The 72,089-nt window shown below is 38.5% G+C and overlaps 3 protein-coding genes across 3 annotated transcripts; all 3 read left to right on the plus strand.

Moving 5' to 3' along the window:
* The first annotated feature begins 27,767 nt into the window (after positions 1 to 27,767).
* LOC141595391 (uncharacterized) lies at positions 27,768 to 28,472 on the plus strand. Its single transcript, XM_074415355.1, has one exon. It carries the CDS (start codon positions 27,768 to 27,770, stop codon positions 28,470 to 28,472), a length of 705 nt encoding a protein of 234 aa, XP_074271456.1.
* On the plus strand, positions 28,469 to 29,303 carry LOC141595392 (uncharacterized). Its single transcript, XM_074415357.1, has 3 exons — positions 28,469 to 28,508; positions 28,619 to 28,877; positions 28,979 to 29,303. The coding sequence occupies exons 1-3, from the start codon at positions 28,469 to 28,471 to the stop codon at positions 29,301 to 29,303; spliced, it is 624 nt and encodes a 207-aa protein (XP_074271458.1).
* Positions 29,304 to 31,643: 2,340 nt separating this feature from the next.
* On the plus strand, positions 31,644 to 33,708 carry LOC141595393 (replication protein A 70 kDa DNA-binding subunit B-like). Its single transcript, XM_074415358.1, has 8 exons — positions 31,644 to 31,902; positions 32,005 to 32,107; positions 32,213 to 32,340; positions 32,428 to 32,502; positions 32,570 to 32,706; positions 32,785 to 32,963; positions 33,129 to 33,249; positions 33,325 to 33,708. The coding sequence occupies exons 1-8, from the start codon at positions 31,644 to 31,646 to the stop codon at positions 33,706 to 33,708; spliced, it is 1,386 nt and encodes a 461-aa protein (XP_074271459.1).
* Positions 33,709 to 72,089: the final 38,381 nt, after the last annotated feature.

The raw sequence follows: 72,089 nt of genomic DNA on the forward strand, positions 1-72,089 counted from the left end.
CCCTCAGGAAAGTGAAGTAATAGGTGACTCCGAGAATGAATCCATAGATGAAAATCCTCTCATGGGGATGACTGTAGCTGAGAAAAGACTCCAATACTTAGAGGAACAATTGATGTACCTTAAGGGGGATGACATTTATAGGGAGAACAATCGCAAGTATGAGGCCGTCAATTCCAAATTGCCAACCAACTTTAATATGACGGATATCCCTAAATTCAAGGGGCACGAGAACCCTTTGAACCACATCCGTGCCTTCAAGGATTATATGTCTATCAAAGGCATCAAACCCGAGATGTTCTTAAGGATCTTTCCTTCATCTCTTGACACCATCCCGAAGCAATGGTTCTACTCCTTAGATCATAAGAAGGTCGCTACTTGGGAAGATGCCGCAATCGAGTTCTCTAAACAATATGCGGATAATGCCGAGATCCAAGTTAACATGCGCACTCTAGAGGTTCTTACCCAAAATGACAAAGAAGGATTCACCGACTTCCTAAGTAGGTGGAGGAAGACTAGTACCCAACTAGTTGAACGCCCGGATGAGGCTACCCTAGTGGAGAAGTTTGTGGACAATCTCAAACCCATCTATGCCAATCATTTGAGATACCAAAATATCAAAACTTTCAAGGATTTAACTGTACTAGGGACAAGGATCGAAGATGACATCCGTAAAGGACTCTTGTCCAAAACGGTAGGTCGAGGATATCAAGGTTCAACAAGTCGTTCATACGGCTCTACTAGCAAGACCGATGAAGTTAACCTTCTCGAGCCATCCAAGAGAAGTACCCCACCAAGGAAATTCACAAATATTGGGGACACTTACTCCAACGCTCTAAAAAGGTTAATGAAGCAAGGTAAACTCCAACCCATTGGGCCTACTCCCGAACCCGAAAGGAAATCCAAATTCTGGGACGAGAACTCGTACTGTGAATACCATAGGGGCAAGGGGCACGACACAAAAAAATGCTACAAGTTGAAAAATGTGCTTCAAGACATGATTGAAGATGGTCGATTGCCAATACCGCCGGGAGGTAAACCCAACAACACTCAGAATCCTCTTGGAGTTCTAGTGATTACAAGTGACGAATCTACCTTAGATTGCTCACACCTCATTTCTCCAGTCGAAAATGATATCCATGCCATCGAGAATGAAGGGTTCTACACTACTATTTCCCCTACCATTTCCGACTTCATCACATGGGCAAGGAGTGTAGATAGGCAAGTGTGGGAATTAGAAAATGTGGTGATAACTCTACGCGATCCCAACGCAACACCCAAAGAACATGTGCCACTAATCTTCTCTCAAGACACTACTATGCAAAAGGTAATCACCATGGTTGATAAACTAGTCGACCAAATCATACGACTAGAGGATGAAATCATGAGAATGAGGAAACTAGCTACAATAAATAGGATTTGGGCCGACGATGACAAGGACGAGTACCTCATTGAGAACTCCCTAGTCAAAGAAATAGTCCAAAATGGTGAAGACCAAGATGTGGACCACCTAACTCGCTCGGGTCGTCCATATCAAAGCATTGCTCAAAACGATCCAACCAACGTTGTCACACCAAATGATAACGAAGAGAACTCTACTGACCACTTGCTCAAGCAATTACAGAAGACGAAGGCTGATCTTTCAGTCTGGCAATTAATAGCAAGCTCATTCCCACATCGCCAAGCTTTACTGCAAGCTTTGGCCAAACTAAATGTAGCACACAACTCGACACCCGAAGATGTAGTCAACTTGGTCTTCCAAGAACCACCAAAGCTAAGTAATCCTATTACTTTCTCAGACGAAGATTTGCCACCTTTTGGCGCTTGTCACAATTTAGCTCTTTACATCACTGTAATTTGTCTAAAGAAGAACGTGCCAATGACCTTGATAGATGAAGGCTCCACGGTCAACGTCATACCCCTCAAAACGGCATACAAGCTAGGCATGAAAGAGTCGGATTGGACCCCTACCAATCAAGGTGTGCGTGCATATGATGGTACACCACGAAAGGTGGTAGGACTTGTTAACCTAATCATAGCCACAGGGCCAATTGAGCGAAAGGTTAACTTCCAAATAGTGGACATCGAAGCTTCCTTCAACATACTTCTGGGAAGGCCTTGGATTCACGCTTCCAAAGCAGTAACATCCACTCTTCATCAAAAGATCAAAATCCCACTAAATGGCAAAGTAGTGACGATCACTTCGTCACCCATCAAGGCAATAATCGAAAAACAGTCGAACAATCAAGTCCTTGCAGATCCCGTATATGAACTTGGGGGCTTCCAAAGCATAAGTGTCATAGAAAGTGAGTTGGCACCCTTTTATACTATGATCCCTACTCCAACTTGGTGGTCAACCACATACTCAACACCCAGGGATACTTCCCTGGAATGCCTTTAAACCCTACCCGAAGAAACACCTTCGCACCATATAAGGAAGGCAACTCAAAGAGGATACCACTTGGACTAGGGTACAAACCCACTAAAAAAGAGGTTCTCGAAATGCTTGCTCAAGTCCAAAACCGCAAGCACGTAGGAGTCCAAATGCGACCCTATCTCCCTACTCTAAATGGGTACTTTGTTCAAGAAGGAAGCCTAGAACTCTTTCATGGATTTCTCGAGCCTTGGCATTATCTCGAGAGGAAGCTAGCCGGAATCGAGATCTTTCACGATTGCTACTTCATCCCTCCAGAGATGGTTCCTACCGTCAAATCCCGTCAAGCACCTTGCTTAGACGAACAAGCTGTTAGCCTATTGTTCGGAGAAGATCAATTTGTTAGGGCCGCGCAGGATGAGATCATTACCATGATACTTCAAGACGATCGCTTCAACCCCACCGCGTTAATCACAGAAACCAACACAAGTCAACAGAAAGGATGGAGAAAATCAATCAAGTGGACCAACAATCAAGGAAGACTCTTCAAGCTCACCACTGGAGAAGGAGAGATGTTCAAAGGAGAACCAGAAGACGATGAGTTCGAGTTGGAGTCGGAGTCAAGAGTCGGAGTCTAGAGAAGTCATTAGAGAATCTCCTCCTGTCGTCATCCTCACTCCCTTTGTTTCTCCTAGCTTAGCCTCGAGTAGTCACAGTAGTTCTGGAAATGTCCCAACCACTGTCCCTTTGCCGCCACTGACCATGGATTAGTTGGCTTTTTTGTTTCAACTCTACTCAAATTTTAATATGAATAAATCAGGTTCTGCTTACTCTTTATGTTATCTTGAGTGCAATTCTGTTTACGATGATACTGAGGATGACCAAGACCCAGACTCGATCGAAATACCTCCCTACGTAGCCAAAGAAAATCTGCGGGGAAGGGGAAGGGGGACCAGTAATAGAGGACACCGAACCCAACAATGTAGGAACCGAACTAGAACCCCAAGAACTTAGGATAGGGACTACCTTGAGCTCTACCGAAAGGGCCGATTTCATAGACCTCCTAAATGAATTCAAAGACGTTTTCGCTTGGTCCTACAAAGACATGCCAGGGATCGACAGGGATATCGCTGAACATAGGATTCCGATTAAGCCAGGTTTCAAACCTGTAAAACAGAAGCTTCGATGAATGAGGACAGAATGGGCTCTAAAGATTAAGGAAGAAGTTGACAAGCAATTCAAAGCCGGGTTCATCAAAGTTTCCGAATATTCTGATTGGGTAGCCAACATAGTACCCATACCAAAAAGGATGGGAGAATCCGTGTTTGTGTTGATTTTAGGGACTTAAACAAAGCAAGCCCTATGGATGACTTCCCTCTACCTCACATCGACATATTGGTGGACAATACTGCAGACCACGCGTTACTATCCTTCATGGATGGATATGCGGGTTATAACCAAATCAAGATGGCCATAGAAGACATGCATAAGACCGCCTTCGTCACTCAATGGGGAACCTATTACTATACGGTCACGCCGTCTGGATTGATCAACGCTAGAGCTACATATCAATGCACCGCAACTACACTCTTACATGACATGATGCACAAAGAAGTTGAGGTATACGTAGACGACATGATTGTCAAGTCCAAGGATAGAGAGGGTCATATTGCGAACCTTCGCAAATTTTTCACAAGACTACGAAAGTACAACATGAGACTCAATCCTCAGAAATGCACATTCGGAGTGACATCTGGCAAACTCCTGGGATACGTCGTTAGCTAACGAGGTATAGAAATAGACCCTTCCAAGATCAAAGCTCTGGTCGAAATGCCACAACCTCAAACAGAAAAAGAAGTCAAAGGATTCCTGGGAAAAGTGCAGTATATAAGTCGATTCATATCGAAACTCACCATGATCTTTGAGCCTATCTTCAAGAAACTCAAGAAAACGGACCACACCATCTGGGATGATGATTGTCAAAAGGCATTTGACCAAATCAAAGAGATATTGGCTAAACCACCAGTGCTCATGCCGCCACAACGAGATCAACCTCTTGGTTTATATCTCACAAGAATCGACACAAATGACCATGGGTGCCATCTTTGGCTCAAACTGTAGGAAATGAAGAAAGAGCTATCTACTACCTTAGTAAGAAGTTCTTGGAATACGAGTGTAAATACTCACAACTCGAAAAGACATGCCTCGCTCTTGTGTGGGCAATAAAGAAGCTACGCCATTACATGCATAGCTACTCCGTCAAAATATACTCCAAAATGGATCCAGTCAAATACCTCTTCGAGAAACCCGTCCTCAACGGACGCCTAGCAAGATGGACTCTGATGCTCTCAGAATTCGACCTCAAATACGTGCCGTTGAAAGTTATAAAAGGTCGCGCCGTCGCCGAATTCTTCTCAGAAAATCCCATCAATGACGCACAAACGATAGACACTTGGTCATTTCCAGACGAGGATATACTCCAAACTGATGTAGATTCCTGGGACCTTTATTTTGATGGAGCATCAAACTTAAGAGGATTTGGAATAGGAGGGTTGCTCATTTCTCCTGAAGGCGAGCATACACCAATTGCTGTCAAACTCGACTTCGAGGTGACAAACAATGCTGCTGAATACGAAGCTTGTCTAATTGGACTACAAGCGGCAGTAAGCTTAGGCATTAAAAACCTCCGAGTACATAGAGATTTATCCTTGATCATCAACCAAGTTACAGGATCTTGGAAAATTCGAAGCGAAAGCCTCGCACCTTATAAGCCAGAATAGACCAAGTTGCCCAATTCTTTGATCACGTGACATACCTACACCTACCTCGGGAGGAAAATCAATTTGCAGACGCTCTTGCGAAACTTGCATCTTTGATTAATATGCCAGATCACATGGTGGAAATGCCTTTGTGCATCGAACGACGATCAGAGCCGGCTTATGTCTATCAAATCACCGACGAAGAGGAGATCGCGCAGGAACCCTGGTTCCAAGCAATCCTGAATTATAAGCGCAATGGTACCTATCCATCCGATATGGATAAGAGGGGACAACGTGCTATACGCCTACTAGCTTCCCAATACGTTCTCATGCAAGGAGAGTTATACAAAAGGACACCTCTTGGTGTAATCCTACGCTGCCTTGATCATTCACAGGCACGAAAGATGATGGAAGAAGTCCACGACGGAGAATGCGGTCCTCACATGAGTGGGCCCATGATGGCAAAGAAAATCACACGTTTGGGATATTATTGGACCACAATGGAATCCGATTGCATCAAATATGTAAGACATTGCCATAATTGCCCAATCTTTGGGAATGTACAACATGTCCCTCCTTCATTGCTCTATACAATGACGTCTCCCTGGCCATTTTCTGCATGGGGAATTGACATAATCGGGAAGATAACCCCAGCCGGAACAGGAGGCCACTGTTTCATCCTAGTGGCAATTGACTATTTCACCAAATGGGTAGAAGCGGCTTCCTACACCAGTCTCACGGCTAAAAATATGGCAAAGTTCATACAAAACAACATCATCTGTCGATACGGTTGCCCACATGAGATCATTAGTGATAATGGATCACATTTCCAGGCTGAGACCGAGCAATTGCTAGCCAAATACAAGATTAGGCATCACCACTCTTCGCCCTATAGACCACAGACTAACGGCGCGGTAGAGGCGGCAAACAAGAATGTTGTCACGATTCTCAAGAAAATGATTGACAACTATAGAGATTGGCCAAGCAAGATACCCTTTGCTTTGTGGGGGTATCGTACATCTGTTAGGACGCCCACTACTACAAATCCCATAACTTAATGACACTTAGTGATTGACGCTTAACACAAGCGTCCCTTGATTAATACTACGCGAATAGAAAAAACACATTAAAAAATTAAGCGGCACCCAAATGACCTCGTTTTAATCAATTTGCTCCTACCAACTCAACTCCTTCCCAACAACTGAACTACTCCCCATCCCCACTACCCAAAACCCTATCTCATTTTGTAAGATCTCCGCCTCTCTTCGCATTCCTTCCTTCTCTTCTACAATCAACAATGAAGCTTGTCTCTCTAAATATGAAAGATTCTTGTAATATGTTTGGTAAGACTGTCTATCTCTCACACTATTATTTCTTTAATTGTTTTATTATTTGATTTGATGTTACTGTACTCAAATTTTATGCTCTCTGTCCCTATTTTGTATGTATTACTCTAGATCTATTATTTACAGGATTAATTTGTAAGATAAGCTAATCCTCTCCAGTCAACCGGTTTATTCATAAGGTTTTCTGGCGCATATCTTTATTTTCCATCATTTCTGGGCGTTTTTGCTATTAATATTGAGATAATATCCATGGTAAGTTCTATTCATTATTTAATATATATATTTATTTAGTTTATAAAGCACCAAACCTTGTTTTATTTGGAATCATTTTCATGTTCTGGGTTGTATCACCTATAGTTGACAAATGAGATCTAACTATAACTATCAGTTTGTATCATTTCCCACGTTATCAAAACTAAAAGGTAAATTGAGAGGCAAATATGTTCAGTTTTCATCTTGTGACAATTACTATCTATCGTCGTCTGTAAGTCATATGTAATGATGCTTTTCATTTTGTGATTGCTTTCTCTATACACCCTTCAACCTACTCATGGACTTCGTGTTTCTAATTTATTTTTACTCTTCTTACTAATTCAAAGTCTCTTATTAATACTCCCTCCATTCCACTCTATTCTTCCCATTTACAAGTTCTTTTTAATAAACTTCGTTTTCCCTATAACTTTGGTATAGTGTTAGGATATAGTTTGATAATCCTGAAGGAAATCTTATAATATATGCATTTAATAATTAAGTTATTTACATGTATATTGCTAAATTAAGGTTTTTTTATGTGACATTTCCCAAGTCGCTTCAAACTAACAATAGTGTTGATACCACATTGTTTACTCAATTTCCTGTCATCAGTCGTCAAACTTTGCTAAATTATGTTTTTTATGAAAACTTTGGATGACATTACAACTTTATATGCACTTAACTTGTGTAACTGGAATTATTCGCCCGGGCAAAAGTAGCATTGTTTTACGGTACAAAAAAAAGTTGCAATCACTCTCATACTTAAATTGTGATTGCTGTATGAGCGATGGTAGGATTGTTTCTGACAAAAATTCTTATATACGTAGACCCTAAAACTGATTTGTTGTTACATTTTTACCCAAACTCCATTTTTGTACCATTATCCTCCATATTCACTAAGGGTGTGTTTGGATGGAGAGAAATGTTTCAAAATCCTTTACTTGGATAAAAAATAAGGCAGGTGAGATTGAAGGGGGAGAGATTTGGAGGGATTCATTAATTCCCCTCTTTCTTATGTGTATCTCAACTCTCAACTGAATGCAACTGAATGCTTTGTTTGACGCTCTCTTCATGTCATTAATTATAGTACATTGTTCATTTTTCCGTAGTGATCATCTTTGCTATATGATAGTACTTCAGTGCATCCTTTATGAGACGATCTCACATGAAAAACCAAGCTAAATACTTGTGTGTTTCATCTAGTTATAGGGTTAATGTGTTGGCCTCACTTGTAAAATAGTCTCGTATAAGTTTTTGTGTGCTTTCTCAGTAACTCGTTTACGCGATGCATTGTTCAAGAAACAATTGGTGTTGGAGTAAACTGCAGCAACTCTTAAAGCTCGGTGATTACTTATAGGTCTTATTTTCATTGTTAAAATGGGTGATTCCATTTAATTTATCATGTTGTCTTTATTGTTACCAATTTTATCTACGTAAATTATTATAATGATATAAGCCCTGTTGACTTGCAGACTGATCAAATGAGTAAGATAGTAAATGAGTTGGACTCAATTAACTTCTCGATCAATAAGGCTTCAAACCTAGTCAAGGAAATTGGTTGGCATGTAGTTGTTTATAAACGTATTTCAAGGTAATGCAATATATCATGTCTTGTTCTTCGCTTATCTCTCCAACTTCGCAGTTGTTACCGATAATTTGATTATGGCCTTCCTTTTCCTTATAGTGATGAGAGTTATAGTCATTATAATTGTCAAGGTTTGACTAACCTAAGAAACCAAAGGACGTAATTTTATTTTTTCAAAGAAGACTAGTAGCTTTGATTTGGTTTCTACTCGTGAGAACAAATTGTGTTTTCTTTTCTACTTCAGATTGTGATGTCTGCTTATTTTCAAGTGGTTAGTTTAAAAAGATATCTATGATTTTTCTAAAACCTTTTTACATGAATGGTATAATAACCGACTGATGTGCTAGCTAGTTTTTCTTGCGCTATAATTTTCCGAGATTGTGATTGTTTTTGTGCTTTATTGACCTGAATCTAATATTGTTTAGTAGTCTCATCCTCTCGCTAATTTTCTCTCTTCTTACCTTTCGACGGGTAATTCTATTCAGCACAATTTTGAAACATTTTTTTGAAGTGTATATGTACTAATCAAATATATTCATATAAATTATATTTTCTTTGCCCGTTATAGGTTTCACATTCATCTGATGGTGATGATGCGCCTTCAAATGTTGATTGAAGATGCGCCTTCATATGTTGATTGAAGTCTCTGTGACATTACGCCTACATGATTGAAGCCCCTACCACATTCAAACTACTGGATCAGTGTCCTTGTCTAGCTAGTTACGTAGCATTTTTTACTGTTTTTTGGACTTTTACTATCTTCCGGATCCCTTTTGGTATTTTTGATTTTGTCGTACTAAAAATTACGTACTAGTTTATATTAGTTAAATTGTCAATGCTAGCTAGCTATAGTATTTGTGATGGAGACGGTATATGTATCAAACATATAATTATTTATAAAAGTACGTGGGTACGTTATTAATTATATACGGAGTACATTGCATTATGTTTTATTTTTTATGATTTAGTAATGATAGCTAGTAGTACTATATTATTTATAGGTGTATTTAATTAATCTCTACGTACGATTTTATTAGAAATCAAAAAGTCGAAATTCGACCGTGACAAGAAGTGTCAATATATGAATAGTTGACGCCTAATTCCGTCTCATCGTCTGACACATAAAACCATCAATAGTTGCGAAAGACGCTTAAAAGCGTCACATTTATTGACAATTAAAAGCGTCAATAGCCACCAAAGACGATTAAAAGCGTCAATTTTGTTGACAATTAAAAGCGTCAATAGTCCATGAAGACGTTTAAAAGCGTCACATTTATTGATAATTAAAAGCGTCAATAGCCACCAAAGACGCTTAAAAGCGTCAATTTTGTTGACAATTAAAAGCGTCAATAGGCCATGAAGACGCTAAAAAATGTCATAATTATTGACTAAAAAAAGCGTCAAAAAATAGTGACGGTCCAAAATTTGACGCTTTTATAAAGCGTCGATAAAAAAAAATTGACGCTTTAAAGCGTCGAAAAACGCCTGAAAAAGCGTCATCAATGCAAGGTATGTGTAGTAGTGGCCCACTGGGGCTACTCCTTTCTATTTGACCTACGGCATGGAAGCTGTACAACCAGTCGAGCTAGAGATACCATCCTTGCGTATTTTACTCGAAAGTCAAATCCCGGAGGCCGATTGGAAGAGGGATACATATGAAGAACTCATCCTCCTAGATGAACGTAGGCTACGCGCCTTACATAATGTCCAAACATATCAAGCACGTATCAAACGAGCTTTCAACAAAAGGGTTAGGCCAAGGAACATCAAGGAGGGAGACTTAGTACTTAAATCGGTTAGAGCTCTTCTACCTGTTGACCCACGGGGAAAATTCAAACCTAATTGGGCCGGACCATTTCTAGTCAAATCCATACTCCCAGGGGGTGCGGTTAGAATCACTGACCTAGATGGGAATGAGTTTTCAAACCCAACAAACCTTGACCAACTAAAACGGTACTATTCCTAGGATAGGGACAAAAACGCGCCTCGCGTAACCCCACGTGTCGCTCTTGTGGCACTAAATAAACGCCCCGGCCAATTTGAAATAAGCTAATGTCACTTTGTACTCTTGTATTTTGACAAATTTATCATCCTCGTATCATCAAATAAACTAAATTTGCACCTCCAGAGTAAGCAAAAAACCCATGCTTATTTTCTAAGTTCATTACAAGCTCTTGCTTAGAACAATTATTCTTTTACATTTACTCGAACTACGCGCAAGGGTTTGATTTCATTTTTTTAAGTGAATACGTAGGCAATCCTTCACAGGATACAACCCATTTATTTTAAAATGTAAATAGAAGGACATTTGCATTGCATTTGGAATTCGACAAGAATAATAAATAGAAAATCACAACGGTTTCATAACCATTTAACCTTTTTATTTCATTCATTCTAATAATAATAGTACGCTACATAATAAAAATAGAAGAGGCTAGGATTCTAAAAACCCCACCTTTTTTATTACAACAATAAATAATAATAATAGTCAAATAATAAATAAAGACTCGGGCTATTCTTCCATTTTTCCCTTGCCCTTGTCATTCTTGTCATATTTCTTGTCACGACCTCGAGCCGGACGCTCTTGCGCCACTTCAGACCTAATCACCAAAGGTCTTTCTCGAGGCCTAGACTTTCCATTCTTGCCAATCACCATTTCCACGACAGGAGAGATCTTCGGTTTCTTCGAAGGATGAATAACTCGAAGCCCGGCTTCTTCTTCTCCTTCTGCCAGGTGCTTCTCTTTCTCTTTCTCTACCTCGCGCACCTTGTAGTCAACGGGCTCGCGCTTCCTCAATCTCTCGCGCTCTTCCGGAGTAGTAGCCTTTCTCCATCGCAGATACGAATCCGACACCCACAAGGCATTTGCAGAAGAGTTCAAGAACCACACATTTCTTTGAGCCCATTTAATGGCCCACTCCTTTCGGCTCTCTGTAGTAAGCGCCATAGCAGTCTGCGGGACTGTATCAAGCTTCGGGATCGTCTGTTTCAGCCCAACTTGTCTCATCAGCCTTTCCGGGAAGATGCACACCATAAACTCCAATCCAGGAATGCGCACGGACCGAGTAGGATCCAAAGAAGACACTCCGAAGGATGATTTGAGGTGCCACCACGGCACAATCCATCTAATCAAGGGACCATCATCGCTCTTCAGTTTGTTCTCCCAATAATTGCAGACTCGGGTGAAATCCACCATGTAAAGCCTAGTCCTCATCGCAATTGAACGAGCATGATAGGAAGGAACATGAACTAGAAGCTCGATCAATCGGAGCCGTTCCATAAGCCAAACCTACCAAAAGCAGGTATTAGACATCAAAAAAAAAAAAACAAAAAAAACAAAAAAAAAATAGGAAACAAAAAAAAAGCGAACAAAAAAAAACAAAAAAAAAACGAAAACAAAAAAAGGAAAAAGGAAAAATGTCTTTTACCTGCAGAATGACGGGACTTCCCAAATACGGTAGGTCACGGTTGGCTTTCCTATTATCCAAGCCCAAAAGAATCTCTCCTAAGCATAAACAAGTTGGGCTCCTACGCAGCTCCATTTGCTTAACAAGGCCCAGAAGACGGGGATCACCTCTCAAGTCTTCATCTACATGCTCTTGGAAAACATACACATGTAACAAGCAAAAGCCAAATGCCCTCCGCCTAGCAACATGAGAAACGGTGGGGTCGGCCCTGTTGATGAATCGATCTATGAAGTCCAACATTCGCACTCCCTTCGAAGTCACTAGACGGTCCACCTCGAGTCTAGTCAACCCAAGCAAGTCTCTAAATTTGCTCTTGTACCCTTGCGAAGTAGAAGGAATGACAGGCAAGTGTTCGGGATCCCACCCACAAATAGCGGCAATTTCTTCAGAAAATGGGCAAATATCACCTCCAGGGAACGCAAAAACATGGTAATTCGGGTCCCAATAGTCAAGACAAGCATCCAAGAACGGTTTAACAACCTTGATGAGTTTTAAACTCAACAAAGACCCAAAATTATAAGCACCCATATCATGTTTCTCCATGTTCGAAAATTCGTTGGTCCATTCCTTCAAGCGAATCTCCAAAGTACTCATGATGAAAAGACTATTTTGAGAATTTTATGTAATTAAAGCGAAAGCGAGACGGAAGAATTGTGTGAATAAAAGCTCCATCGACGTTTCTATTTATACTAATTTCTGTTTCCAAAAATCTGCCAGAATAGAGCAACTTGGGAACAGGCGCAGCACCTGCTGCGCCTCTTCAAAGGGACGCAGCTCATGCTGCGCCTCTTCCTCAGCTTCACTTCTGTGATTTTCCGCGTTGGATCTTTCCTAATCCCACGACGAATAATTTCCTATTCCTACGGGCTATTGTTTTGGTAAATACGTGAAGATTACCATGTTTCAGGTTTCCTAATTCCGCGGGCACGCATTTCGAGGCGACGTCAACATTTTCGCCATTTTACCGCACTTGCACATTTTCATTTTAGGAAATAATCTTCATTTTCATTTTTGGAAATAATCTCCATTTTAACTTTAGGAAATAATCTACATTTTCATTTTAGGAAATAATCTCCATTTTCACTTTAGGAAATAATTTTCATTTTCGTTTTAGGAAATAATTTTCATTTTTTTTCTTACTCCGTTTTAGGACATAACTATCATTTCGATTTACATTTATTACATTTATTTCTTTTTAAATTATCTCACTTCTAACTTATAGATTTCTGTTTTTTTCTTTTTTAGGGGGTAACCCTCCCTACCGTCCGGTCATTTCCGGCAAAATTTTTGCAAATTTTTTGCATTTTTTTGAGTCTTTTGTTTTGCACTAATTAAGGCCATATACAAATGTATGTTTTGCGTGATTTTCTATGTAAATTTCGGCAGCATGACGGCGTAAAGCGTCATCTACCAAACCTGTTCAAAGCTTAACTGCAGCTACAAGCAACGCAACCCAGCAACAAAGGCACTCAGGCCGTCGTATATACAACCAAAAAGGGAAATGTACAACAAACTGGGGGCTCGAGCCCCAAACAAAGTCCAGAATGTTCCAAATGAAGGTCCAAATGTACAACTGTGCAAAATACAGCCAACAAACAAACAAAAAGCTACACAAAACTACTGCTGGTCGCCCTCCAGCTCTGCAACTCTTGCCGCAAGAGCGGCAATCTCGGCGTCCCGAACCTCGAGCTCCCTCAACAAGCGAGCTGTCTCCTCCCGAGACTGGGTCAACTCTCGCTCCAGCTCGCGGTCCCCCTGTAAACGACAAATGGCTCATGTCAATCGTTTCAACAAAAGTTGGAAAATCAAAATTCAAAAATGAAACAGGCACAAGGTTCATACCTGACGACCTCGACCGCCGACAAGTGCCTCGACGGCAGTAGCTCGCAGCCGGTTGGCCACCCTCCATAACGCCACGAACCGAGATGGCGCAACCTGCATTTTCAAAAAAAAAAAAGAAGTTCTCAATAAATTTAACAAACTCAATCAAATGTGTTCTTACACAAAAAAGTTATGCAAAGTTAGAGGATTTACCCTCCGAATCAGATGCTGCCAATCGTCTAGGCCAGCATCCGTCACAGCTACGTCAAAGTCACGCAGCTCGGAGATCGTCGTCCTCCCGGTCGCGTCAGTGTACTCGAGGGTCTCGGGGTACTCTGGGGGCTCGATGCCTGCCGCCTCAACCTCCTGCAAAACCAAATATTTCTCATTAATTGGTGATCTTTCATCGTAGTTCTTAAAAGGAATCAAGAGGAAGAGTAAAAGATGCTCACCACTACCGGCCAGTACGCCTCCCTCTCTGCCTCAGAAGGCTCCCTAAACATCGTCCTATGAGGATCGATGGGAATCGTCAACACGTCCCGAGAGCACTGACGAGCCAAGCGCTCGCCCAAGTACCACACCGGACCCATCGACGTCCTCAACAGCAGCCGGCTCGAGCTCCTAGGTCGAAGGACCTCAGCCACAAAAGGAGGCGTATCAGCGTACTCCGCCCAAGGCCTGGGCACCCACTGGGACAAGATAAACAAGGGATCATTCTCATGATCAATTTAAAAGCAATATAGAAGCAAATGAATATAAGCAAGATACTTACGCTGTCTAGCTGAAGAGCGTTCACATCCCGCCGGTAGACACCGTGAGAAGAACGCTTGCTCTTCGTCCTGCACATCATCCAATCACTCACCACGGGATAGGCCTTCTCCAGCGGCTCCGTCCTCTTGGGCGCGAGGCTCGGGAAGTAGGAGTACACCCACGCCTGTGAAGCAAGATAATCAATGATGATCTTTCAGGATTTGATAAAGAAAGGAATTAAATTTGGTCTAAAGGAAGGTTCATACCTCCAGCAGTAGTCCAGGTCCGACAGCGCCAGGATAAGTCCCCTTCTCCATCAACTCCGGACGAACCATGGCCCTCATAAAGCGGATGAGGACCGCAAAACCAGCAGTGACCCAGTCCCAACGCCCTAGGGAACTCAGGTCAGAAAGGAAGGGAAGAAGCTTCGTCGACAGCCTCTCACCCTTGTCTCCGAGGTAAATCGAAGACAGAAACCACCAGAGCCACAAACGGGCCCTTTGCTGAGCTTTACAGGGAGGAGGTGCCGTCTCCCTCCCGTCAATCGTCACCAGCGCCGGGATCTTTCCCGCAAAGTAGTCTCGAATGTAAGAGCTGGGCACCAAGCCCGGCACTGTGACAGCCTTCGGCGAAAGGTTCTAGCCGATCAATCTCCTCGCCTCGGCCGAGTCCACCCTCATGGCAGTCTCCGGCCACTCCACCTCCTCGGTCCCACACGGCAGACCAGAAATCATGCCGTAATCCTTCAAAGTGACTCCCACCTCACCAAAAGGCATGTGAAACGTGGAAGTCGTATCCCAGAATCGGTCCAAGAAAGCGCGGGCCAGGCTGAGGTTAGCCCGCAGCTTCCTCTTCGCGATATTCCTCTAGGCCTACACCAAAGGACCAAACGCTCCATGCTCAATCATGACCCGCTCCTCCGCCGACAGCCGCTCGTAGTGCTCCATCGGTGTCGTGCAGCCCGAGAACGACCTGATGTTCCCGGCCTCCTATTGTGATTTGAAACAAAAGCTATCTTTAGTTTTGAATGAAAATTGAAAGAGATATAAATAAATGAAAAAGGATGAGTAATGAGTAGTGAATTCCTATTTACCAAGCTCTTCGCCGTCCTGTAGGACAGGTGACCCTCTGCAGCCCACAGCAGGTGCCTACTCTCCCAAGTCTCAGCCCACGCACGCAGAGCTCCTCTCGGTGACGACCTCCTCGTCCAACGTTGGCCCGTCTCGGGGCCTCCTCCTCCTCAACAGCCTCCTCCTCATGGACCTCGTCCCCAGCAGCCATCACCGCGGCGGTGAAGGCCTGCTCTAAAGCCTCCTCGACAGTAGCAATGTCTATCTCCATGGGAGTCCTCCCAGAAGTAGAAGCCACATCACCTGCAACGTTAAAGCAAATTTAGGCCGCGTCATGTGACGACAAGCCTTGGTTAAAGGATTCTCGAGCCTTCGGAAGCCCTGAAATCGCTCTTTTCTCGCCATCTTTGGCCACATTCTCACCAACCCAATCACTCATGTGGTAACTTGGGTCAAGTCAAACCTAATTTGAAGCCTAGTTCCGGGCTCGAGTCGAAATTTCGGCAGCATTTCGTTATAACAGCAATTATGCCCTAGAAAAGTGTCCTGAAAAAGTTGTCACAAACCAAAATTCTGAGATGTTAGAAAGTTTACCCATTGTTCAAGGATCCCAAATATCAAGTTTCATCGCAAATGGGCGATCCTAAGACTATTTTCGAAGCGATTTACGGTTTAGCTGTGAAACCGTCTCAAATTTCATTCAAAGGCTCAAAACTCGACGAAAATCCGAGGCAAATACATGGTTATGTTCCTTATACTACCAATTATCCATTTCTAATATCAATTTGACAAGGCAAATGCATTTGGGGGAAAAGCCCCAAATTTTCGATCAAATGGGTCATAAACCCTAATTTTTTTCGACTCAAAATTGAGCAAATACGGAAGATTAATGCAAGAATGAGACACATACCTCGATTAGTCATGATTAATGCAAGCTTTTGAATCAAACCTTGGCGGAAATGGTGAAGATTTGAGAGAGAATATGTGAAATTGTGTTTCGAACAAATGAACATAAGCCTCCTGATTATCGCGTTTTTACGCAGAAAAAACACTTTGGGGAATAGACGCAGCAGGCGGTGCGCCTCTTCCAAGAGACGCAGCTCTTGCTGTACCTCTTCCTTGTGTTCCCTCCATACGTATTTTCAAAGATTCGTTATGAGTTCGTTATTTGTGGGCCCATCTTTGGTGCGCCTCTTCCCCGATGCTATTTTATCTTTTGGTCCGTTTGACGATTTTCTTTCATTCCGACCCGCATTTTCTCAAGCCAGCAGCAGACTGTTGCATATTATTTGTTCCTTTCAAGACCTTTTCTTGTCGCAACGAGCATTTATTCCTTCACAGAATTCGACACGCCTTCATTATAGCGAGAGTAAGCGGATACACTTTCCCTCTCACGACATGGAGATTAATTTCCAATCATGTCCCCAGCGAGAGTAAGCGGACGTACTGTCCCTCTCAAGACATGAAGATTAACATCTACCTAAGCAGATTTCTCCTCGGCAGTTCCCCGTGTCCTCGCTACTTATAATGCTTCTCGAAGACTACCTAAGCAGATCTTCTCCTCGCAGATTCCCTTTGTGTCCTCGCTATTCGCGATTATTTCTCGAAGACTACCCAAGCGATCTTCTTTCAGCGATTCCGTCGTGTCCCGCTACTCACCTTATTTAGTCCTTACGCTTAATCTTCGCTCCTTAGCTCCCATGTACCTCCGGAAGCATTTCGAGAAGAAGTCTCAGGTATGGTCTTTTCTTATGGCTGGCGAGCCTCCTTACGTAGTCTAATGGACTTTAACCGACCCTCCCCGATAGTCGACAGACTCTAAAATGTTCCCAACGACAGGTCCTTGGCTCAGACCCCTTGAGCCGCCTCGCGTCGCCATACTCGTCAGGTTGTAATCTTTGATTGACCTGATGGCTATACTTTGACTTTCGCCTTGTCCAAGCCCCAGTCAAAGTGGGGGCTCTGTAGATACCTCATTTCTGCACCTCTTGCAAACCACCCGGTGATGATTGGGCCGCATGTTTGCTACGCGGAATGATTTGTGACAATTCGTAAGATTATCGTCAAGTGATTACTCAAATATTAATGTCTACCTCTTAGTTGTCATCTACGTGCCGATACGGTCGTTTTGACAGTAATTAGAGTACATTTGGAGTCCGGGCCTAAAACCGTCTTCATTTTTCGATAATAACCGTTAAATCCCCGAGTCGAATGTTGGAATGTTAGGATATTTCTATTCCATATTTCATAATTTTCATCCTTTGGTAAACAATTTCCCGAAATATTCACATAAGATATTAAGGAAAACCAAATTATTGCATCCTACCATAACTTAAACACGGAAATCTTTCTTCCGCAAAAGGAAACCACTTGGGAACAGACGCAGCAGGTGCTGCGCCTCTTCCAAGCGACGCAGTGGCTGATGCGCCTCTTTCCAGGTCCTTTTCTCCGTAATTCTCGTATCTTTTTCATATCTTTCCGAGATTCACTTCCAAAGAGTCTCCGAAACCCTAATTCTTTCACGTGATTAGTATAAATAGGAGCCTTCGCTCCTCATATTTCTCACGCGAGTGTCCGCCCTTCTCTTCTCCCTTTGCATTCTAGACCTTTGTTCTTACTTTTTGGCGTCTACGTGCTTGAACATTCGACCACGTAAGCTCGGATCTTTCTGAGTACCAGCCTCGTTTGCATGACCGACCAATTTGACCAACTCCACATCAATCAACTTAATTAATTAATCGTTTTCCTCTTACGAGGCACTTTCTTTACATTCGCGTCGAGCATCACTAATCGATATCTTAGTCCTTCTCGTTTCGTCAAACATGTAAGTCTGAGGGTGTATAATCCTTATTTATTTATTTATTTACTTTTTGCAATCATCAATGTAAGATGACCGTGTTCAAAACCTCTTTTTACGGATTTCCAGTAGATGACCGTCGAGAAAGGACGCAGCAACTGTTGCGCCTCTTCGAAGGAGCGCAGCACCTGCTGCGCCTCTTCTTGAGGCTGTCGCAGTTCCTGCTTCCTTTCTTCTTCCTTCGTCCTCTGTAATTCGTTCTTCCTTATTTGTTTACTTTGTTTTTTGTCAATTCTTCGTCATAATAGTATAATATTTCACATGTATATTATTATTCACCGTTAACATGTTTAATTCATCATTAAATTCGGCTTAAATCCCTAGTAATCTCATATTTGCGGGCTTTCGTCATTGAATTCAATCCGGGTTGTAGAAATTCAATTTGTTCATATTGAGTTTCTGGAATTCGATCCTTTGATATATTTTTATCTGTCTTCTGTCATATGTATCGCATATTCATTGCATATTTGTCATTAATTCATCATGTTTAGCTTATTTCATTTACTCATGTCACTAACTAATCAATCATTCATGTAATTAATGCGTTTAATTCCGTCTCATCCATGTTTATTGCTTTCATGACCCATTAATCACATGTAAATAACCTATTAATCACTTTCCTCCGAGTAAATAATTTAATCAATCATTAAATTTACCGACGAGTATTAACAACATGCAATTCCGGCTTCACAGCCAGAATTCAGGTCTGGAACAGACGCAGCAACTGCTGCGCCTGTTCCGGGCTGAATTATGTCCCTGAACGCCGTTGTTGTTTGACCTAGTTTAAATTAGCTTACGTATAATTGACTATTATTCGTATTATCACCTTCTGTTGTGTTCGTTAATTTATTCTTTTATTCGTTTTCTCAAATTATCCGTTTAAAGGTATTTTCGACATAAATCGCCTATCCCAATGTAATTATTGTAATTTTAATTATTGTAATTTTGTTGTATTTATCATATTTCTAGTATCCATTTGTATGTTTTCACATGAAATTGAACATTAAATCCAACTTCGACCTTAATTGTATGTTAAACTAATTGTCAACCGACCTAGTCTAATTCTCACATGTTAGGATTAAAACGTTGGATGTTGCATTGCATGCATATAATCGACGATATATCAAGTACGAATAACTTCCCTAATCATTAGTAGAGGCCGCTATCGAGGCGGGCGGGATTAGGTGTTCGATCAAAAGAGCTTCCTAATACGTACCCTCACCCCTTACTCCAGATCTCCGTGAGCACCCGTGTTCATTGGCATCCACGAGAGTCATTCTAGACATAGAATGCTAAGGGTAATGATTGCTTAGTGTTCATGTCTTTACTTTGTGTCTTGACATGACACGAGGTATTCGAACGGTTCCAATTTCCCATAAAAATTGGTGGCGACTCCAACAAAATGCAACTTGTTTCTCTTTCCTCCCAAGCGCCCCCGTGGGCACCCCCGCTGTCCACATTCCCCAGATTACTCTAGCACCTATCAAACCAGAACCTCTGCGACGTAGCCGTCTGGCTAGCCCCAGCAATGTTATTGTGTGTCAAGCTGGTCGTAACCCTGTTTACTATAAGGCTCCACTACAACAAGGGTCTACCAGCAAACGCACCAGGAATGTCTAGAATATTTTCGCTCCTAGATGCACAGGTGTTATGTTATGTTTTCTAAATAAAAGGTCCGTTTTTAGGGTAGTCGTCAGTTAGCTGTAATATTGTGACCCTGTTGCGCTGCCTCGTGTATTGTCTTTGCTTGTTACCAGCGGTCATTCTTGTTTTGTTGTGTTCTGCCTGTGTCTGGGGAGGTTGTATTTTGCTTAGTATGTATCCTTTTAATTATGGACTTTGCTTGCTTATGTTTTCTTGTAATTAATGTTCTAAGCACTTGTTCTTTCTTACTCACTTTAGTAATATGTTATGTTCATGTGGACTACTATCACTATGTCATGCTTTTGTGCAGTTATAAGTCTATACTTACGTGTACTGCTTGAGTAGTGTGTATGCGAAGCTAGGAAATGAAGACGTTGTTGACAACTAATGCTTAGCTGTAACATAAAGCATCTGAGCTTCTTCATTCATATAATAATTAGTAATTAGATGATACTAACATATCCATGATGTGTAGTCGTTTGATAATCAGTGCTTTCAAATTTAAATGGCATTAGGTCTAATCTTTCTGCTTGTTAATTACATGTATTATTAATCAAATGTATTAATGTAGAGTACCCATGTTGCCTCTGATGGACTGTTACACATGCTTAACACTACTTTCAGAGTTACAGTGTCAATTCATCTTCTCAGATTCACCGTTGTCTTCATATGCTTACTCTTTGACGACCAAACCGATCCTTAATATACGCTTTCATTTATGTCAGTCTTTGACCCGTTGTCTGGAAATCTAAGCTTAAAGATTATTTTAGCAGATTGCTTTTATCAGACAACGAATAAGCAAGCATCTCATCTTGTGTTTATCAGGCTTAATAGGAAAAAAACATTATGAATGCTGAAATTTTACTTAAGACTACTACGTAAACAAGCGTATTTGTATCCAATAATACCTACAAGTCCTTATTAATACAGACTAAGATTAAACAACTTGCAAGATTGTCTAGATGAACTGATCTGTACTATGCAAGCAGCTACTCATTCAGCACATGCGTCCATACTTATAATTTGATTAGACAATGGGCAATAACCAACCAACAAAGTACATATCAATCCCACCAAATCTTAAATCAACCAAAAAAAAAGCGCCAATGTAACTAACTTATTCTTATACTCATAATTTAGTAACTATACTTACACCTTTGCACATATTTTCTGCAACTATGTCACCTTATCTCATCATAAGTTGAGCTTTGTGGGGCTTACAATATTATTTTACTATAAAAAAAAATTGTTTAATAACCCTACTACATGTACTACATTTTTCTGTATATAACAACATATGTGCATTTTCAATTACACACATTCACTAATATCAGATCTTTCTCTCAATTGCTCTGATATATTTCATTCTGCTCTTCTATAACAAGCAACCAGTTTTCAGAAGGTGCTTTCTTGCTCATTCACTACGCTTTATCATTGACAATTCTGTTAGTAGTTACATGAAAAGTAGATTGAACCTTACTTTTTATTCTGACATTTGTACTTACAGTTAAATTTGCATGCAATTATTTCTTGCAAATTAATTTAACATGCTTTGTCTTACAATCAAATAGTTATATGTTAAGGTATATAATCTCAGTTTTTTTGTTTGTATGGAATGGAGTATAATTTAAATTAAATAGCTCAGAATTATTGTGACATTTAATCACTGATTGTTTAGTGGTTCTTAAAAGAGGTCTCAGTATGCAATAATTTGAAGGGCTCTTGCTAAATTGGAAATTGGGTATATTAATATGTTTGTTGTCATAGTTGTTCTATTTGTTGCTCTCTTTTGGTTCATCAATTGTCGCGTCTTCTTTCGATATTAGTAGATTTTAATAGCAAATTCAAAGATTTACTTCTTAGTGCTTTAAAACATTAAAGTGAATCTTGACAGTCTAAGCTCCAGACAACCTTAGATAGTTCTGAATTATGTAGTATAGGCTAAAATAGCTTGTTCAGCTGTAATTGTAGACTACTGAAGTCTAGAGTTATTTGAACAAGTTAATGTTGAAAAACCATTTTTCAAAGTTCTGTATATTAAGACCACAGGAATTCTGCAAATTCCTAATGGTTGAGGTTACAGTGCTGATCTGTTGTGCTATTTGTGCAATGCACACACAGTGCCACTGTAAGCCTGTATTTCCTGAGCATTCATGGAATCCTATTTAATGCACTGGCCCTACCAGCTAATGCTGATCATTGTTTGCCCTTCTATATAGGAAACATTGCTTGGAGACGATGGCTACATCAGCCATACAGATCGCAATTCCTTTTCAGCCTTTGCTAACACGAATCACTGACTGTCTTCAATTCCCAAACCCTACATATACTGTACTGCGCTTAGAACAAAACACCGTCTCTGTAACTGTCACGCCTGATTATGTGGCTGATGAACTTATTTATATAGGAGGCCCTTCAGCTACTCTAGAGGAGTCATATGAAAAAGCTGCAAGAACAGCTATCTCTGATCTTATAGATAAGTTTGACATCTACATTGCAGACTTTACGGCTGCTAAAAAACAAGAGTATAATAGATGTGCCAATTTGTGGCGCTTGAAACATGTAAAAATAGACCGCTTAGGAAAGGGCCTACCTAAAATATGTTTAGATGAGGAGTTTGAATTCCATGAGATATCTCATTTACATTCTGTGACCATTGACATGGTGTCTGTTCTTATGGTAATCATCAGTAAGCTTCCTATTCACAGCCCCTCTTTATATACCATAGAACATAATCCTTCAGCTTTCACTACATGGACAACTATAGATCATTATGGTGAAAGTCACCCACATTCCTCTTTCTTTAGCGATGTTGCTGCAACAGCACTCGCATCACAACAAGAAGTTGCTCACAAGGTCATAGAGTACTTAATACCTATTTACAATATCGACATCATTGATGCAAACTATGCTCCTGATGAAGTTAAGTTTGCTGCAATGGTTTGCAATTATGTCAAGAAAAAATTCCATACTTTAGAAAAAAAACTTTGTGAGGTGCAAAGCAGGTCTTCTTAATAGTCTGTGTCTTTGATTGAAAATGATTGTACTACTCCTAAAGGTGAGCTGCACACAATCCATGACCTGAAATCTCCGCCTCCACCTCCTCAGGAACGAAAGATAAGCGTAGCTTCATCCATCACTGTTGCTGAGCTACAAAACAAGAATAAGAAAGCTTTTATAATTCCTGCAGATTCTATTGACAGGCTCTTTAGAAAATCCTAAGTTCGTGTGATAACAGCATGGTTCTCCACTTATGCTCTTTTGCTTACTTGCAACCACACTTCTAGACTGATGGCGTTGCTTGTAATTTTCTTATCAAAAAAATGGGCGTAGTTGCTTTTGCTTTTTATAAGCCATGTATTATATGCGTAGTTGCTTTTGCTTTTTATTTTGTGAGAACTGGGCAGTAACACTGAGTTACTATAACAATGTCCATGTTAGCTATGTTTCTCTTCAGTAGCGCTACTTGTTCTATAGCTAGCCTGTATTTTATAAAGCAAGGTGTATTGTAAGTTCTTTAGCAGACATTAGAAGATGTCATTATGTTTTCAATTTCTGCAGTCAAAATATATGTCTCATCAGAATCTTTGTAATCCTCGCCTACTTGCTGACTATCTTAAGTAATTTGTAATGCAGTTTAATATTTATCAAGTATTTCCTAAGATTTGTCAGCCCTGAATTAGTTTTAAAAGTTGCAGGTTTGTTCTAAATTAGCCTGTAAAACTACGCCTTCAGAATTGTCGTGGCTATACTACAATTATAGATTAAATACGCTCATTAATAATTTACAACTTTTGATTATTTTGGGTACTACGGTGCTCTGACAATAGTTTGTTCCTCTGAAGCAAAGTGACATGCCTTCAGCGGAAATTGTTCAGCGTAAGATTGGTTCTATCCACACCTAATTATTAGGTTATTGATCATTTACGCTCACAGCATATTAGATGCTTCTTTCTCTGTGCGTATTCTTACCTTCTATATTACAAGAGCAGTCCCCATTGATGTACTACTTATTAAGAAATAAAACTAACCATTTAGCATGCAGAAAATTGCAGAGGACAAAGGGCTTGCACTTTTACATATGCTCTGTATATTAATTAGATGGGTAAGTGAACAAGTCAAGTTACACTTTTCAGAATTAGTTTGATAATGATGTTTATAGCTTATTTACCTTGAGTTTATATGATGTTTAAATACTTATTTGCAGATGATGACTTTCCATACTACCCAAGTACATCTGCAACTAGCCGGACAAAGAGAAAATGTAGGACACAAGGCCAGTCTCTAGCTGCTGTTCCAAAGTAATGCTCTAACCACACATTAGTTTGTATTATAAGATTATATCATTAAGACATAATTAAAGCTTTATCTCTAAACATTAGGCGCCGTCAAAGAAGAAGTGGTCCAGGAGATCCAAAAAAAATACGCAGACAGCCTATAACACCAAAACAGCAAGGTATATTTTTTATCAGTTGTAGTTTAACTATTGTCCTATATGCATATATAAGTATTTAGCTTTTTACTTCATGTTAGAACTTTGCAGTGCATTTACCTGCTGCTATGATTGGGCAACCGCTTCCAGGGAAAACTCTCCAACTACCTGTAACACCCCCATACTCCAAGTGCCTTACCAGGACCACTCAGGTATGAAGACATCACCATCTCGGTCACCCGAGGTATGATAATCAAATAGACAAAACAGAAACAACATTTATTATAAGTAGTTTAATGAATAACTACAATCCTCGAAACCAAACTGAAAGTACAATACATTATTCCAAACTATCTGTTCTCAACTGAAATGTAAATAAATGCTAAACTACAGCGGAAGACTCTATCGTCATGTCGTGGCCATCCCAGCTATCCCAGTACTCATCTCAATACCTGTTCAATATCTGCTCACCATCCCCGAATGGATCACCGCAGGTTTACAAAACAACACCGGGGTCAGTACTAATCACACAATCAATATAGATAACAGTAATAAGATAAGTAGACAGCTGAACTGTCACATACACACACACACACACACACCAACTCCCATCATCTCAATCCGATCGTCCCCTTTGGACGACCGCCGCGATGGGGGACCGCAGCCGTTCCCACCTAAGCCCCGCTCATCGTACGAGCGATAACCCTGTCCATTAATGTGCACATCCCCTTCCGTGGCGGGTTCCACGAAGGGCGAAACTAGGGCGTGAAGTCACTCCCGCAAGTGACCCCACTCAGCCGAGAACGCATCTCGAGAGCCATAGACAACCAAACACAATCACAATCACAATCACAATCATCATATCAAACAACTAACTACAAAGACATCACCAATATCCCATTATGGGACTAATCGAGTAGGAAATCCTACCGGAAAGCACAACACGCAGACGGTATCTACAATTTGTATCAAAACGGCTCCTCTACGAATTCTCCTCCTATCATACAACACATAAAGACTACACATCACAAACTACACACCAAAACCCCCAATTCCTAAATTAGGGTTTCACCAAACTTAACAAAACATTATAAAAACTATGTTAAAAGCTTACCCTCGACGCAAGGAATCCAACGACACGAACTATGATACGAACTGACCGTCTGAACTCCGGGAATTGTCAAGAATGCGATTAGGAAGAAGAACTAGTTGCTTTCTCTCTTAAACAGGTTTTAGGTTTTGGTAAAAGTGTTTTAAAACAATGACGATTATGTTTAAATACCTTAATCGCATAATTAACAAAACCCGCGAAAAACACCCCGTAAACCGGACACTCGATCGAGTACCCAAGGTACTCGATCGAGTACCCCCTTACTCGATCGAGTACCCCAGCTACTCGATCGAGTACCCAACAGGTCAGAAACTATTTTATTTCGCAACTTGCCCTTACTCGACAGAGTAAGGGCTACTCGATAGAGTACCCCAAGACATATAAATACGGAGTATTACACTACCAGTTGCCCAGTCATGTACAAAGTGTCTAGCAAAGAGAATTGCTTCTGAGTCCCGTACATCCAACAGCTATCCTGTAGCATTGTCCAGATTATACACGTCTCCAGACCCACTGTCTACTCATTTTAGGAAATATGCACGCCTCTACAATAACTTATTTGCTTTCAGCTCAATTGGAGGTAAAACTTACGCAGATACACAACAAGGAATCTATGTGTTTAAGCTACATGGGCAGATCTACCACAACGTTCCAGATCTTGTGCCAACAGACGGAAATCCAAAGTATTTGCAATTATACTTTTATGATAGTCAACATGAAGCTGCTAATCGCTCTGGGTGCTTTTCAGACCTAGAACAGAATGTGATTGACATACTGATGAATATAACACAATCAAACCCATATGCACGTTTCTTCCGATCATTAAAGAATATTAACGAATCGACAATACACGATACGTATTGGAAAAATCCTACAAGAGACCAACGTGTAAGCAATGTACCTACGTCTGATGAAGTTGCTGTCATCTGGGCTGATGATACGACATTAGGTGAAACCAGTGGACCCCATATCTTAGTAACTGGGCGATCGCAAGCTTCCCATAGAATTATGCACTACTATGGTTGTTATGACCCGCTTCAGTACCCTCTTCTTTTCCCATGTGGAAAGTGTGGTTGGCACCAAGGTTTGAAAAAGCGTATTATCCAAGCAGATACAGCATCAACAAGTCATAGTAGTATGACCCTTGCTCCTATTACAAATACAGCGTCATCCAGCCAAGGTAAAATGCCCCTACCTTCCACATTTGAAAACGCTGAAGGATTACTAAATGCAGAAGAACAAAGTAAGCATTGATTTTACTGCCCCATTAAGTCATGGCCTCACCCCTATGCACGACCACCTAACTCAATCATAAATCCTTCTTGCAGGAAGTTCACAGAGACCAGGCTCACAAGAATGCAATGTGTCTTGCCGAGAGTTATTGCAGGAACTCGACAACCGTTGGGTTATTCCATATAACCCATACCTCCTTGACCTGTTCGATTGTCACTTAAATGTCGAAGTCTGCTCCACCATACAAGCAGTTAAATATTTATATAAGTATGTCTACAAAGGTCACGATAAGATATCGTTCAATATAGCAGCAGGAGATGCAGTACAAGTAGTTGATGAAATTCAGCAGTACCAGTCTGGACGCTGGGTTTCCTCAATAGAGGCAATGTGGCGGATTTATGGGTTTGATCTATTCGAGATCCATCCACCAGTCATGCCACTTCCAATACATCTTCCAGGCATGCAGGCAATAAAATTAAGGCCTCATGAAAACCTAACTCGGGTATTTTCCAATGAAAAGCGGATCAGGACACCATTAACTGAATTCTTCAAGATTAACAACGATAATGAACACAAAACAACTGAAAGGTACTTATATAGCCAATTTACTGAGCACTATAGATAGGATAAGACAGAATGGACTTGGTTCAAAAGAAGAAATAAACTACTTGTAATAGCTAGGCTTGTGTTTGTTTCGCCATCAGAAGGAGAACGGTATTTCTTGAGATTGCTACTTAATCATGTTAAATCTCCCAAATCTTTTGAAGATCTTAAAACAGTCAACGGTCATTGTTGCTCAACTTACCAAGAAGCTGCATTAGAACTCAGGTTAATTGAAGAAGATAATATGGTCGATTTGTGCCTTGCTGAAGCATGTAATGTACAGATGCCTTCTGCTCTACGACGTCTGTTTGCAACTGTTCTCATTTTTTGCCAGCCAAAAGATCCTGTAAACCTGTGGGATAAGTATTACACTGCACTATCTGAAGACTTTAGAAGAGAGCACCCAAACGATGCATACACTGTAAGAGTTCGTACGGTTCAGAAGTTTGAATAGCATCTAGAAGTAATGGGCAAATCTCTACGCACATTTGGACTCGCGCACTTGAGCGAAACCCAGGATATTGTGCTCCGCAGAACCCAAGATATAATTGATGCACTTAATGCACCTATACCAAAAGAGTGTGTAAAATGTCGCAGTTCATTGAACCCAGAACAACAACAAGTTTTCGATACCATAGTTGAACATGTTAGAGAAAACAAGCCTGGTGCCTTTTTTGTGGATGGTCCTGGTGGTACCGGTAAAACGTACTTATACAATGCTTTGTACGCTGAAGTCCGGTTACTTGGTAAGATTGTATTACCTACTGCAACTTCTGGTATAGCTGCAGCAAACATACCTTCTGGGCGAACCACACATTCCAGATTTAAAATTGCTTTAGATTTGGATGTCCCATTGACTGCTTGCGAGTGCCAAAGCAAGGGAGCCTTCTTTGCGTTAATACAAGCAACCAGCTTAATTATATGGGATGAAGCTTCAATGGCAAGGAAGGAAACAGTTGAAGCCCTGGACCACTTACTACGTGATCTATGTGACCCAGATTTGGTGTTTGGTGGGAAATTAATTGTGTTTGGAGGTGACTTTCGCCAAGTGCTTCTAGTAGTCCCTCATAGATCGTTAAGAGAAGTAGTGAACTCTAGCATGGTCTCCTCTGCAATCTGGTCTCAACTGATCAAATATCGCTTAACCGTTAATGTTCGAGCGCAGAGATGATCCGAGTTTTCCGATTTCTTTTGGCTCTTGGTAATGGTGAGCTTCAAACAAGAAACGCTCAGATTGAAGCGCCTCCGGGATTGTAGTAGAAACACGCAGCATGAAGAAGAGTTGATAACTACGATTCTTTGATATTGCATACCCAGAAGCTGATGTTAACGCATTGGGTACTGATATATTTATCAAACGATCAATACTGACGCCCATGAATGAAGATGTTGGTGCTATTAATACACTTCTTATAAATAGGTTCCCAGGAGAAGCTGTCACATATAGAGGCTACGATTCAATGCTGACTGATAACTGCAACATTTATCCAGCTGAATTCATAAATACACTTTGTCCAGGAGGCATGAGTCCTTATGAATTAATTCTGAAAGAAAATTGTCCAGTCATTCTCGCTTCGTAAATCTTCTTCCATCTTGGTCTCGCAATGGAACTAGGTTAATTTGCAAAAGATTTACGCCTAATCTAATAGAATGCATGATAGCTTCTGGACATTACAGTGGTGACCATGTGTTTATACCACGTATTAAAATGCAGCCATCAGCTTCTGATAATTTCCCATTTCAGTTCCAACGTAATCAGTTCCCTTTGAAGTTGAGTTTTGCAATGACCATCAATAAATCACAGGGGCAGACATTGGACCAAGTTGCTATCTACCTTCCAAGACCCTGTTTTTCTCATGGACAGTTGTATGTCGGTCTTTCACGAGCTAGAACATCAGACAAAGTAACAGTTGTTTCTGCATCTACAGATCATGCTTCATCACAACAATCCGTGAAAAACATTGTTTCTTACGATGTTTTGAGACTTGCAGTCATCATCTAAGTAACCTCACAAAGGAAGTGTTCCTGCAAAGTCAGCGTACTTTTTTGGCACCTAACTAGGACAATATATTGTCTAGATTTTGAAGACACAACTGCAAGGATGACTCTGCTTATCGAGATGTGTCACACACCTGCGAAATCAACCTCTATTCCCATTAGTACAACCATGCTACTTAGCCCACCATTATGCTTAACAAAGCATATGAGCCAATGGTTGGCTATATTATATCAAGGAATGTAATCACTTTTGACTGCAGGAGCTTATGAATCATGTAATATAAGGACTGTTTAACAGAAATGAATTATAAAGCTTCTAGCAACCCTTTCTTGTTTTGAACAAAAAAAAAAACTACTTGATCATTACTTACAATTTCAGAACACTATTATATAAAATCAACAGAATAATATAGCTAATACTTTTTTACAATATAGAATATTTCTCAATTATGTTAAATGAATCAATTTTCCATAAACCATACATACATAGACACACACACCCCTTCCTAAAGCCAATTTTCACACAATTATTTCTAGATAAACTTCTCCATTAGCCAATAGTCAATATTAGACAAGTCATCTTATAATCAAGAAAGTAATAAAAATCTCTTATATAAATAAATAACTATAACTATAAATACACTATACTATAGTACTCCTACAACCTACTAATAACAATATAATATTATACTTCTTCTAATACTCACAACGATCACCTAACTACCCATTACTCTAACTATAACGAAACAGTGTACTATCTTATTGGCATGTGCTAAGAAATCAGTCTAGCCTAAGAAACATAGTCTTCTACTGCACTCCACCTACCTTCTTTTCCTCTTTTCCCTTACTGCCTTTCATTCACTTGCTTTTCTAATTCTATGTCAGTCATTGCTCACCCCTTCCACATGTTTGAGTAACTACTTTGCTACTTATAGTACCACCACTTTCTAAATCCTACTTCCGATTCTGAGTTCTCAAAGAAATAAGAAAACAACTTTCAGTATGCACTTCTAATCTCAGATACACTCATCCTTTCACTCTATATTACATTATTTCAATTTGTTGTCTTCTTGAATTATTATTTACATGATTATCATTGTCATCTACAACTGAATCAGGTCTTTATTATCATGGCTATCTTCAAGTACATACATACTATGAAGCATAAAATAGTCATACTTCTATATTAGAAAAGTAAAGACTACAAAATCAGGAAAGCTTGCTAGAAAAAAAAATCACCTTAACAATCATAACTTATTTGGTGAATTTGGTCATATGTGTTCACATAGAAAAGCTGTATTCATATGTCAATTTAGAAATAATGTGATGCAGTTTTGAATTAACCTATTTATTAAAATTATCTACAAAACTACATCCAATTTACAGTTCAAAAGTTTTCAATTTCAGTCTAAATATTCTTCATTGAATAGTCTGCATTTCAGAACCCAGATACTAAATCTGATGTTCAAAATACATAGAAATCAACATGAAAATTATTTGATTATTCTGTGGCGTCTCTTAACAGAATGAAGCCGCAACCAGTGTACCTGGATGAACTAACAAACACCACTAAGGACTACAAGGTCAAGGTAAAAGTAATTGAAAAGAGACGCCCAAAGACATCTCCTTCAAAGGTGGTCTACCAGGGCTTCGTCGTCCAAGATGATAAGGCAAGCCCATTATTCATATAAATCTTTGTCTAAAATAAATTGTGAATGTAGATTATAATTTATCATATTTGATCTTATTTTAGGAATCTATATATGGAGTAGTTGATGAATTAGTGCATTTACTAATTAATTATCATTTAGTATATTTTATGACACTCTACTCATATATACATATATTCATTCATGAAACATTTCAATTTAGCTGCAACCATTAGTGCATAAATGGAAAGGATGTGCTTCAATGATCATTTTGGCTGTGACGTTTGGTAGTCTTAGTATAACATAGTGAACTTGAAATGCTAAAAGACTTGTTTCAGATGAAACCTTTAAATACATCTCCTGTTCTTCTTTAATCAAGAATAACATTGTCTTCTACTACAAGTAGTTTTATTAAACCCTAAACTCTACTTGCCTAAGTACAGCACAACTAAGCACTGCACATTTCTTATTAAACATTGTTCTCTTTGTACATGAACAAATCACTTGAAAGCTACTTTGCTAACAAGTGAAATATAGTCAGCACCACGCGATAAGATTTGCTGTGTGTATAATAACAATGAATCTACAGACAAATCTAAATAGTATGTGTAATTAGGTTTCTTGATCGTGTCTTAGGATTAATCTATTTAATAAACCGTAACTAACAAACATAGTACTATTAACAGCGATCTACGATGCGCGGGGCTCTTTTTGCTGACCAAGTCGATCAATATGAAGATGCATTCAAGCACAACAGACTGTATGAGATAACCAACGCTCCAATATCTCCTCTGAAGCCAGAGTATAAGTTAAACCCCACAGATGTTGATTTCCAGATGAACTTTGGACGGCGAACTATTGTCCTACCAGTTGATATTGATGATGGCACCAATACCATAGACTATAGACCCATTTCTCATCTGCCCAGAGCAACTGATTACACTGAGATGTTTGGTATGATTAAGTGATTAGCTATATCATCTTTTTGACTACTTTGTTGTATTACAGGAAAATCAGACTCCACCATAACATTACCATGTTTCTTATATATTGCAGATATAGTTGGTGTGGTTCTCTTTGTAGAAGAACATTCTCGTAAAGTTACAACAAACAAGAACCGTGAAACAAATGTTCGTGAGATTGTGCTCACTGACCACAGGTAAATCATAGTCATAGTTTACAGATTAGTTAGTGCTAAAATACTAAACAACAAATATTGTATATGAAACTAATAACATCAATTTAAATGGAACAACCTACGCAGTACTCCGCAGCCACTATCAATCTCAGTTTGGGATGACCTGGCAGAAGATGATTGCACAATGCTGATTCCAGAACCTGGCAAATTTAGGATCGTGGGACTCACAGCTCTCAGAGTATCTAATCACAAAGGTCAGATACATTTACTTAGTTGCAATTCTAAACATACGCACTAAATGTAGTAATCGACAATTAATAACTATACCTTACCATTTACAGGTTTCTCAATGACCACTTCTAGCTCAACAGTCATCATACATTCACTGTTGGCGAAAGCAGAAGCGCTGAAAATCGGTACTCTACGAACTCGTAGTCCTAATTCAAACACTACGAACACGACCTTTTCTACATGCTATTTCAGATGCTAATGTTATTCACTTTTACAGGATGGCAAGCCATCACACATCCTTGACACAACTTCAGTCTAGGCTCTTTCATGTCAAGCTACCTATGCCAAATGAAAAGACAACCAAAATTTCAGCTCTTCGTGCTAAGAAAGTAAACACAATTTACTGATGCACCTTCTAATGTACCTACTACATATGCATTTACTAATCTGCATCATACTTCCAACAGGCAAAATCAGCTTTGCAAGATGAAAAACACTGGTTAGAAGTTACTATACCAGCTGCTGAACTACATAAAGTGCATGCATACATAGGATGTTCAAAATGTGCTAAAACCTCCAGCATGCCACCAGGGCGTCCATACACATGCAACAACTGCTCCGCGCCTGATTGTACCTCAGTGCCAAAGTACGTCTACTGCATCACTTTAGTACTACAATAACTTCAAATAAGTAAATATACATAATCCCTCTCTTACATATAGCATGGCTAATAATAGAACTCATTCAATAACCTATAATTAATAGCTAAAACACAAAGAAGGTACTAATGCTTAGACATCATCTATTTCAGAATCACATTCAACTGCGAAATATTAGATGGAACAGGAACATTGCCAATGACCGTATTTACACAGACTGCTGAAAGATTGTTCAAAATGTCAGCAGCTAATATATTCCACATGAAGCACTCTGTAAGGCTTACAACATAAAACCTCAACTAATAAAACTAGCACACACATATTAATAATTATTAATCTAATTTTCAGGACCATGAGGAAGCATTCTCAGTTGTACAAGAGTTGCTCCGTACAACTCCTTTTAAAGTTCAAGTTGGCCCTTCTACATCCCTCTCAGTAAATAACATCTTGCAGTGGGTGGTGAAGCGGGTTGTTGTTGACGATGAAGATGACACTGTATCAAAATCTGAACCAGTGCAAGAGCCAATCCCAGAATCGCAAGTTATAGACGATTCTGAAGTTCGTGCAGCTGACAAGCAAATAGTTCCTGACCAATCTGCAACCAATGTCACTACTACTCCTGCAGAAGATGCACTTGAAATATCCTCTTATCGCCCCAAAGATCTCCAAAGACATTCTCGTATAGCCAACTACGTCCAAGAAAAAGGGGACCGGAAAGAACACGGGTCCTAAATCTAGACTTAACCGTGAAGCTATTAAGTATGGACTATAATAGCACAGGCATAGTTGTAATAGTTAGTGGTCATGGCCTGTCATTTTGGTATTTTGTCAACCTACTGTTACTCTTGAACAATTCGCCGAGCTGCTAAGCTTGCTGCGTGTACTCTTTTATCTTAATCTTAGCTTTTGTGTGTAATATAAACTACGGACCAGACAAATCAGTGTACTTATGAACAACTCAGTTCTGCCTTGTACTAAGGCTACTTAATCTACTTTGATGATCATTAATCTTTCATAGGTTATTTGATCATTTGTTAGTTTATATATTTTCTTTTTAATTTCGTGCTTATCTTACTTCGTTCTGCATCTCTCAAATTGATATGTATTGTATATCTTATCAAGATATCAAAATAAACATTACTATCTTACATTCACAGACTTTTAATTAATCAAGCAACAAATGCAATGTGAACACAGGTGTATATGCAGACGTCGTCTTCAGCAGCAACACTTTTCGCCTCATGTCGAGTTCTATACGGGACCTGCTCATACGCTAGCAGTTTAGAGAAATACCTTGAATCTAGCCTTTAAGCTACTCACAAATATGGACCAGGTTGTAGCTTGACATACTAACATAACATATTACTAAGCCAACTTAGAAGGACCATATGATTCTATTCTTGTCAAATTAAACGGTTATTTACTAACTATAACTGATCTGAATATTTCGAATTTAAAAAATTGGTTTAACAATGGACATTAGCAACAATAATACAAAGTTAAAATTCACAAAATTGGCGGACATTTATACATATATTATCTATGCTATGTTTACTTAAGTGTAGATTACAAATCTGGATACGGAACAGTTTTTACGCTTAAAGGTTCTTATTTATCTCTTCAATATACCTATTCATTATGTTAGGTAGATAGTGTATCCAATTAAACTAATAGATTACTTAATAAAAAGTGTATCTTAGAATAATAATCTAAAAAGTCATACCCGTTCATCAACATGAATCTTCAAATGCTGAACCTAATGCCAGTTACTATTATAGGATTCATTTAAAATGTTATTATACAAGTAGAACAAACATTATATAATAAAAAAAAATCAAAAAAAAAGGGTACCGAAGTTCAAAACTAAATGGTTAAGCTAACAAATATAGTACGTCCTGACAGAACATATTAGTAAGCCACTTAGAGGACCATGTGATCCTATTTTTTTAGAATATAATGGTTATTCACTAGCTATAACTTATCTTAATTATTACTCCCTTCGTCCCGGCATTTGTTATCCTTTGGTTTTAGCACAAAGACCAAGGAAAAAGGAGAGAGAGCCAATTACTAAATGACAGGTAGAATAAATTGAGTGTGAATGATCAAATTGCTCATCAAGTTCATTCTTAAAATAGAAAAACCAACAAATAAGTGAGACACCCTAAAATGGAAACAGACAACAAATGATCAGGACAAAGGGAGTACATTTTAAAAAAAAGTTAACTGAATGACATGTGTGACCAATTGAGTATGAATGATCAAATTATTCTTCGAATTATTTCTTAAAATAAAAAAAACAACAAATCACTAAGACACCCAAAAATAGAAAAGGACAACAAATGACCAAAACAAAAAGAGTAAAAGATAACGTGAATCTTTGATCAGCCTAAATTACGTGCGCAGTACAATACACAAGATATAATGAGATCACTTTGATGTGCTATGACTGTTGATATGAATGACTAATGAGGCTTTAAATCCCAACTAACCACAATAAAATATAGAGGTTTGCATTCTCTGGCTCATTAGACAACGCAAATTACTGTTTCACATGCAGATTATATCAGCTTTCATCATTACTAATTAATAACTTGTCCCTCAAACTTCTCTTTAACAAAGATCTTAAAATCACAAGTCAATCAATTCATTCTATTCTAATTAAGAAAAAATAGTTGGCATATTAAATTAAGTATTTTTTTTTAAAAAAAATAAGAAGAATCATGCCAAAATTCAAATGCACCAGGCGTGTTTACGTAAATGAAACGAACAAGATTGAGTTTGTCGAAGATTACAAGCGATGGAAGAAGACCACGTTTGCTGCTCGAGAAATCTTCACAACTAACAAGGTAGAAATGGAGATCAAAAGTGGTGATGAAGCTGAACACGAATTACTGAGTTTAGAGGATGTGGTCACCAATGTCTTCAACAAGCTTGACAATCCAGGAAAAAGGAACATGTCTGAGGTTTGCAAGTGTTGGGCCAAGTGGTTCATAATCGGCACTGACACATCAAAGGTCAGTCGTGATTATAACTCGCAGTTGGCAAGGGAAAATGATGGCGGTATGATCTCGCTGTACAGGAAAGACAAGTTAGTCCACAAATTCTGTGCATGTAACTACCACAACACAGACAAGGAAAAGCGAGCATTTCACAAAAGATTGGAGAAAAGACAGGCAGCTAATAGGAGGTACATGCCTTAGAATTCTGAGGCGTCCGGAAGTGAAGGGTATTATGACTCTGACTAAGTGCAAAGATGTTCTGTAAGCAGGTCTGATTTTCAGGTTTTTGTTTGTCTATATAGCCTAACCTACAGTAGCCTTTTGCATGTAAAAATATGGCGTTACGTAGGGTGATTGCAGGTAGTTATGTCATCCCACGCAGATCAAACATTTCGAAACCTGCTAGGGTCGCCTTCGTTTTAAACATTGGCTATTTTGTAATTGGGTTGTGATGTCTAAGAAGTGTCTATGCCTAGGTTTCTATCCTAAAACAATCTTAAATGGGGGGGGGGGGGGGGAGGGGCTATATTTTCAATGTATATAAGGTCATGAGCTGCAAACCTTTATGCAGCTGTAGTATTAGCACCTGTTCTTTGCTTTCTGGATAATATGTAGCGAACATACAACTAAACGCGAGTGTGGTTACAGCACATTTCACAGTATTCATTTCGTCCTATCAACGGTAATGCACAAAATACTCACAAAAAAATGGCGTCTACTTAGTTGTAAGGCTATCAGATTATTTTCTGCAGCAAACTATAACTATTAATATAGTAAGCTACAATCAGTTTTAGGTCAAATAATTAGATAATTAACTCCGCGAAAGATCAACGCAGGCTGCTCAAATAGGCTCGCTTTACTGTTTCAATAGGCGTGTAAACTATGATTGATTTCTAGGCAGTAGTTATATACACATGAAGAGTCAATTTATAGACAAGGTAAGAAGAATTTACAGTTCATAACACAATATGAACAAAACTATTTTTAAATGGTTGTGATTAATAAGCAAATGTCTACGCCATTCAGAAATTTAAGACTTGAATTCAGATCACAGTTCAGTAACAGCAAGGTTGTGGTTCGATTGCAGGACATTAGCTTCGCCAACTTACAACGCTTAGAATTGAAAAGCTGAATTCAGAGTGTTATATTAACTAATTCAGACAAGATCATCATTACCTATCGTAGTTACTTGCAGTATTTAGATCTGATAAGGTGTATGTTAACATATGAAAAATACTAATTGTGGGATTAAGAGTTCGTCTATCTGGATCATTTAAATTGATACTTGAAGTATAGTATGTAGACAAACAAAGCTACATTGTTGGGTAGTCTCTGCTAATTTCTTGGCAGCTGGGAAAGGATGATAATACAGTATGGTTGACGCCAAATGGTGATGTAATTTGATTTTAGTTGGCCCTTCAAATCACATAAACAAAAACAGAAAAACAGAATATATATCAGGTAACATGGAAATAAATGACAGACAATGAATTAGTATCTGAATGAAACGGTTTTCAATGGCCAATAAATAGGATTCTATAAATATTATAAATATAGATTAATAAGGAATAGTAACAGGCAACCAAACCAACAGATACAACTAATACGGCTGGAAGTAGGAAAGATACTGTATGAACATAAAAGTACAATGAATTGTGCGAAAAAATTGACTGTCCAGATTTCAGACCTAAGAGTATATATAACATACAGATTAAACACAAACAAAAGGCATAAACGTAAGGTAAACAACTAGAAACAAAATAACAAATATATAGACAATGGGAGATCAATTTGTATCGCCATACACATGCATTCTCGCTAATGTACCAGGGAAAATGGAAGGGGAACGATATGTACCGAGAAATTTAGAAGCATTACCAAACATTCTCGACAGCCATGGGTATACTATAGAAGTATTAAGCATTACCAATTGCACAAAGGCAGAACATTTCAGTGGTATAGTTCGCCTTGAGTTTGGAAATGACGATGAATCATGAAGATTAGCATTCAAATTACAAGAGAAATTTGAATCAGTAGGACGTAGCAGACAAGATTTCTTTGCTGAGTACAAACCAAGACACGGACCATATCTATGGGTGGCAACAAAAAAAGATGCAGAGTACTTTACCTGCACACCAATGTGTAAGAAGGTCCCTTACATATTGCGGAAACAAGGAAGGCAACTCGCTGATAAGGACCCAGTTTGCATCTACAGTTGCATCAATCTCAAACTTTAAGATATTAATTCATACTATTGTTGTCATCACATTTAAACTATGCATTTCGCGTCCCTAAACATGTTGTCTGTCAATAAGTGCAAGTTAATGGCCTGTTATAATTATGTTTCGCAGTTCAGAATTACTTGCGTATTAGATTTGCTGTGCGTAGCAGTGCGCGTGTATGGTAGTTCTTCTTTATCATTTCGACTTTAAAATAACACTTGTACTGCCCCTCGACCTCTAAATTTACGCACATATATCTGCATTTCTGCTCTACATACTCGCGTACTCTTAACATATTATTCGTAACATCCTTATCCCATCCTTAATTTATTTGTGCTGTTGTTTTTGAATGTTACAATCTTACTAAACTCGCTTACGCTTAGGTTCTTCCGTCTATTAGAGAGATGAACTACATTTATCTATAAGAAATTCCATTTTGTAAAAACATGACTAGCTGTCACTGATCTAACTACGCTGATGCTGTTTACGATGACTAACTTTAGTTGTATTTCGAAAGTAATACTCGCGCTTATAAGATATCCATTAATTTCTGGTAATTATACCTGTCTGATTTACAAGTTATAGTATTGATTTGATCTGATTAAATTTTAACAATTGAGGCGCCATGTTAGTTTTCTCAACATTGGTTTTCTCATACACTGTGAGTGTATTGTTTCTTCTTGCACCGAATGATTTGATAAAGGACACAAATGACAAGTATATCACTAAATATTTGAAGATGGTTCAATAGAATAGGAAAATAAAACGTCAAATTAAGAGAACTACATTGAACATTACACATAAAAAAGAAAGCTTCTACACTAGAACAAAACGCAACTACAGCAACATACATTCAGTAATTCTCGCAAAGTCTACGCCATAAACAAATTCGCTGCAACAAAAATAGAAACGTGTCTTGGATCTCCGCGCGCAACGCGCGCGGAGAAACAACTAGTTAAATCAAAAACTACCAATTCTTCATATGATAATTTTAACTGATTATAAACTATAATATGAAAAATAGAATGGAAAAATATCATCAAACCGAAAGAAACAAACGGCAAAAAAACGGCAAAAAAAAAAAAAAAATTCGAACCACAAAAAAAATTCGAAACCCTAAAAATTTTTTTTCGAAAATCCTATTGTTCACATACAAATTTATGAAAATCATCAAGATTAAAATCGTGGCCTAGTGCTCTGATACCACTTGTGGGAAATAATCTGTATACTTCCCTTAAACTAGAAGGATTATAACGAATTTAACAATGATGATTAAAGGTCATAAACAAAATACATAAACAAAGTATAAGGATTTAGAATTAACTTTCGGTCCTAGCAAAATTGGCCTAAGAACAATATCAAAATTGATATTCGCCTATTAGTTGCACCCAAGACGATCTGAGATATGCCCTTTGATTATGCTAGAAATCGATCTAAAATTTTCTGTAAAATTTAGTTGTTTTTTGTGTTTTGTGATGAGAGAGAGGAGACAAGGTCAAGAAAAAGCATTAGGGTAGAAATAATTATCTCCCTTTCTTTTTATACTGACCGAATTATCGAGTTAATTAGGAAAGAATAATACTTTCCTAATTTTCGGCCATCAGACCGAAATAAGGACCATCAGCTCCTTATTTTTGGTCTTTCCAAAAATATATAATATGTGTTGAATTGTCATCTAGTGAGGATCGAACCCATGACCTCTTGGTATGTGTACCCTCACTAGTCACTATTATCACTATGACACATTCATCTTGTTGATATTAAATACAACTGATTATATTTAATTACGAATTAAAAGATTAATTCGTCCAAGCTAACATTATATATATTTAATTAAATATAACTTATTATATTTAATTTACGAATTGACAGTTAATTCGTCTCAACTAATATTATTTAATTTTCATTAAATAATTATCTCATCAACACATCGACTAACTTTTTAGTCATTTTGGGCGTCAATGTGATTATATTTCTATAACCACATTTCTCAAACACTTCCTATAGGTGTGACCTTTAGGGACCAGTTGATCACCGCCATCTGTATGATAATAACGTCAAACTTTCTAGCAAGCCAACCGTTATTAGGTAAACGTTAATCAACTGATTAAATATACGAAGTATACCCTTGTGAACCTGTAAGAGATTTACAAATGTTTTCACACTAATTTGTGGAGGACACAAGCTCCAACAGATTACACTTTTAAATAAAATATAAAGCACACTTCAAACCCTAATCCACCCTATTTTTCGGTACATTTTGTGTAAAATGGAAAGTCCATTTTACACATTATTTTGTCAATTTGTCAAAAGTCACATGTTACTAGTCATGTGAAATTGTCATGTATTTTTAACATATTAAAAATCAACGTATTAATAAAATACGTCATGTACAAAATCGACTTAGTAATCCATAATTACTTTTACCAAAATGGTTTATCAATTATAAATCACAACATCTTTTATTTATAATAAATTATTCATTCAGTTTTAATTATTTCGTAAACAATAATTTCATCTAAGTAATAGAACAATTCGATCACTTAGACCGCATCTTATTTAATCAAATTACAATGAGACACGTAAATATTACTTCCAAAATCGTCCGTCAATTTTAAGTAATTTAATTAACCCGTATCGTCATACGATCAATTAAATAATCAATTAAGAGTGTTACTCTTTAGGTATGACCTAAGGGGATCAACTGATCACCACCGTCGCACGACAGTATTGTCAAACTCTAGTCAGCCAAGCATTACCGATATATGTAGACCAGGTTACTGTAAAATATTACTTCCCACATGTATTCTTAAAATGAGACTTAAACATGTGATCATCATGATTTACAGTTGTGATCGCATTATTGTCGGAGGACACATATTCCAACAATCTCCCACTTGTCCTCGACAAGTGTGCGTCACCAGTTCTCTTGTACTATTACTATCTCCCACTCAATGCAAGGTGTCTTTCAGGTCGTACTTGCAAGTGATCATATCTAGAGTGGTTTCCTCGATCTGGAGAATAACTGATTGACCGGAATTATCCACCATGGATACCTTCCGAGCGTGGCCACGCATTTCCAGTTCATTACTCCTCGAGTAGCCCTGAGATATTGTTATAACCCTGACAAGGGGTGGACAATTCCTATCGCACGTATTCCCTTCGACTAGCCACAGCCATCATAACTCAAAATATGCCCATTTAACCTCATTTACGAAGGTCGTAGTAACATAAATCAAAGTTAATCTGAAACTGTGCCACCTTAGGCGAACAGTCTTTAGTCAAAAGAATTGACTCATTATAATACTATAGTAGCTCTCGCCACGACCAGGCTATATAAATTTGCCAGAACTCTATAAGCGGTCATAAGGCCCGACAAAGTGTTCCTAACAGTCTGCCTATGTGATCGACTAGTCATCTCACATGACTCCATGGCACTTGAACTTGCCATCAATCGCATCACACTCTAGTCACTTCGAGACATCACCTCATGTAAGTGACTATGGGCGAATACAATGCTAATCCGTGTTCACTTTAACGAGGTTCAATTGTCTCTACAACCCGTTTGGATGTAACAAAGTATAAGGTGAGTTAATAATAACTCAAACGACAAAAGTGGACATCATATTCGGGTAGTCAATACCATATTACTACCTTGTGATGTATATATGTGTGAAAACACTTGTTGATTGCAATAGAAATTTAACATACCATGCGTCCATGTGTTCATACTTCTTGTATTGCACTTTCCTTTATATTCATGTTATCTCTCATAGCATGAACCTTACCAAGTACACATCTAGGTTCCCAACCTAGGTTTAGATTCTTTATCTTGAAAGAACTTTCTTGTTGTTTATCACATAACCAACGAATTGTGGTGGATGATATAACTTGCACTGGTCAAGTGTTCTACCATCTCGCAATGCACTAGGTATACGTTTTGTAGGGTCTTGTAACAATTGTCAAGATGATTAGCCTAGCACTTCTCATAAGTCCTAGCATATTATAAAATATTAGTTTTGAGTAACTTCTTACTAAAACTAAGTATCTTTCCAACTTCTTATTTCTCCTTCTAGCTTGAATAGCTTAGGATTTTCATAAATCCTTACGCGTTTTCGAACTTCAATATGTGCAACTTCTTGTCACATAACAGAGTGTTCTGTCAAACACTAGAATAGCTCATTAGTTCTCCTCGAGAATTCATGAAGTTCTTCTATGGCTTGCCAATGACTCATCATGCTCTTAAGCATATGATTCATTATTGGACATGTGCATGATTATTCTAATGGCGGAAATATTAGTATTCTTTAATCATGTGATCAACCATTCTTAGGTTCAATGAATGACCATGACTGCTTATGGTAATTCATTTTCATTGACATGAATAACCTATGTTTCTCGTTGATTTGATGTGTATATCTCAATACCTATCCAACATCCCATGATGTGATTGGATTCATCATAGTCCATTTTCATCCAGAATTGAAAACTCAAACATATCTTTGTGAAAGATAGTACTAGCTCATCATTCTCAATGAGTAATGAGTTATAAATTTTACAAGATGATTGCGCCCACTAAATTCCATGTCTGCACATGATAATTTCAAACTCCCACTCAATTCCACATGTTTCGCAATTGACTACTCAATCGAAAAATTTCAAGAATTGAACTACATTTTCCTTTGCCAAGTTATTAAGATTAAAACCATATATGTTCACAGCATATCCTTTCAAAATACTTATTTAGAAAGGTTTCAATCTTAAACTTATGGAAAGAGATTTTTAATCTCTAATTCATTCATTTTATAATGATGCGTAGCAATGTCATTATTTAAATGTGAATTTCATTTAACACACGTCCTTCTCAAAATACCCTTTTCCGGAAGGAGGTTTAAACATTTCATTTTCATAATGAGGTTAAGTAATGACACTAGCATGGTTAACAATTAACTTAGCTCTTGTAGATATCGGCATATCTTTCTTTGCAACTTTTAGTCATAAATCTCATTTATTTTTAAGGATGCAACTTTGTTTCATTTAGGCTCTTAAGTAAATATCCATATTGAAACTCTTGGTCAAATGTTGCTCATAAACTAGCCAAATCTCTTGTTAAGACTTTTCTTTAGTCATTTTCTTCCAAAACTATCTTTTGGTCTCCTCGTGTAGTTATCTTGAGAACATATTATTTTGATTACTTCACTTGGCCTCTTTTGTCATGTAGATCTCATCTATTCGAGATCATAGATCTCATCTATTTGTGTATACTTTCTATTTAGGTATACAAATCATTCTTTCTTTCGTAGATCTCATTTACTCAAGTATACAAATTATCTTTGTATTCTTTGTCTCTTCATTTTTCTCCCACTCTATCTTTAGAATAAATACACTAGATATTCAAAGATAGCTTATGAGACACAAATAATGATTTTGAAGTACAAGGAGGACTATCTCATGGATTGACTAATAGTTTTAGATTTTATGAGTGTACTTGGTAATTGACATTTCTTTAGGAGAGTTCATCAACTCAACATCACTTTATAATTGATCATACACAAGCCTTAAGCTTGTGGACATATAATGAATCCCATCATTATAATTGTCTATTGGATCACTTTAAGTAGATGATCATATGTTCCTATGTGCAAGCATATAAAGACGAATTTTTAGAACAAAGAAATACGATAAAAGGGGTGACTTGGGTTGCAAACCAAGCCACCATAATCCAAAATAACACCATTGTTTAGAAAGGATCAACCATTTACATGTCGAACACGAAAATCAAAATAGTTCTAAAAATCCGAAACACAAGTTAAAATAAGACAATAATAAAAGCCAAGCTTCATTGGTAGCTACTCCTAGCTCCTTGATGATTTCTCAAGCTTGCTTTTCCTTTCCTTTGTCTTTGCTTGGAGGAGGCCCTATTTACAATAAAAAGGGGATACATTATCACAACTTTGTATCAAAATACCATAGTTGAATTAGAAACATAAAAGAAAGGATAGTCATTTACCTACTGGAGTGATCTTTCTAGCTTTGATGTCACCAAGGTACTTGGAACAATTCCTTTTCCAATGTCCAACACCATTACAATAATGGTATTTATCAAGAGGACCCTTCTTGGTCTTGGAAGTGCTAGCTTCAAAAGTCTTAGCCTTGGTGGACATGGGAGCTTGCCTCTTACCCTTTTTCCCATTCCTTTTGAACTTCCCTTTGCTCTTAGTGCTTATATTAAGCACATCCTTAGGTGGGTTAACATTTAACCCCATGTCTCTTTCGGCTTGCACAAGTAACTTGTGCAACTCTTCAAGAGACACGTCCTTGTCTTGCATGTTAAAATTCACCCGGAATTGAACATACGCTTTGACTTTGGATAAGGAGTGTAGAATCCTATCTACAATGAGCTCTTTGGGGATTTCAACTTTTTGAATCTTCAAAGTCTCGACTAGCTCCAACAATTTGAGCACGTGAGGGCTAACCTTTTGGCCCTCCTTGAAATCGAGATCAAAGAATGCCGAGGCCGCCTCATATTGGACGATCCTCGGAGTTTGTGAAAACATTGTCACAAGTTTGGAATAGATTTCATTAGCGGTGCCCATTTTAAAGGCTCTCCTTTGGAGATCCGCCTCCATCGCAAAAATCAACACATTTTTCATTGTGGCGGACTCTTTGTGGTAAGCCTCATATGCTTCCTTAGTGGCGGCACTCGACCTAGCATTAGGTTCGGGTGGAGAGGCCTCGGTGAGGTAACGAAGCTTGTCGTCACCTTGGGCGGCTAATTTGAGTTGGGCATCCCAATCGGAGAAATTTGACCCATTCTTTTCAAGTTTACAACGATCCATGAAGGATCGGAGCCATGAAGCATTAGTGAGAGGTGTGGCGTTGGTGTTTGGTGCGGCCATTTGTTATGAGAAATAAAAGTGGTCTACAAAACGAAAATAGAAGGAACAAAATATTTGTCGTTTTCAAAATAATAATAACACTCGTAAAATTTAATTTAAACAAGTTTTATTGCACTTATCTAGTGACCTCTACCCAACTTGATAAATGATTCCGAGATCCAAATTCATATTAACTTGGGCACGGGGTAGCCGATTCATCCCACATCAATATAACTCGGTGGATTAACTCTTTAATCGATTCTACTTTTAGAACTCTCGGTCGATAAAATTACTTTAATATTTATCTATAGCCCGGAACACATGCGACTACGGTCACGAATACTTCCGTTGAGCTCAATCCAAATTTCAAATAAATGTGTCCATGATCCAAATTCACATTAACTTGGGCACGGGGTAGCCGATTCATCCCTTATCAACATGAATTCGGTGGATAGACATTTATCACCCACTTCCCCTACGTAACAAGATTTGTACCCCGGTGTGGCCGAGCGCACTCCCTCACGAAATAGGTTTTCATGGTTTCTACTTTTTGGTAAGGCTAAGTCTCAATTGTTTATTTTAGCGAGAGGTCATGTCAATTTATTATCTATCAAGTTTTAAGTGAACTAAAGCGGTGAACTACGATAATTGTAATTGACACGGTCGATAAACTCGATTAAAATGATAATGCATGTTTTAGTTATGGCGATTTAGCGGTGCATGCAACATATAAATAAAATGCAAAGCATAAATAAAATCCTAGTATGGCCTTCCTAAAATAGTAAATCTAATAAACTATTACAAATTCGGAAACCAACTCCTTTGGTCCCTTGAACTTCGGTCTTGGCACGCATTTCAAGGCAACATTCTTTGATGGATCGCCTTCTCGAGTGGCACCGTCTTCAAGGAACTCCGGAATAAATAAATTACATAATTTCCCATTATACATTTGTAATTAAAAATAAAAATAAATCTATTAAATTACAAAACGGTGATACGAGATCATAATAAATTACAACCGAATCGATATTCCCATACATTTCGGGTAATATCAATTAAAACTAAGGTCATACTAAGTAAAATTACATAATTCAAAAATTATATAAAATTAAAAATGACAATAATAAATAAAATGCAGCATTATAATATGTATGAACATGCCCAATTTTATGCTAAATCGCCTTTAAGGAGCCAATATCGTATATTAATCGGTTTTTACGGATTTGCGTGATTTAACCTTTTATAATCACAATAATTACATAAATTCATATTTATGAACAAGTTAATTACTCTAACCAACTTAGGACACAAAATTAGTCTCCACTAACATATTGACAATAATTAACTTATATTTCTTAATATTGTTCATAAATGGGCTTAAAACACAAAATTATGTCATAAACTTCAAATTAAATCATAAAATTTCAAATAAATTTGAAATTTGAAATTTAAACTCATGAAAATTCTGGAAAAATACAATGACACTCATAATGTTCAAAACATAGGTTAAAAATTTCGAAAATTTATCGAGAAAAACAATATTGCGATTTATCGGATTTATCAATTATAACCATAAAAAAAATGAGAAAAATTATATTTATTAAATTTTCACTTTTAGGTCTGAAATATATGATAAAATGGAATATGTGACGTTTTTCCTTAGTCATGAAGTATGTTTTAGCAATTTTTACTAATTAAAGTCACTATTTATGTGATTTTTTATCAAAAATTCATAAATCATGCATAGAGACTTCATTATAGCCAAATATTTTACACACATCTTTTAAAATTGCATGTGACAACATACTAAAGTTCTATGACCAGATTCGAAATATAACTCATATTAACCTATTTTCTCATTTAAATACGATTTTAACTTGAAAAATCCATATTTCGAGCAATAAAACTCATTTTATTATTAATATTTACAGACCATCAGTAGATAATATATGTGAAAACATATCCAAAAACCACTGGAAAAATCAAAGTTTAGCTATTTTTAGTCGAAAAATGACATTTTTATCATAAAAATCACATTTTAATGCCATTATTATATAAAATGAACAATAAAATCCATAAATGAACCAAAATATCCTAAATATATTTTAGGACCAGAAACTTTAACATGCAAATAAATTTCGTGATATTTTATAATAAACACAAATTTATTAGTTTTGTTTGTTAATCGTATAACTCGTAAAAACAATAACCGATTTGCATGCAAACAACCTAAGGCTCTTGATACCGCTTATTGGAAATTATTAATCTCATTATATTACATATTCAAATATGAAATAATCTATTTAGTCATAAAATAAATTGTTGATCTTATGCATGCAAACATAAATAAATATAGAGAAGAAATCGTCAATCCTTACTATGATAGTTTCGGATTTAGGGCACAAGTGAGTTCTCCTTCTCACTTGTTCTTGAGCTTTCCTTATATGGAAGAACAAAGATTCAAGTTTAGAATCCCTCCCAAAGATGAATACCCAAGATAATCTCTTAAAGGATTAATATTACTTGAACTAGAACAATATTAACCTCACTAAAATTAACCCAAAATATTGTTTTGGTCTCTTGCTTTTTCGGTCAAGAGAGGAGGGAAGAAGGAGTAATTTTTCTCTCTAAAATTTCTATAAGTTTTACATGTTAAAAATGAATGAATGAATACACACTTGTTATTTTAGTGTATATTAGGAAAAGTATAGAGAAAAAACCTTTGGTCTTTTCTCTATGACAAAACCGGGTAGGGGGTAGGAAACAAGGCCAATGCATGGCACTTTCTTCTACCCATAAAATGTAGGTATGTAAGAGTAGGCATTAGTGTGATGATTACACTTTTAAATAAAATATAAAGCACACTTTAAACCCTAATCCACCCTATTTTTCGGTACATTTTGTGTAAAATGGAAAGTCCATTTTACACATTATTTTGTCAATTTGTCAAAAGTCACATGTTACTAGTCATGTGAAATTGTCATGTATTTTTAACATATTAAAAATCAACGTATTAATAAAATACGTCATGTACAAAATCGACTTAGTAATCCATAATTACTTGTACCAAAATGGTTTATCAATTATAAATCACAATATCTTGTATTTATAATAAATTATTCATTCAGTTTTAATTGTTTCGTAAACAATAATTTCATCTAAGTAATAGAACAATTCGATCACTTAGACCGCATCTTATTTAATCAAATTACAATGAGACACGTAAATATTACTTCCAAAATCGTCCGTCAATTTTAAGTAATTTAATTAACCCGTATCATCATACGACCAATTAAATAATCAATTAAGAGTGTTACCCTTTAGGTATGACCTAAGGGGATCAACTGATCACCACCGTCGCACGACAGTAATGTCAAACTCTAGTCAGCCAATCATTACCGATATGTGTGGACCAGTTGACTGTAAAATATTACTTCCCACATGTATTCTTAAAATGAGACTTAAACATGTGATCATCATGATCGATAATTGTGATCGCATTATTGTCGGAGGACACATATTCCAACAACGAAATCTTTAGAATCTTGGAACATAGTTGGTCAATAGAAGCCGGATTGCAACAACTTTGCAACGGTTTTTGATGGTCCATGATGACTACCATAAGGAGAAGAATGGCATCCTTCTAGCACCCCTTTCACATCCCAATGTTGGATACATCTCCGGAATAGCCCGTCGGAGCAATGTTTGAATAGATACGGATCGTCCCATAGGAAGAACTTGGCATCATGTAGGAACTTCTTCCTTTGTTGATATGAAAGGTTAGGTGGCAACTCCCTTCCAACTAGATAGTTGTTTATGTCGGAATACCAAGGAGTATTAGCCTCCAACATCATCAAGACATCATCGGCGAAGGAATCATCAATAGGTAATTCAATACCTCCATCATTAAACTTTAAACGGGAGAGGTGATCGGCAACAACATTTTCGGCCCCCTTCTTGTCTTTAATCTCAAGATCAAATTCTTGCAAGAGCAAGATCCATCGTATCAATCTTGGCTTAGCTTTTTGTTTGGCTAGGAGGTGCTTTAGTGCGGCATGATCGGTATGAACAATACCTTTGAACCGATCAAGTAAGAGCGGAATTTGTCGAAGGCATAGACAATGGCAAGTAGCTCTTACTCCGTGGTGACATAGTTGATTTGAGCCGCATCCAAGGTTTTGCTAGCATATTAGATAGCATGGAGAACCTTGTCCTTTCTTTGTCCTAGCACGGCACCTACCGCATAGTCACTTGTATCACACGTGAGCTTGAATGTTAAGTTCCAATCCGGTGATTGAATGATAGGTGCGGAAATCAAAGGCTTCTTGATCCTATGAAAAGACTCAAGGAAATCGTTAGTAAACACAAAGGGAGCATCTTTTAAAAGAAGCTTCGTAAGGGGTTTTGCAATCTTAGAAAAGTCTTTAATAAAACGGCGGTAGAATCCCGCATGGCCTAAGAAACTCCTTACACTCTTCACATTTACCGGTAGGGGTAGTTGCTAAAATACCTTGGACCTTAGCACGGTCCACTTTCATTCCTCTTTCCAAGATAATATGACCAAGTACCACTCCTTCATTCACCATGAAGTGGCACTTTTCCCAATTTAACACCAATCAACCTCTTCACAACGCTTCAACACTTTAGATAGGTTAGCCAAACATGCATCAAAAGAAAAACCATAGACACTAAAATCATCTATAAACACCTCCATGATAGACTCTATAAAGTCGGAAAAGATGCTTATCATGCAACGTTCGAAAGTGGCAGGGGAATTACAAAGACCAAAAGGCATTCTACGGTAAGCAAAAGTACCATAGGGACATGTAAATGTGGTCTTTTCTTGGTCATTCGGGTGAATGGGTATTTGAAAGAACCCGGAATAACCATCTAGATAGAAAAAAATACTTGTGACATGCCAACTGCTCCAACATTTGGTCAATAAAAGAAAATGGGTAGTGGTCTTTCTTGGTGGCTAAATTTAGCCTCCTATAGTCAATACACATTCTCCAATCCGTCACAATTCTAGTTGGAATTAGTTCATTTTTATCATTTTTGACTACAGTGGTTCCTTCTTTCTTAGGAACCACTTGGAGCGGACTCACCCATTTAGAATCGAAAATTGCATAAATAATTCCCGCACGCATCCAACAATTTAAGCACTTCCTTTTTTATCACTTCTTTCATGTTAGAATTTAGTCATCTTTGACCTTGGACACATGGTTTATGATCTTCCTCAAGATGGATTCTATGCATGCAAAATTCGGGACTTATGCCCTTTAATTAAATTATCAAGTTTGTATCCAATGGCTTTCTTGTCAGACTTTAAAACATGAAGCAATTTAGACAATTGACTTTCACTCAATTTAGCACTAACAATTACCGGACACATCTCCTCATCATCTAGAAAAGCATACCTCAAATTGGAGGGGAGGGGTTTAAGTTCGGGTTTTTGTACCTCATGGTCTTGAGGTGTAGGAACCAAACCTATAAAGTGAGAGCTTTCTTCCAATGATAGGTCTTCTCCATCCAATTCATGCTCCAAAGCATCTATCTCCTCATTTCCAATCTCGTCATCACCTGCAAATGATTTTAACAGCAAGAGTGCCTCCAAGGGATCTTTAGATAAAGATTGAGGTGTAGAGTCTTCTATGACAATGTCAACAACATCCAAAACATCAATAGAATAACAAGACTCTTCTATCATAGGACTCTTCATGGCACTATTCAAATTGTATGTGACCTTATCATCACCCACTTCCAATGTGATTTTACCATTCTTGACATCAATTACCGCACCCGCGGTATGTAAAAATGGTCTTCCCAAAATAATTGAGATTTGGGCATCTTCGGCCATGTCAAGAACAATAAAATCTACCGGAATGAAAAATTTACCAACCTTCACGGGAACATCCTCCAAAACACCCAAAGGACGTTTTATAGAATGGTCCACCATTTGCAATGTGACACTAGTACATTTTACGACTCCCATATTAAGCTTAGCATAAATAGAGTAAGGAATTACACTCACACTAGCACCTAAATCACATAAAGCTTTATCAATTTGATAGGTGCCAATTGTGCATGGAATGGAAAAACTACCGGGATCTTTTAACTTAGGAGGGGACTTGTTTTGCAAAAGAGTACTCACCTCGGCGGTGAAGGCTATTGTTTCAACTTCGTCAAAAGTCCTCTTCTTAGTTAAAATTTCTTTCATGAACTTAGTATAAGACGGAATTTGAGTGACTAATTCGGTAAAAGGAACGGTTACCTTGATATTCTTCACAACTTCCATAGACTTACCGAATTGAGAATTCTTTTGATATTTTGCCAATCTATGAGGGAACGGCACTTTTGAAAGATCATAGATCCATATTAGACTCTCTAATTAAAAATCAAATTATCTCTTAATTCATTTTTATTTGATCTATGTAACATCCATGGAAATATACAAGCATAATAAATAAACATTAAGGAAATACAATTTCCTTACATTGATTTTGATGGTAATATGGGCATAATCTAGATCACCTGTCTAGATTGTTCTTGTGCTAAATAATAATGGATGATCCTCCTAGTAAAAACCTTCAAAGAGAAAGTCTCCTTCAAGTAGCACTCAAGAACAAAGCACCCAATAATCTAACAAATACTAACTAGATATTTGTTAAATCTACCCTTGATAATATGTAAATAATACTAATACACTTAGTATTTATTTTTGTTTACTAACAACTTAGTAAATGATTTTATTAGTTTTTAGAGAGATAAAACCAACAATTTGATTTTTACATGCAAAAGATGTTCAAGTGAGCAAGTTAGAAAAGAGACAATTTGTTGGTCTATATGGGGGAAGGGGCCGGGTGAGAGAGGTGGGGTGAGGGAGTGAATTTGCTTTATTTTATGTCCAATTATCATTGTGCATAAAATAGAACAAAAGTTTGATGGGATAGATCAAAGTCATGAGTATAATGATTATGTTTATAATCATCCATTTACACTCCATTTACACGGTCCAATGTCCCATTTACGGGTCCATATCGGTTCATATATTTGTCGCACAAATAAATGTAATTTTACTTTAAACATCGTTTTATGTATAAATGCTTCCCAATAATTTTTTTCCAAAACACTCCGTAAATATATGTGTACCGCTACACATATTATTTACGTACTAATACTAATCACATTAATCAATTAGTACTATTTTATTGAATTAACAACTAATTAACTAAAACCCGTCTCATATAATTTATTATTCACTTATCGCATAATTAAATAATAACTGTCACGCCTCGAGTTCGCAACTCCAAATCTCTCTAAAAAGGATCGACTAACCTTTTAGTCAGTAAATCAAGGGACTAAATAAATTGTATCTCATACAATTAATTAGTTGTCAATTGGGGTCCGTTCCTTTAGGTGTGATCGAAAGGGGTTAGTTGATCACCAAGGTGTCACGACAATAACGTCAAACTCTAGTAAGCCAACTGTTATCAATTTACGTTAATCAACTGACGAGGATCAAATAATAAACATCCTGATGATATTCCTTAAATGAGATTTAATATGTAAACACACTATTGTGGAGGACACTAACTCTAACAATCTCCCACTTGTCTGACACAAGGTGTGCGCTACCAATTCTCTTGTCCGTTTTTAATCTCCCACTCAATGCAAGGTGTCTTTCAGGTCGCACTTGCACATGAACATATCGCGTGTGGTTTTCTCGATCGGGAGTGTGACTACTAGACCAGAAAAATCTCCCACAGATTACTTCCGAGCGTGGCCACGCATTTATAGTCACAACTCCTCGAGTGGCCTTGAGATATAGTAACCCAACGTGGGTGAATAATTCCTGTATGCCCTATCTATCTTCGCTCAATACAGATCACCATGACTCAGAAGATGCCCTTTGGCCTCCTTTCACGGCACGTCCTAGGACAAAAACCAAAGTCACTCGGAAACTACACTGACTTAGAAAATAGTTGCCAGTCAAAAGAATCGACTCATAGGAACATCTTAGAGATCCCTGCCACGACCAGGCGTCTATAATAGAACTAAGGGACTCTCTAAATGGTCACTGTCTGGCAAAATGTCACACACTCTGTCTATGTAATCGACTAGTCAGCACGTACGACCTCATGGTGTTGAACAACCATCAATCGACTTACAATCTAGTCACTCCGAGACGTCACCTCATTAAGTGACTAGGGACAAAATACAATGTTCATCTTATTCACTTGAATAATGTTCAACATTGTTTCCACAACTTATTCATATAAACAAGGTATTCATGTTTTCAGTCAAACTGAATAATTGAGTTCTTAAAGAGACTCAAACAATGAATGCGATCATGACTGACGTAAATATTAATACTCTATCAAATATTTACATAACGATCTTTAGGAATTAAGGTATACTCCTCAATCACATTGAGATGACATAACCATTATGTCTACCTTATGCCAACGGCTTTGGTTAGAGGATTAGCAACAGTTGCATCACACTAATTTCCATTGCTATTTTCCTTTGTTCTATATAATATTTTCATCACATAAAACCTTTCTGAGTACATGTCTAAACAAGTTTTTAAACTCTGGTTCTAAAGCCAGTCAAACACTCCCACTGTTTTCACAGTCTCTCGGGAGACGATATTCGGCTAACAGAACTACTCTAGTTCCATTAAATTCCGGATATCTACTGTCTCTTTACAACATCGGATGTTGTAATGTACTTAGCTTTCGTTCATGATTTATATGTATAATTCTTATACAAAACCTTCATAAGAAATCTTTTATGTATAACTTCTTATACTTACATAATTTCTTATACATACATGTATAACTTCTTATACATGTATAACTTCTTATACATATTATTCTTTATTATGCACATAACCCTTTTACATGCGAATCATTCCTTAACAAGGCCCATAACATCTTATGAGCATAGGAATGTTATCGTGTAACCCTTTTACACGAAATTCATAAATTCCTCCAAACTACAAGAGTAAATCCTCAGTGCTTCTCAAGTACTCAAGGATGCTCTTGATAATCATCTAGTGACACTCACTAGGAAATGATTGATAATGACTTCTCATATTCTCAATATGATAAGTGCCTGACGGAAGCAACTTTTAGCATATTTAATAGATCCTGCAGCGGAAGCAAAAGAGATCATATTTAGTGTTGAACAACTTGAACGAGTCAATAATCTTATCACATAAGTCTCTTGACTAAAATGCTAATATCAATGGAGATCTATCTCATTAGATCCGGATATTTAAGAAGTGCCATGCTACTCTCAAGTATTCACCGGGGAATATTTATAGTCACTAATATGTCAAACACATATTTAGACTAAGAAACATCACCTTAGCTCCCACTAAATTCCATGTATCATCATGGTACCTCGACAACTCGAGTAATACCATTCTGATTGACGACATGATTGAACCCAAAGTTCCAACTCTTTGACGTATATCAGATCACAAAAGGGATATTTCAAGCATTCTAGGCTTCTTAGCATTGACAAGATCAACAAAACTTCTCCCTTCATGAGTAACATTCAAGGATAAAGTTTCGCTATTCTTTTTGCAGAATCTCATCCTCATGAGAGGTTATATTGCTAAGAACATACGAATTGATAAAGGCTTTGGGTTGTCACTAACTCTCTGTAACCAACTCAAAATTGAAACATCTTATGTAACCTTTATGACAAGATCAAGGTAACCTAATTTGGTGCAAAGTATTCGCCCCAAATCAAGTCTCGAAAACATCTCACGTTTCCTTCCTTATCACATCTTGTGCAAGAAGACCAATTCGAATTGAATGGTGACAGGCCATCACATAGAGTTCATACTATAGGAAAGCCTTTGATGAGGGTTGAAGATTCGTCACTTTCGAAACGTAACACAATATTATCGCAAAATTATCTCCTTATAACCACTGAGCCACAATAAAGAAAGTCTTCTGGCATTGTACTCAGTTTGTGGGTCTTGGACTTCCGTAAGTTCAAAATTTCTCATACTCTGTCTTTCAGAAAATGAAAATCTTTCTAGAAAGACAGCATTATGAGCCACAAACTCTTTGTTCTCGTTTTGGAGGAGTAAAAACCAAGTGGTTAAAATTTGGATAACCCTCACAAATACATAAATTGTTCTAAACATAAACATTTATAGTCCCAAATGTATAAAAATGACAAGTTAGGGAGCCTCCCTATCCATATCTCATATGGAGTCATTTAGGCTACTATAGTCGGGTTTTAAACTTTTAGAGAGAAAATAGCTTACAAAATTGTGAAAAACGTCAAACTATATCTCATAAAGTTCGGTTTATCTTCTTGACTACACCATACTCTATGGTTCACAATCTTCTTGGTGATCATCAAGGTCATTACTTGATATTACCCATTTGACCTTCAAAGTCATTACTTTGAAATTTCCGATCAACATTTTTGAACTTGTCGTACTTTTGGTTTACTACTTCATTTTGGAAAATATTCCACGTTTCAAAAATCACTTTTATGTCTTATTAAATAGATACGAAGTATTCATATCTACTTAACATTACGGTAAAAGTAACGAAGTATATATAACCTATTATTGGCCTTACACATCCGTATGTATATGGTCAATCACCTCACTATTTGTGTTTCTTTTCTGCAAAAGAAAACATAATAAATGCACACACACCATAAGATTCTCAATCAAATGGTTGTACAATGTGCTAATTGTTTATATGTTAAACGAATTTACTTGAGGCTTTATCAATTGGGTTCACCGGATTAGAGAGTTTAAAATCTACAAGATAGTATAATATTTAGTTTTCGTGAAGAATGTAAACTACCTCTAACTTGAGTAGTCTAAACCAACCACCAAGTTATCATAGGAGTAGGTACAACCTTTTGTTTTAAATCACATGAGTGATGCCTTCTATGTATAAACATAGATGATTACATTCTTTTAAAACCAAATTTAGGTACATTTGTCCCAATCGAAATCGTTGCTACTTTAGCATCATTTCGATATAAAAATGTCTTATGCTAGACGTCTTACGTTTTATCAATTCATGTAAACTTTTTTACAAAGAAATGACCCATACTTAGTATCTCATACTAAGATATAAAAATGTCCTATCGCATACATCTAGGGTTGCTTTTTCTTAACTCCCACTCACTTTCAGATTCCTCTTTGCTTCAACAAGCAAAAAATGAATCTCATGAAGACCTCTCTTCATGTCATTCGTGATATTTTATACACTTAGTAAGAGTAAATTACTAAAAGTGAGTGCAACACGTGGCAAAATTTCAACTTCTTGCGAAATTGGACTACCTAACCGTTCAATTGTCGTCATATGCCTAAACTCTTTAGCGCATAAAAAATTGATTTGGCCTTTCTCGAAGTGAGCCATTTGACGGTATCATATTGGAGTATTCATTGTGTTTTTGAAAACTCTTTTTGCAAACTTTTGAATTACTCTTGAGTAATTAAAACTAATATGTCATCATCATGACAGAGGTGTCACTTCCGAAATCAAGACTCTCTTAATAAAATGTGACTCCCATTTAAACTCGTAATAAGAGTTTGCAACATGAAATCCTTTTTTAATATGTAGGACGTTAAGTTAAAAAAAAAATCGCAAAAATCGTTGTAAGCTTATGTAGGTGATTTGGTAAATCATGTTACCAATCATTGCTACCGAATTCCTTCAAAGAAACCGCTTTCTATGAAAGAACGAAACGAGTATAATAATAAATAGAGCATGAAAGGAGGATGAAATGCACGATGTCATAGTAAATACATTAATGAAAATGAACGAGAAATAAGGAAAATCAACATTCAATGTTATAAAAACTTGATAAACATTTTTAACAAATCCATTTATATAAATGATTCCAAGATTCGTTTTTAGACAAAAATAGGCATCGCTTGGGCAAAACATCCCATAATTGTGCAAATTCGGTAAGTCCACGCTTGACTAATTCTACCTTTAGAATTCTTGATCGACGGATTTCAACAAACCCATCTACTAGCCCCGGAATACAAGACTGTCTTATATCCCGTTGAGTCCAACCAAGTTTGGCACGTGATAACCTTTTATCACCTTACTTACCCGCGGTAAAAAGAGAACACCCCGCTTGGGCGAGCGTGGCTCTAATGAACAAGGGATTCATAGGTGTTACTAATTGGTAAGGCTAATCTCAATTTTAGTTATGTGAGAGATCTTGTCAATTTAGTCATAAATTCCATATAAGTGAACTAAGTCGGTGAATGTAAATGACGTGAATTGACAACTGCGAAAATAAAATGCATGTGAATGGCGATTTTGGCATGCGCGAAAAATAAAAGCAAGCAAGCATATGAAAAATCCTAGTATTGCCTCCTAGTTAATAAAAACTAGACTATTACATATCGGAAACCAACTCCTTGGTCCCTTGCCTCTTCATAGGAACATCTTCCAAAGGGGCTTCTTCTAGTGGGATTTGGAACACCTTTCCAAAAATAGACTCCGTCTCGATGTAAATCCGTGTTTTGGAAACGTCGGTGTAATACTACGGTTTTATGAGTCTTAGTGTACTCTATCGAGTGGGGCTTACTCTGTCGAGTAAGTTTGGTTTTACGCAAAACAGTAGTCTGCCTGATGGGTACTCGATCGAGTAAGTGTGATACTCGATCGAGTAAGGGTTACTCGATCGAGTAAGTGACTTACTCAATCGAGTAAGGGTTACTCGATCGAGTAAGTGACTTACTCAATCGAGTAAGTGACTTACTCGATCAAGTAAGTCGGTTAACGGGTGATATTTGACGGGTTTTGTTAATAATGCGGGATTGATATATAAGGCCTTCGTCACTTTTTCTAAAACACTTTTCTAAACCTAAAACCTTCAAGAGAAGATTAGAAGTTACGTTAAATCATCCTCGCCGCATTGTTAGCAAATCCCGGAGCTAGAAGTGTCGGTTTTCGTCGTTCTTTACATATTCGTGATCCTTACGTCGAGGGTAAGTCTTACATATCATTTTTATATCGTTTGGTTAATATTGGTTAAACCCTAATTGGGTGATTTGGGGGTTTTGGTGGTCCTGTGGTTATGGTAGTAATAATATATATGTATGTATAGGAGGAGGGTTCGTTGAGGAGAGATTCTGAGTCAGCTGCTTGTTCGTCTAATTTCGTGTTGCTTTCCAGGGAGGGTTTTCCCTACTCAGTATTATTTACATAAGTGTGGTTGGTGATTACTGTTGTTGTTGTTGTTGTTGTATATCGTATTGGCATCGGATTCTGTTGTGGTGGTTGTTGATAGTGTAGTATAATGATTGTTGTATATAACTGTCTGTGATATTCGGGGCGCGCCCCTGGCTGAGTGGAGTCACTTGCGGGAGTGGCTTCATGCCCTTGGTTCGCCCTCTGTGGAACCTGCCATAGGAGGGGATGTGCACATTAAGGAAACTTGGGTTTATCGCTCAGTGGTTGATGAGCGGGGATTTGGTGGGTACGGCTGCGACCCCCACTAGCGGTGTAGAGTACTTGTTGCGATGGGTACTCTGGCAAGACTACACACTTTAGTGTGTAGTCAGTTGTATGGAGATTGATTATGGAGACTGGAGAAATGTTGTGTTGTTGAGTTGTTTGGGATTTGTTTCGTTGTGATTTGTTTTATGTAAATAGTACTGACCCCGTTAATTGTTTTAAAAACTGTGGTGATCCATTCGGGGATGGTGAGCAGTTATTGAGCAGGTATGATATGACGCATATGGGATAGCTGGGATGAGTCATCACGTGGCAGTTAGAAGAGTCTTCCGCTGTGTCAGACGATGTTTTGTAGTTTTGATAGATTTACCAGTAGACCATTTTTGAGTACATTGTATTTCAGGTTTAACAGTTTTGGAATTGTCATGGAATCACTTTAAATCGTATTTTTCTTTTAAGTATGTTTCGTTATTGTCTTATGATTATCATTGCCTCGGGTAACCGAGATGTTGACGTTTCCATATCTTAAGTGGTCCTGGTAAGGCACTTGGAGTATGGGGGTGTAACAAAGTGGTATCAGAGCGACGATCCTGAAACCTGTAACCAATGAACCTAATGAACATAGGGAGTCAAACTAAAATGAACCCGAGGTAGAAGTTGTAGGAGCTAATGCAAAGGCTTGGGAGACGTCCTAAAGTCGCGAACTTGCCCTACAATTTTGAACCGGTCACATGGGGTACGTGTCGCGATCGTTATGTGTTATCTTCTTGTTTGCATATCTATATAATAACATGTGGTGTGAATCGGTGGATGTATGAATGTGGAGGATAGGAGGTATGGAATAAAAGATGATGATTATGTGATTTGTATGTTGGATGATTAAAGGCATGATGTTTGATTTCTAACGTGATATGTTAGAAATATGGAAGTACAGTTGTTTGTTGAGTATATAAAGAGTTGAGTATATATATATATATATATATATATATATATATATATATATATGTTGTTGTTGTCGTTGTGCCGGTAGCATAGAAAGTTGGGAAAGTAAGATGAACATGCGGGTAGTATATACGAGTCTGCATGACTCAATAGAGTGGGGGACACTCGATCGAGTAGGTGAGAGGCTTGATCGAGTGGGTCTGACTCGATCGAGTAGGTAGTTTTACGTTTTCTGGGCAGAATCAAGTTTTGGGGCATTCGATCGAGTAGGTGGTGGCACTCGATCGAGTGGGGTCGGCTCGATCGAGTAGGTAGTCAACTCGATCGAGTGTGTTTTTAGCAGCTTTCTGGTCAGCTTCTTGAGTCGAGGTACTCGATCGAGTAATGGGGGCAACTCGATCGAGTGACCTCAACTCGATCAAGTGGGTTTAGGGGCTCGATCGAGTGGGTTTTATACAGGTCGTATGCATGTTAGAGATGTGGGATATGTGTTTATGTCTACCTTTTCTTATATAGTTACAAGATGACACCAAAGAGAACTGTGTTGTATGCTAGAGCTGAGAGTATGACTGTTCATGACATAGTGAAGATGTTGGAGCACCAGAATGCTCTCACTCAGGCCTTGAAAAGAGTGGGAAAGGATAAGGATGTTGATCACTCCAAAATCAGCATTCACATAGCTAGGTTCAGCCCTAAGGAGTACAAGGGGACATGGGCGCCAATTCTGCTGGATAATTGGCACAGAGAGATGGAGAATATCCTCGAGTTAGTTCATTTCCCGGAGGAGTTGAAAGTGGAACAAGCTGCGTTCTACTTGAGGGAAGCGGCCGGTGAGTGATGGGATAAGGTTAAGGTGAGGGCTCGGGAGATGTATATGAAGCAGGGGCTACCTGCGATACCTTGGGATGAGTTCAAAAAGCTATGAGGCATGAGTTTATGCCAGAGCACGTGCGTAGTAAGTTGAGGGAAGAATTTGATGATTTTAAGATGACATCTGAGATGACGGTAGCTGAGTACTACCGCAAATTTAATGAGAAGTCCAGGTATGCTGAGGACATGGGGCTGAGTGAAGAGAACTTTGCATTGAGATTTGAGAAGGGGTTGACCCCCAAAATTATGGAGAAGCTACCGGTGGGAGTTCTTACAGATGTGAAGGAGGTCTATGAGCAAGCTGGGAGGGCTGAGAGGTTAGTTGAGACGACCAAGGAGAGGGGTACTGAGAAAAAGAAAGCTGAGAGCGAGGGTGGTGGTCAGTCCAACTACAAGAAGGGTAACCATAATCAGGTAAGAGCCTATTCATCTGGCTCGAGGTTTAGTGCTGGGGCTTCATACGGGCGTGGTCATGGTAGTGGTGGTGGTAGTTGGGGTATGACCTACTATAACTGTGGCGGTGTGGGCCACAAGAGACATGAGTACACCAGTGTGGTGAGTGGGAGTTTCCAGAGACCGTCACAGGGGAGTTTCTCACAGGGTCCTACACAGAGTTATGCTAGTAACAGGCCGGCTGGGTCGTGGAACAACAGGGGAGGTCAGAGCAACAATGGTGGGGCTAACTGTAATGGCGGTAATCCATATTAGAGACCGGCTACGAACACCAACAACAACCAGGGGTCGGCTGCTAAACTGACTACCTCAGCTAGTACTGTCCAGGGAGGTGGGCAGAAGACCAGTGGCAAGTTGTTTATGATGGAGAAGAAAGCAGCTGAGGATGATGCTCACGTTATCACCGGTACATTTCTTGTTAATGGAGTTTTTACCTTTGTTTTGTTTGAGTCGGGAGCGTCACAATCGTTTGTATCATCAAGTCATGTTAAACGGTTGGGTTTGAGTGAGTATGAGTCTATAAGAGAGGAAGTTTTTATACCTTCGGGTGAGTCTGTATCTTGTGGGCGGTTGTATAGAGGTGTGTCTATGATAGTTGGGCAAGTTGATCTACATGTAGACTTGTTAGAGTTTCCTTTGGATGATTTTGAGATGATAATCGGGATGGATTGGTTGGGAAAGTACAAGGCTAAGATAGATTGTCATCAAAAGAAGGTTTCTCTAAGAGGTTCTAAGGGGATTAGTGTGTCTTATCGTGGGTTTGTTGTCAAACTCAAAGTTAAGTTGATTGCAGCAGTAACCTTGAAGTCCTATCTGAGGAAGGGGTGCCCGTTGATCTTGTGCCATGTGAGGGATCATAGAGTGGAGAGTCCGACAGTTGAGCAGATACCAGTAGTGGGAGAGTTTCCAGATGTATTTCCAGAGGAGATTCCAAAGTTGCCACCGAAGAGGGAGATAGATTTCAGTGTTCAGCTGAAACCGGGGATGGGGCTAATCTCTAAAGCATCGTACTGTATGGGTCCTAAGGAGTTGGAGGAGTTAAGGAATTAGTTGGATGATCTGATTGAGAAGGGATACATTAGACCTAGTGTATCACCATGGGGAGCACCAGTTTTGTTTGTGAAGAAGAAAGATGGGAGCTTGAAGTTGTGCATCGACTATAGGGAGCTGAACAGAGTGATGGTAAAGAACAAGTATCCTTTGCCAAGGATAGATGATTTGTTTGATTAGTTGAGTGGTGCAGCAGTCTTTTCTAATATTGATTTGAGGTCGGGTTACCATCAAGTGAAGATTAGGGAAGAGGACATACCAAAGACAACTTTTACATCAAGGTATGGTCATTATGAGTATGTGGTGATGCTGTTTGGGTTATCTAATGCACCTGCAGTGTTTATGGATTTGATGAATCGGGTCTTCAGTCAGTTCTTGGATCGGTTTATGGTGGTCTTTATAGATGATATCTTAGTCTTTTCTAAGACTAAAGAGGAGCATGAGGAGCATTTGAGGATTGTGTTGCAGACCTTGAGAGAACATCAGTTGTATGCAAAGTTGTCCAAGTGTGAGTTCTGGTTAGAGGAGATTGCTTTTCTGGGGCATGTGATTTCAAAGAAAGGGGTAGCTATGGATCCTGCCAAGATTGAAGCAGTTACCAAGTGGGAAGCACCAAAGAATGTGGTAGAGATCAGGAGTTTCTTGGGTTTAGCAAGGTATTATCAACGGTTCGTTAAGGATTTCTCCAAGATAGCTAGACCTATGACAGCTTTGATGAGGAAAGAGAACAAGTTTCATTGGGATGACAGTTGTGAGACGGCGTTCCAGACATTAAAGGAGCGTTTGACCACAGCTCCAATCTTAGCATTGCCTGAAGGGAGTGAGAACTTTGAGGTGTATACGGATGCTTCAAAGAATGGGTTGGGTTGTGTGTTGATGCAGAATGGGAAGGTGATTGCCTATGCTTCTAGGCAATTGAAGTCTTATGAGGAGAACTATCCCACACATGATCTAGAGTTGGGTGCAGTTTTGTTTGCTCTTAAGTTTTAAAGACATTACCTATATGGGGCGACCTTTAAGGTATTTTCAGATCATAAGAGTCTCAAGTATATCTTCACTCAAAAGGATTTAAACATGAGACAGAGGAGCTGGATGGAGTTGATTGGGGATTATGACATGGATATTATATACCATGAAGGGAAAGCTAATGTGGTTGTAGATGCTTTGAGCAGGAAGAGTGTGCATTCTCTTTTTACGGCTGTGTCTTTGATGAGATTGAGAGATGAGGTGGGGAAGTTCGGGATACATATGATCTAGAGAGGGGATGGTATGGGGGATTTGACAGTAGAGCCAGACATTTATGATGATATTCGCAGTAAACATGCGTTGGATCCTAAGATTGAGGAGTGGAGAGCTGGAGTAGAGAAAGGGACAGTGTCTAGATTCTCTATTCATACAGATGGTAGTGTGAGATTTTATGGGAGGTGGTGTGTTACTAATGATGAGGAGTTGAAAAAGATAATCATGACAGAGGCTCATTGCACACCATACTCGGTACATCCAGGTGGTGATAAGCTATACAAAGATTTGAAGAAGACTTTCTCGTGGCCTGGGATGAAGAAACAAACAGCTGAGTTCGTGGCTCGTTGTTTGACGTGTCATAGGGTGAAAGGGGGCGTAGCGATGACCACAAGGTAAGATTCAGTCTCTTGAGGTACCTGAGTGGAAGTGGGAGTCCATTTATATGGATTTTATCGTGGGTTTACCGAAGAGTTGACAGGGTAACAACATGATATGGGTGATAGTAGACCGACTGACCAAGTCAGCTCATTTTGTGCCGATGAAAGATACTTGGACTAAGACACAGTTAGCTATGGCTTATCGGAAAAACATGTTTTGACTGCATGGGGTGCCTAAGGACATAGTGTCTGATAGAGATTCGAGATTCATCTCATGGTTTTGGAAAGAATTGCAGGAGTCTATGGGAACTACCTTAAAGATGAGTACAGCATTTCATCGTGCGACAGATGGCCGGACGGAGAGGACCATCAAGACTCTAGAGGATATGTTGCGAGCTTGTGTTATGGATTTTGGTGGTAGCTGGGAGCAGAGGTTGGATTTGATTGAGTTTTCCTACAACAACAGCTATCACACCAGTATTGGCATGGCGCCATTTGAGGCTTTATATGGGAGGAGGTGTAGGAGTCCGATTTGTTGGGACGACAGTGCTGAGGCAGTGATTTTAGGACCAGAGATGGTGCATGAGATGGTGGAACAGATTAAGCTGAACAGACAGAGGATGAGAGCGGCCCAGGATCGACAAAAGAGTTATGCAGATCTACATCGACGGGATATAGAGTTTTAGGTTGGGGATAGGGTTCTTTTGAAAGTGTCTCCTATGCGTGGGGTCATGAGATTTGGTAAGAAAGGGAAGCTGAGCCAGAAGTTCATAGGACCGTATGAGATTTTAGATCGTGTGGGTGAAGTTGCTTATCGGTTGGCTTTACCGTCTGTCTTGGATAGAGTGCATAATGTGTTTCATGTATCGCAGCTGCGAAAGTATGTTAGTGATCCGTCACACGTGTTAGAAGTTGAGAACATAGAGCTGGATGAGTCTTTGTCTTATCTTGACATGCCTAAACAGATTCTTGATCCAAAGGTTAGGAAAACTAGACATGGTGAGACAGTGTTGCTTAAGGTTCTTTGGTCTAACGATGAGGTTGAGGAGGCTACATGGGAGGTGGAAGAGGCTATGAGGGAGCGGTACCCGTCTTTTTATGATCAGGTATGTATGGTTACGGGGATATAACCTTGTTTCTTTTATGGGGGTAGGAGATGGTCGCATGGTGTTTTTACATGTTTTATGTTGGTTTTGATATAGTTAGTAGTTTTTTTGAGTCGGGTTGAGTTTGGTTTGGGAAGTATGTTTTGGAGTTTTATATCAAGTTTTGTTTATGTTGTTGTGTCGGGATGATGTTGGTGTGTTTTTGTTTTGGTTGTGATTTGAACTTCGGGGACGAAGTTCTTTTTAAGGAGGGAAGACTGTAATACTACGGTTTTATGAGTCTTAGGGTACTCTATCGAGTGGGGCTTACTCTACCGACTAAGTTTGTTTTTAAGCAAAACAGTAGTCTGCCTGATGAGTACTCGATCGAGTAAGTGTGACACTCGATCGAGTAAGGGTCACTCGATCGAGTAAGTGACTTACTCGATCGAGTAAGTCGGTTAACGGGTGATATTTGACGGGTTTTGTTAATAATGCGGGATTGATATATAAGGCCTTCGTCACTTTTTCTAAAACACTTTTCTAAACCTAAAACCTTCAAGAGAAGATTAAAAGTTAGGTTGAATCATCCTCGCCGCATTGTTAGCAAATTCCAGAGCTAGGAGTGTCGGTTTTAGTTGTTCTTTACATATTCGTGATCCTTGTGTCGAGGGTAAGTCTTACATATCATTTTTATATCGTTTGGTTAATGTTGGTTAAACCCTAATTGGGTGATTTGGGGGTTTTGGTGGTCATGTGGTTATGGTAGTAATAATATGTATGTATGTGTAGGAGGAGGGTTCGTTGAGGAGAGATTCTGAGTCAGCTGCTTGATCGTCTGAATTCGTGTTGCTTTCCAGGTAGGGTTTTTCCTACTCAGTATTATTTACATAAGTGTGGTTGGTGATTACTGTTATTGTTGTATATCGTATTGGCATCGGATTCTGTTGTGGTGGTTGTTGATAGTGTAGTATAATGATTGTTGTGTATAATTGTCTGTGATATTCGGGACGCGTCCCTGGCTGAGTGGAGTCACTTGCGGGAGTGGCTTCACGCCCTTGGTTCGCCCTCTGTGGAACCCGCCATAGGAGGGGATGTGCACATTAACGAAACTTGGGTTTATCGCTCAGTGGTTGATGAGCGGGGATTTGGTGGGTACGGCTGCGGTCCCCCACTAGCGGTGTAGAGTACTTGTTGCGATGGGTACTCTGGCTGGACTACACACTTTAGTGTGTAGTCAGTTGTGTGGAAATTTATTATGGAGACTGGAGAATTGTTGTGTTGTTGAGTTGTTTGACATTTGTTTTGTTGTGATTTGTTTTATGTAAATAGTACTGACCCCGTTAATTGTTTTGAAAACTGTGGTGATCCATTCGAGGATGGTAAACAGTTATTGAGCAGGTATGATATAACGCATATGGGATAGCTGGGATGAGTCATCACGTGGTAGGTAGAAGAGTCTTCCGCTGTGTCAGACGATGTTTTGTAGTTTTGATAGATTTACCAGTAGACCATTTTTGAGTACATTGTATTTCAATTTAAAAGTTTTGGAGTTGTCATGTAATCACTTTAAACCGCATTTTGCTTTTAAGTATGTTTCGTTATTGTCTTATGATTATCATTGCCTCGGGTAACTGAGATGGTGACGTTTTCATACCTTAAGTGGTCCTGGTAAGGCACTTGGAGTATGGGGGTATCACAGCCGGTAAAAATAACTATTACAATTAAATTACTTAGCTATTCCTATTATACATTAATTAATAAAAATAAATAAAAACTATTAATTAATTACAAACCGACGATACGAGATCGTATTTAAATTACAAACAAATCGCTATTCCCATTTATTTCGGCTAATAACGATTAAAATAAACTAGGCCATACTAGGTACAACAAAATAAATACTTTAAATAAATGACAATAATTCATTCAACATAAATAAATATGCTTAAAATGCTGTAAAAATGATGCCAAAATCGCCCTATCTTACAATCGTTGGTATTTTGCTCGGTTTTGTGGATTTAATCGATTTTTAACTTGAAAAAATCAATAATCTACTCTTAAATCTCATTTAAGTCCAAACTAATTGTCCAAACTGTTTTGGACCTCAAAATTAGTCCTCACTAATTTGATGATAAATAATTAGTTTGATTTGGTAATATTTGCTAATTTAATCGGTAAAATCATAACTTTTAAGTAATAAATCCAAAATTATTGAAAAATTACCAAAAATTGAAACAAAAATTTTTGAGTATTCTGAAATACTCCCAAGAACACCAAAATGTAAGAAAAATGCCCAAAAATTTCGGATAAATTTTATGAAGAAAAAGATCGATATTTATCAGTTTTTAACCACTAAAACCAATAAAAGTCAAAACAAGGTGAAATCACATTTTAAATTTGACATTTAACTTTTAAATCATATTTTTAAATGTACATAAATTTATCAAGGTCTGGAACAAATTTTTGAAATATATTATTAATTTAAGTCACTTTTATCGACTTTTATCTCATAAAATAAATAAACATGCAAAACTTCAAACCAGCCTTCAAAATTTTACATACAATCTATAGAAAATATGCATGAAATAATATAAAAATTTCATGACCCGAATCAACATTTAACTATTTTTAGTTAACTCTTAACCAAAATACGGCATTTTTTACTCGGTTTTCTACCAAAAATCATTAAAAAAAGCAAAATAACTTCACAAACCACCAAATTTTACCACAAACCTTTTGAGATCAGTAGGTATGCATGCCCAAAAATTTTCGTGCTAAAACCTCTTCTAACACAATTTTTGAGTTTTTCAAATTATCTCATAATTTGTTTAATATGCTTAAAATCAACATGCAAATTACAAGCCTAGCTCTGATTGTAATACCCGTCCTTTAGGGGCTCATTGACCAACCCTGACCGACCTTGGGAGCATGTGGTATCACTTAGTGATGCGTGCCACAGTTACCATTTGCCCTGTTTGCCTTTCTATGTGGGTGGTACTCGACAGAGTATAGGCTACTCGATCGAGTAGCTTGGATACTCGATCGAGTAGGGGGCACTCGATCGAGTAGCGTCTTTCCAGCGAGAGTTTATAATCGTGTTTTGCCAAAACCTCATATCATTTCCGCCTCCATCCTTCAGATCTATAGGTCGCCTCCCTCCTTTCCCTTCACCAAATACCTTCCATGGGAGCCCTTGAGGATGCTAATGCCTTGAGGACGAGTTGCTTGAGTCGGGTAGCGGTCTTAACACCGTTGTGAGATGCGTAGGTATGTCATCATCATCGTGTTTGTCGTTATTGTTCTTTGTATGGCTGTAGAGGTAGTAATAGGCTTGTGTATGGTTTTTTTAGGGATGCTTACTTGGTTGATATCATATGGCTAATAAAGGAATCGCTGCTTTTGGTTAAAGGTAGGTTCGCCTACTCATTTTCTGCGGATTGTCTAGTGTGTCGGTTGCTGCGTTGTTGTTGTGTTGTTGTCGTGACCGTGTGATTGAGTATACATGGTAATCGATTGGTGTATGCTATTTTGTTGATTGCTGTTGTATTGCAACTGTCTATGATTATTGTTGTTGGTTCTCGAGGTGCGTCCTCGGCTGAGTGGGGTCACTTGCGGGAGTGGCTTCGCGCCCTAGTTTCGCCCTCCGTGGAGCCCGCCACGGGAGGGAATGTGCACATTAATGGGACGAGGTTATCGCTCGATGTGATGAGCGGGGCATAGGTGGGAACGGCTGCGGTCCCCCACTGGCAGGGCTGGTCCAGTGGAAAGTCGGTGACGGAGATTAGTTGGAGTGGTTGTGATTGTGTGTGTGTTTGGTTGCGTTTGTAGTGTGTTGGTACGGATTGTTGTGTCTTGTCTCAGTCACTGACCTTGTGTGGTTTATCTTGTTTGTTTGTTGTGTGTGCCGTGATCCCTTATGGTGAGTAGTCAGTTTTAGCAGGTGTTGTCTTGGATGCTAGCTGGAGTCCGGGCAGGGATGAGTCTTCTCGAGTAATGACAGTAGTAGCTTATGTAGTTTTGATCAGTTTTATCTTTTATTTCAGTAGTTTGGCTATGTCTCTTGTAAAGTAACTTTAAATGTTCTTTTATCGACTTCCGATGATTACTTACCTCGGGCAACCGAGATGGTAATGCTCTTATATGCTAGGGAAGGTCTTGTTAAGGCTCCTTGTTATATGGGGGTGTTACAAATTGATATCAGAGCGACGATTTTGGAACCTGTAACAAATGAACCTAATGAACGTAGTGAGTCTAATAAAATGAACCTGGTGTATGTATATTGGGAGCCCAAGCTGATGCTATATTAAGGGTGAGTAGGCGCCCTCATTTCAAAATCTTGGCCCCATTGTGCTTAAACCAGTCACTGGGTGTGGGAATGTGGAGTCGGCAATTATGTGCTTAATATGTATGATGATAATGTTGGAATTGATTGTGGTCGGGTCTATGTTGAAGTTAGCATGTGCATGATAGTTATGTTAGAAGCATGTATGGTAAAGTTCTGGTGGAACTAACATGGGTGTATGATGATAATGAGGAACTTGAAAGGTTTTATACGATAGAAGTATGTGACAAGAGTAGAAACATGTGATGCGATATGAAATGTGGTAATGACTGTGTTTGTTTGAAGTCGTTAGTCATGATAGTTTCCATACGGATTTATAAATTTTATAATAGTGCTAATGGTGGTAATTAAAATAGTTATAGAATTGTAATGAGAATTATAAACTGTTAATTGATGAATGTGATACATGTATAGCTGAAAGCTTCCGCATATGATATGATTAATTTAAGTAGATTGGTTGCTTAGGTTAAAGCATGATCATGTTGCTAGTACACTTGAATGATGCCTGTAAATTTGATGTTGAAGGAGCGATTAGAGTAATGTGTTTATAAGTTTATTAACGGAATGGTAGCCAAAGGTTTAATTATAAGGTAGTGCATTAAATGAATACATGAGCGATTCAATAATGTGGTAAATAATGTCGTGTGAAGTTCATTGTAGAATAATATGATATGAATCCGAGTGATGAAACCGTTGCGATACAATTGAGTAGTAATGGCATAATGTGAATGGATATGATAACCAGTGACTATTTCCGAACTTGGTTTGGAATCGACACGTGATATTGTTTTGCAAGAATCTTCAGTTAATCTTGTAATTCCGACTCTGTACCCAACCTTACTTGACCGAGTGTGAGTGCTTACTATACCGAGTAGACCTCACTCGATCTAGTTAGGAAGCTATGACGTCGAGATGTAGGAAACTTCCTACGGTTACTCAATAAAAGAGCGCCTACTCAATCGAGTAGAGGGCACTCGATCGAGTACCCTAGACACTCGATCGAGTAGGCTACAGTACCAGAAATTATACGGGTTCATAAACCCCTTTTCCTTCCTCATTCTTCTTATTTCTTCTTCACATCTTGCAAATTCTAGCTCCTAAACTCCTCTCAAACTCTCGAATCCTTGTGTTTTTGGTGATTATTTGGGTGATTTTCATTGCTTTTGTTTGCGCTTTCACTTCTTATTTGATTAAGGTATGATTTCTTTCCTATTTTTAATACTTTTCATCAATTAAAAGACAATTAGAATGATAGAAAATCCAAAATTTCATTTTGTATGGAAGAAAAGTTGCTTGTAATTGTTGTAATATGATCTAAATGCTTCCCTTTTATGATTGTTGTTGTTTATAATACTAAAATCGAGTAGAAATTGCATATGTTGATGACCGAATTTTCTAGGGTTTGAGAAATGAAATTGATTTTTGGTTGTCTTTTACACGTGGAAGGATGAAATTTGAGTAATGTATGTTGTATATAGCATGTGGGAAGTTGATTTTTGTGATATTTACCTCAAAATTTGCTTTAAAACTCCGTCTTAAAGTGCCCCAAATTGAAATTAGTGATAAACATTTGGGAAATTTGTGCTGTACATGGATGTAATTGGAAGATTTGAGTCCTAAAAGTTGTAATAGTTGAGTTAATTTATGTCAATCATGCCAAATTTTCGCAGCTGTAAAGACCGTCTGAACTTTGAAAATTTGAGTTTTACTTGTCAATTGGGAATTGTTGGTGATAGTGTGTACTTAGATGAGTCTTCCATGAACAAATATGCTTCCTTTGTACGTTTTGGTGCATATATGTGGTGTATTTAAATTATATGTCTTGAACAGATGCCGAGACTAAACTTTGGGATCCGACAAAGTAAGAGGGGTAGGGCGTCCCAGCCCGAAGTTGGGGAGGGTAGTGGACCAGTAGTACCAGCTGTACCAGAGTACCCTTCGGTAGTTTTTGTAGACTATAACCAACGGAAGAGGTTTGTAGCTTTACAGTCTCGTAAGATGAGACCAACCCGTTGTATTGACACGACTATTTTAGAGGACCTGGGTGTTGAGACGGATGTCCGTCATATTTTCGAGACTTTGGGGTTCACTGGGTTGTACCGTTTACGGAAACATTCCTATACTTTTTTGACCTTGGAGTTCATGAGCTCGTTTAAGTACGAGCCGGCTGAGCAGACGGTGCAGTTCCGTCTTATGAACACCAGTTTTATGTTAACCATGGACCTGTTTGCCTCCCACCTTGGTTTAGCTAAGCCTCCCAAGGGATCTCTCCGTGACATTCCAGCTGAGTGCGGGGTTTGCCGCCTTATGCCCTCAGACACGGAAATCCCCCACCGCCAGTAACATGTTGATTAATGATGTGCAACATGTTACCTTGAGGATCTTCCTACGTGCTGTGTCGAATCTTCTTTTTGAGCGGCCTGATATGAGCAAGTTGAACTCCCACGAGTTGTTGCTTCTGATGGCCTATCTTAACCCTGAGCGGACCGAGAAAGTGGTTTTCAATGCTCCCGCTATGGTTTGTGCCAGCCTTGCTTTGATGGCCTCTTCTAGTACTAGGTTCCTGAGTTGTGGTGCGATTGCCACCCGGTTAGCTGAAAAGCTAGCTTCCTTTGAGGCTTCCTCCGAGTACGTTCCCTTAGCCACCCCCGTACCTACCATGGATAGGGATTATTTCCTCGACCTTAAATGGTTGAGAACATTGGCGTATGGTAGCTTAGCATGGAGAGTGTGGGGCATGAGCTGGATGAGGATACCGGCTCCTGAGCACCTCCCACCGACTGAGCCTTTACCTGTGACATTGGTATCTATCGATTCTGATGAGGAGGAGGATGAGGGTGCACCACCGGCGAGACAGACAAACCTCATTGATGATGCGGTCCTTCAGGTTATGCCCGAGCCGAGAAAAGAGGAGAATGTGAGAGCTATAGAGGATAGACCCAGGTTAGGGAGAGGACCACGCCGTGTGAGGGAGAGGATGGTTGAGACCCAGCCACAGCCGGCAGCACCACCACAACACCCATTTCCTTGTTACCCTTACCTTGATACCCCGGAGACACGTGATAGCTATCTGACTGAGAGAGTGTCTTCTACATTGACGCTCCGGAACATGCATGAGATGGCGTATTCTCAGGGCATTGGGACATCGGGACCACATCCAGTTTGGTGGAGGGGAGTCGGAGAT

This window comes from Silene latifolia, chromosome 8 (assembly GCF_048544455.1).
Source record: "Silene latifolia isolate original U9 population chromosome 8, ASM4854445v1, whole genome shotgun sequence".
Taxonomy (NCBI): Eukaryota; Viridiplantae; Streptophyta; class Magnoliopsida; order Caryophyllales; family Caryophyllaceae; genus Silene; species Silene latifolia.

Coding starts and splice junctions, on each gene's coding strand:
- LOC141595391 (XM_074415355.1), top strand. CDS start 27,768: ATGGGCAAATCTCTACGCACATTTGGACTCGCGCACTTGAGCGAAACC.
- LOC141595393 (XM_074415358.1), top strand. CDS start 31,644: ATGCGCGGGGCTCTTTTTGCTGACCAAGTCGATCAATATGAAGATGCA. Junction 31,903..32,004: donor TGATTACACTGAGATGTTTG/GTATGATTAAGT, acceptor TATATATTGCAG/ATATAGTTGGTGTGGTTCTC. Junction 32,503..32,569: donor AGCAGAAGCGCTGAAAATCG/GTACTCTACGAA, acceptor ATGCTATTTCAG/ATGCTAATGTTATTCACTTT.
- LOC141595392 (XM_074415357.1), top strand. CDS start 28,469: ATGATCCGAGTTTTCCGATTTCTTTTGGCTCTTGGTAATG. Junction 28,509..28,618: donor TCTTTTGGCTCTTGGTAATG/GTGAGCTTCAAA, acceptor TTGCATACCCAG/AAGCTGATGTTAACGCATTG. Junction 28,878..28,978: donor TGTCCAGTCATTCTCGCTTC/GTAAATCTTCTT, acceptor TGGACATTACAG/TGGTGACCATGTGTTTATAC.